We start from the raw sequence: 56,310 nt of genomic DNA, 5'->3' as shown, positions 1-56,310 counted from the left end.
ACTTTTTTTTTTTTTTTAAGTAGCCTGCCTTGGGTAGTTTGTTAAGGTAATGCAAAGCTGCCTAATGCACTGCCACTTAGTCTTCTACATTTCTTCCTGCTCAGTCAGTGTATGATTCTTCATGGATATCTATAAAATGCTGACTGGGTGTGGTGGTACACAACTGTAATCCCAGGAACTGGGGGCTGAGACAGGAGGATCCCAGGGGATGTAACCCCAGGGAGTAGGGGAAAAAAAAAAAAAAATATATATATATATATATATATATATATATATATTTTTTTTTTTTTTTTTCTTAACTCATTCTCAGGAATCACATGGAGAGCTTGTGTTGTGGCCTATAGAGTAACCAGACAAAATAAGCAGGATGGAGAGGTGTGGTCAGTGAAGTGTTCTTCACTGAAGATTTGTGAATGGGCTGAACTAAACAGGTGGGTAATATCCAGATAAAGAAGGAAGATAATAAAGAGAATCCAGGAGGAGGAACAGCATAAACGAAGACTTAAAGAGAAGAATAAAGGTTCCAAGTATGAAGGGTAGTGTGGCATAAGAGCCAAGAACATAGACTCTGAAGTCAGAAAGTGTGCCAAGAGCCCAGCTCCACACAGGTAGTTAGCTGTGTGAACTTCTCTATGCCTTGCTTTCCTCATCTGCAAAATAGGGGAAGTGATACAAGGGTATGTTAAAATAAAATTGCAGGAGATCATTGCTTTGGTTTAACTCCTGACTGTGTCCCAGCAGACCAGAATAAAATTTAAAATGGAGTCACTCATGCCGAGATTCCATGTCATCAACCCAAAGCTAGGTTGTTATCTGATCTTCCAAGAAACTGGAAGAGAAAACAGCTGAATTTCCTATACAGAACAGTTTCAACCTACAGGATAATAGAGTTCTATCTGCTTTACTCCTTACAAAAAGTAACCTGAAGCAATCTGATGTTAATCAATCAATTATCATTATTGTTCTGTATCTCTGTCCCAGCCTTACAAGGAAAGCAGATGATCCATCCACATTTTGGTTATGTTTTTGCATTCTTCAGTCCTTTTCTGTCTGTAAAATTTGTCTCCTCTGCTTAGCCCAACAGAGCACTTATTCTGTTTTATGGAATGAAGTGTTGGCTGATTCTAGAAAAGCAAAAGTCAACTAAGACCTTTAAACTGAATTGTCGTGATTTTGTCATTTGTTATGTAGAACTAAGTCAAGGACTATTGTGAAGCATTAATATACAAAAAGTGCATCTTTCCCTTCACCAATAAAATAACATCCTAAAGGATCTCCTCATTTCCAGTGGACCTGGCTCTAGTTCACTATCCATAGAACATTTAGTGATCTGCTTTCAATGAAAAATCTATTTACATTCTTCCCCAGGTTTGTCATGAATTCATTCGGTATTGATGGGGTGCCTCCTATGTGCCAGACGCTGTTCTGATAACTGGAGATACAAAAGATGGATGAGCTGGGCATGGTGGTACAGGCCTGTAACTCCAGCAACTCAGGAGGCTGAGGCAGGAGGATAGCAAGTTCCAGGCCAGCCTCAGCAACTTAGCAGGGCTCTAGGCAACTTAGCCAGACCTGTCTCAAAATTAAAAATACAAAGGGCTGGGGATGTGGCTTGGCGGTTAAGTGCCCTGGGTTCAAGCCCTGGTACCACTCCTCCAAAAAAATTCCTGAAAGTGGTAAGTGCTATACATATAAGAACTCAGAGTAGGGTACGTAGGGTACTGGGGTTGGAGGGATGGATACTGTAGGCAGCATATTCAGGGGGTCTGTCTCTGAGGAAGTAACATTTTTGTGAGATCTAAATGAGGGGAAAGTCAGTCTTGAGACCACAAATAAGGAAGTGCTTCTGGCTGAGGAACTTGCCCAGAGTCCTGCACTGTCAGACTCAATGCCAGTCTCACCTCACCTACTTCAGCCACACTGGCCTGTTGTGTTTTTTTCCCTCAGTATTAGGACTAAACCCTGAGGCACTCTACTTCTGAGCTACATTCCCAGCCATTTTTATTGTTAATTTTTATTTCAAGACAGGGTCTTGCTAAGTTGCCCAAGTTGGCCTTGAACTTGCGGTCCTCCTACCTCAGCCTTCCAAGCTGCTGAGCTCACTCTGGCTCTTCACTTCTCCAGCATGTCTGCTCTGGCGGGTCCACTTTCAACAGCTCCCTGTTTCACCTCCCCCGCCAACCCCTCTGATGCTAACTTCAGCTTCACCTGCAGCCCCTTTCTCGAACCCTGACTAAGGCTGAGTCTCCATAGCACCCTATCATTCTCCTCCAAGCCATTTTGAATAGCTCTTGTTGTCTATTTATTAAGGAGTAGCTGTTTAGTATCTGGGTTCTCTGCTAGATTGTGAATTCCATGATGTCAGGAACCCTGGTTATTCTGCTTACTCCTGCTCTCAAAGTCCAGTAGTATCACACAGAACCTGGCAGAGTAGGAACTTCCTAACTCTTATTGGTTGAATGACAGACTGCCTAACAGGCCAGACACCTCAAGTATTTGATATGTGGTAAAAAATAAAATGATTCTGTTTAGATGGGACCATGAACCTGAAGTGGTTACACTTGAATGGCCTGGCAACAGAATAGCATTTGGTTGCATTTGAGCTAGGGAATGATAAACATATTTCTAGAAGTTTCCTCTGAAAGATACTGAATGGGTTGGAAACAGGATAAAAGAACATAGAACTAGTGTGTTGCAAACTTGGTCCTCAATGCAACAGTAGCAAGGACTGGAACCACTGGGAGGTGACAGGGTCATGGGGACACTGTCCTCAGGATTGGTGGGTTAGTAGGTTTTCGAGTTATGGAGGGAATGATTTTGTTATAAAAGCTCCCCTTCTCTGGCACAGTTATTCTCTCTTGTTATGTGATGCCCTCTGCCATGTTATGATGCAGCCCTCCCCAGACACAGTGCCATGTTACCAGTCTCCAGAACTGTGAGCTGGGGAAACTTCTACTCTATAAATTACCCAGTGTTCAGCAATAGAAAACAAACGAAGAAACTGGGTGTGGTGGTCCATACCTGTTATTGTAGCCTCAGGGGCAGCTGAGGAGGGAGGATTGCAAGTTCAAGGCCTGACTGAGCAATGGAGTGAGACCCTGTCTCAGAATAAAACAGAAAGGGCTGGGGATTTAACTTAGGGGTAGAGTGCTTGACCAGCATTTGCAAAGCCCTGGGTTCAATCAGTTGTCCAGGACATGGGAGGAAAAGAAGGAAGGATGGATGGAAGCCAGGAAAGAAGGAAGATAAAATAGACTAAGATACTCAGCAATTAATTATTGGCACTGTGTGCCAAGCAGACCCTGTACTTGAGAAAACCCAGAGGTGTCCCTATACTGGGAGGCTTATGGCTGTGACAGTGAATAGAGTAAAGGGAGCCCCTTTCAAGCCTTTTCAGTTTCAAAGGATTCAGGGTACAGAAGAGAGAAAAAACTTTCTCCGCTCCTCTAAAGTCTGATAATTGAATTATGAAATAAACTGACAGACAAATTAGTAGAAGAAAAATCTTTTCATTAGATATATATGCCCTGGAGTACCACAAAATCCAAGACTCTGACTCAAAGAAGGGCCAGATGACTGAAGCTTTTATAGCATCCTGAGCTAAAGGAATAGGGGCTTAGGGCTGAAGGGGAAGGTGATAATGAGTGATGAGAGGGTGAAGAAGGAATTGAATGGAAGATAAATGTTCTCTTTTTATGCAAAAAAATAAAGGATTGTCAGGGCAGTCCTCAGAAGAATAATAGTCTAAAACCAAGTCTGTTTCCTTTCTTATGAGTTGATCTTCCATGGTTGATGCGATGCCCCAGCAGGGGACTCATGACAGTTGATTTCCTTTTGGAGAGTCTATCTTGGGAGAGAAAAGGGAACTTAGAGAAAGCCCCTTCCTGCTCTTGGTGGTGGAGGCAGGGAGAAGGGGCAAGACAAGGGGGCCTGGAGAAGGTCAGGGAGACCTTGGTTCTGAGTGCTCTGAGGTCTTCTAATCATCTTTAATTCAGAACACTCAGCATGTCAAAGCTCCATACTTTGGGGTATTCTTCATTTTGTTAGAAATATCAGGGTGCTACAAGACATCAGGCACGTGCTCACAAGTTACTTGGCAAGGCGAACTTTACCTCTGTAGAAGGGTGTGCTACCAAATAAAGTCTGGCAAGCAAGTACCCTTGGGTGGGCAGTCCACCTGTTTTGATCCCTAACTGGACACCACTCCTTGCTCTGATAGGAGGAGCTTGAAGTTACAATCTACACAATTGGCTAATTGTAAAATTGGGGTGGGCAAAGGGAAGGGCTATAGTTTAAATGACTACGATTGGATCTTACATCTCAATTAAAGCCTAAATTCTATATTCTGAAGGTGGATCTCTGAATTTTCTATTTCTTTCTTTTTTTTCTTTCTCTGTTTTTGTTTTTTTTGTTTTTTGTTTGTTTGTTTTTTTTGGTTGTACCGGGATTGAACCCAGGACCCCTGCATGCTAGGCAAGCACCCAACCACTAAGTTACATTCCCAACCTGAGATGGCATATTTCTGAGTCCCAACAGCAGCTGATTTTGGAGTCAACAAGAAGACGGGAGGAAAGAGATATATATATATGCATAGATGTCAGTGAGTCCCTGAGAAAGAAACTCTATGCCTTCCTCCTCCAAGCCAAAGCTGCTGTTGCTGCTTGAGAAATATGGCCAAAAACCCAGAAGCAGTTCTATTGCCCAGGAAGTTTTAGTGGCACCTCTATGGATGAGTGACAAGGGATTAGGCAGAATAGTGAGGGTCTCAAAAGTTGCCAACATAAAATATAGACACTGAGGATTAGATGAACGTCCCTCTATCTGTTAAAGGCTCAGTGGTAAAACACCCCTGGCTTCAATCCTCAGTACCAAAAAAAAAAAAAAAAAAGGAAAAGGAAGAAAAAAAAAAAAAAAAAAAAACAACCCAGCAGCCCCAAAGCTGTGTACAGCTTAAAGATCAAGGGTGGAGAGAACCCTGAAATGCCGGATGTGTTTTCTACCACCCAGATGCAACCTGAAATTGGAATCAAAACCAATCTCACAAGGAAATGTGAAGTCTAGACTGTTCGGGAAGTTGAAGGGTGAGGTCCAGAATTCTACCAGAGCGTTTGGGGAAGAAAGATTCTTAGCTGAGAGGCAGGAAGTAATCAGGGCCCACATGAAGATGGACGAGTTTTCGAAACATCTGAAGGAAAGAAATGACTAGTGACAGATTGGGGGCCACTGAGTGTGTAGTGTGGGAAGAAGATAGAATTGGGAGGTGATTGAAGGGCTGAGGTGAGGGAAGTCTGAGGAAGGGGTTTTAACATCAAAGTGGAGCTATTCTATGGCAGTCAGTGATGATTCTATTCCGACAATTGGGGGGGGAAAGTTCGTTCTGTTAACTTCATTGAAACTTTACACCTGAAGCCAGAATTAAAGACAGGCAGTTAGTGTAGATAAATTGGGAGATTGGAATGTCAATGTCTCCAGAGTGCTTTGATCACTAAGATTACCTGCCTATACTACCCCTCCCCAAAATGGTTAATTAATGACCCCTGGGCTGCTTCCTGCCTGGATCACTCCATTTGGCCCTTCCACCTGCCCATCTGCTTCTCACCTTTTGGCCATCCCATCAGCATCTCCTGGGCCTAATCCCGTAGGCAGGAAGGAAAGAGATGGGGGAAGAGGGCAGAACAAAGAGAGTAAAAGTCTATATATAAGGGGCAGGGCGCTCTTACTTCCTGGGATACCAGACCAGCCATGGCCCCTTCTCCCTCCTGGGAGAAGCCTGTGTTACTACCTTTAAATAAAACCTGCTTTACATGCTTGCCTCAGCGTGCTTCTCTAATGTTCAAACTTCAACATTTGAGGAAGCAGAATTGTCACCATTAACCTACCATATGGTATTTTTAGTACCTTAAAGTTCTTTAAAATCAAGCAACTGAAGCCCAGAGCAACAAACCGACCTGACCAGGATCTCAAAGCAAGCAAGCAAAGGGTCTCTTCTCGATCTCTGGTCGTCCCCCTCAAATACTGCCTTGGTGGCAGAAATGGGGTGTAGGGCTTGGTTCCCTCCTCAAAATTTCCAACTTGGGAGCCATGTGCACGGTTGCGGTATGGATTTGCTCTCTCGGCAGAGCAGATGCGTCTCCCCAGCGTTTGTGCCTCTAATCAATCCTCGAACACCTTCCCTTTGTGCCTTTTTAGCGCGAAAAGTTTCTCAGAAGACCTGGCGCCCGCGTTAGACTACATTTCCCACAATGGCCCGGGAGAGGGCATTGGTAGCTCGAGAACTGCGTTATCCTTAGTGCCGAGCATTTGCAGAGGCGGACAGCTTGGACTCCGCTTCCACTGCCCGGTCTACCCACTCGCAGCCTAGAGTCACTTCTCTCCCCTTTCCTGCCTGGGGCTTCCGTTCCCAGCGCCAACACCCGACCCCATTCTTCTCTCGGTGGGAAGGCTCGGGGGAGAACGCAGTCCAGCGGGCAGGGCGCATGCGCCCAAGGCGCCCGCTCCGGCGGCGAGCGCGGCTGGCCGGTCTCCGGGCGCATCCCGCCCTACGCATGCGCAGACGATAAACCAACGCCCGGGAGTTGAGGCGCGGATTTGGTGGCGCGTTTTAGCAAAGTCGCACGTGAAGATTAGCGGAGGCCGGGGCCGGTGAGTGAGAGCCGAGAGATCAGGGCTGAGGGGCAGCACTCAGGACCGGGAGGCAGCAGCCGTGCAGGCGGGAGCAGGGCGCAGCCGCCAGGCCTGCCCGAGTGGGGAGGGGGCGGACGTCCTGCAGCGGGCGAAGCAAACTGGGGACCCGGATCCTCGTTGCTATGCAACCGGGGGCGTCGTTACCAGGAAACCTCGGAGGCATGCATTTCCCGGGAGCAGAGGGTTCGAGCGCAGCTCTGAGGTCCGGTGGCGGCAGAGCGGCCACCAGGCTAGGCAGTGAGGCCAGTGCCGAGCCTGACGCCCCGACCCCCACTCCATGGCCTGGCCTCCCGCGGCCTTGATTCGGGCGCCTATGGGTGCCCCGAACTCCTGGGCCACGTCACATCCCTTGCCCCCACGCCACCGTGAAGCACTTGGCAAGGGGACGCGCGGTTCGAAATAGCACATGCTACTGACACCCTGTCTCCCGGAGGCTGGGCCCTGGGGAGGGCGCGGCGCGCCCGGGAAGCTGCCCCTTGGTCGTCGCCCTGCCCCCAAACAGTTGCTAGGTGGCAGCTGTCAGGGGCTTAGCGGGAGCTGCCCCCAACCTGCCGGGACGCTGACTTCATTCTCCTCCTCCGTGGTGGCTTCGCCGCTTTTAGCATCTTCCTTTCAACTCAGCTGTGCTTTTCGGGTGACCACTGTGCATTTGGATCAACTATTGAAATAGCGTCCCTCTCCACACCTCTCCATGTCAGTGTCTGACCCTCACCGCTCTTGGCCAGCCCCTGATATTCCCTTAACAAGCCTTTCTTAGTCATCTGTTCTGTGCTAAGCGCTGGGGATTCCGAGAAAAGTTAGATGTCAAGTCTGACTGGGAGGTGCTGGGAGGCTGTTGGATAACTACTACATGCTGCTACAACATAGTGGATGGTATATTGGCCATTTGTGCCCTGCAACATTCTATAGCTGTTGACAAAGTGCTTGCAGAACCGTCTTAACTCCTTGCAGTGACTCTTAACCTGGTTTCACCCTGCTTTACATTTGAGGAGACTGAAACTCGATAGGTTAAGTAAGAGGCATAAAGGTAGTGGCTTCTTGTTTGTGGCAGAATTGAACCTGGGATGGAAGTCGAAGGTCCTTTGTACACTGTTAACACTTTGGGGGCTTTGCCTGGAGTAGGTGTTTCCCTGCTACTGGTCATTTGTGGCAGCTATCTGGTTGTGCCTCAGGAATCCCTGTGGAGCTTTTAAAAACAGAAGGCTGAGCTCTTTGGGAGAGTCTGGGTGAGCAGCCTTGGGTGGGGCAGACCTCCTTACTTCACTGGCTTCCCAGGCAGTTCTGATGGGCAACAGAGTTGAGAACAGCTGCACCAGAGGGGCAGCTATGAGCGGTGATGGGACAATAGGAGCCGTCAGAGGGCAGTACAGTACATCTTCCTGCCCTGCATTGACTAATAGCATGAAAGGAAAGAGAAGAGGAGGAAGGCGCATTGGCAGGGGTTGTGGGAATGCCCCACCCTGCCCCTGTAGCAAACCACAGCTAAACCTACAGTGCTCTCTCACTGCCAGGGTAAGTAAAGCAGTTTCCTCAACCCAGCTGGGTTCTCCTGGCTCTGCCTGAGCCATATTGCAGGTGCTTGAACAGAAGTGGCAGGTCCCTGTCTTTAAGTGTCCTCTCATAATAACTCCTGGTATAAGACCTTGTAAACCTGACAGGTACGTCATCTCCTGGTATGTGGTCTCCTCGAGGAATTCTTAAGGCCTCCCACTTTGAGTTTGTTGAAACTTGGCAGAACCTTAGGTTCCTTGTGGGCAGGGACAGTGTCTTACCCAGGCAGTGTGGAGGCACGGGACAAACCAAAGGGAAAGACTGACTCTCTGGGTTCTGGAATCAAGTCCCAGTTCTGTTGTGTGATCTTGGATAGTCACTTGACATCTCTGAGCCATACTTTGCTGAGTAAAATGACTTCAAAGATTGTTATAAGAGTTAAATGAGATAGTGAAGTCACAAGCACTTTGTAAATTAAAAGTACTTCACAAAACTTATATGTGCGTATATGTGTGTGTGTGAAATATTGTTTGTTGCCGAGCGCCTACTGTTTGTCTGAGGTAAGATAAGCTTCCGCCCATCAGAGGTCCTGTCTGCTCCAGTTCTTGATTACCAAGCCTTCTTTCTTTATTAAAAGTATTTGATTGGGCCATATTGAGGAAGTATAATGGTCGTAGGTAGGCTTCATCGGGAAGAATTGAGAAGGAATCCTGTTAAAGAAAACAATTTTAAGGAATGGAACATCTAGTCATCTGAACCCATTGTCTCCAAATGGTATACTCCAGAATCCTGTTAGATGTGGCTCCTGGTGTACTTCAAAAAGTCGCCTAGCAGTGCTGGCCTCACGTTGAGAGTTTATTTCAAGGTCCCCCAGACTGGGGCAGATGGCCACTTGCAAGATGAGGCTGGCTCACAACCTTAGCAGGCTGCTGTGAGAGGAAGCGCTCACATCACCCTGACCTTCTAGGGAGGAGGAGGTGACATCTGACTCCTCTTGGTGGAGGTCCTTGGACATAGGATCCAACCCAAGATAGCAACCCTGCTCTTTAAGTCCCCAACATGGTTGTGACCCAGATAGCTCGGGAACTGGCCCATGCCTTCCTCATCTCTGACCACTGGCAGGCAAGAACCATCTGGTTCTTGATTTGTGCCAAAAAAGAGTAGAAGGAGGCTTCCCAGCCCGCGCCTTTCCTTACGAATTGCATGTTTGCACCCTGCTTGACCCTCCAGGCCCCAGGAGGGACATAGGGCAGCTGTTTCTGGGTCAGAAGGTACCCAGAAGGTAATATTTTTAGGAATCTCTTTTGGAGCCTTCTCTTTCCCACTAAGCAAGAGTGGGAACACCTCTCTCTTCCCTCTGTATCCTGATGGCTCCAGATTTTTGGCCAACTCTCTGAGTGCCTTGGTAACTGCAAACACTTCCAAACCTGGCTGCTTCTGCCTACACAGCTTGTCTGAGCCTCTGATCGTCAGGTGTGATCATGGAAACTCCCTGGAGCTATAGGTTCATTTGTGACCCTGGAGGAGAACCAGGGGGTTGACTGTGCTGTTTAACATTTCTCAAGCATGGTGGCAAATAGAAGGTGGGCCTGTCAACATTTTTCTTGGCTAATCCTCACCCATTTCAGTAAGTCAGCACTTGTTGAGCCCTAATTTGTCTATGCATAGCATTATGTTACAGACAAGATCAAAGCATAAAGCCCAAAGTTCTTAAGTAAATTTCACTGAGATAATTGGTGGATGCCAAGTTTATTTTAGCTCATGAATAATCTATTGTATGACTTTCTAAATCACTTCTGAGACTCAAGTTGGAGACAACAGAGCAGAGTGGTCGTATGAAGGATCCCGTGTCAGGCACTGGGATTCACGACCTGGCTGGCCCAGTTGTGTTCACTGGGGATGACAGTAATACCTTCTGATAGGCAGTTGTGGAGTTAAATGAGATAAGTGGTGCATGCAAGACCAGCTAAATGCGAGCTTTTTATTAAGAATAATGTCTCTCCTTAAAGGTTGCGCTTTAAGCCTCTGCCTGTTTGGGGCACAGGGAGTTCATTCTGTGTCACTGGTTGTGATATTTTATATCTGTCCCCCCCACACATACACACATATATAATTTTGTTTTTCATCTACACTTCCCAGCTCAGAGTTCCTGTAGCATTTATAATTTCCTAAGGGCCGCCAGCAATAACAGTATCTTTTGTTAAAATATTTGGCCTTTTGACCTTGCTTCCTGCAACATCTGCAGAGGATGAAAGTAAAAGATAGTTTTTTGTTATAATATATAACAAGCCCTTTTGAACCCCCTTGAGTTTATGCTAATGAGACCATTTGGGGTTAGTTCCTAGATAACCAGAGGATAGGGGTCCAATTGCTCTGGAAATCAGCCATGTGCCCAGAGAATTGGAACTTACAGCCCCAACCTCTGGGGAGGAGAAGTGCTAAGGATTGAGCTGATGGTCATTGGCCAGCGACATCACTGGCATGACTGATCACGTCTATGTAATGAAAATTCTTTTTTTTTTTAAAGTTGTCAATGGACCTTTATTTTATTTATTTATATGTGGTGCTGAGAATTGAACCCAGTGCCTCACATGCATGCTAGGCAAGTGCGCTACCACTGAGCTACAACCGCAGCCCCTGTGATGAAAATTCTATGGAAGCCTATAAAGGACAAGGTTTGGAGAGCTTCCTGCTAGTCAAAGGCATGGAGGCTGCCAGAGGGTGGTGCACCTGGAGAGGAGGTGGAAGTGCCACGCCCTTCCCCCCATGCCCTGTCATGTCCGTCTTCTCATCTGGTGTTCATCAGTACCCTTTATAATATTCCCGGTGGTAAACCACTAAACCTAAGTATTTCCTGAATTCGGTGAGTTACTCCAGCAAATTAATTGAACCTGAGGAGAGGGTTTTGGGAAACCTGATTTGTATCCAGTCAGTCAGAAGCACAGGTAAAGCAACCTGGGGCTTGTGATTGGCATTTGGAGTTGACAACTGACTGCTCCCCACTTGAAAGCCAGTACTTGGGAAATGAGAGTTGGTGGGAAGGAAATCGGGTTTGTTGAAAGGCCAGCCCTGAGAACGTGCAGGGGCTATTATCCTCAGAGCTCCATCTTAGGGAACTCAGGTATGCAAGAGGACTTTTGTAGGGAAGGGGAGGCGGTGTGGGGCAATAGGCAGAAAGGCTGTGTGTTGCATCCCGGTGGACCCTGGCCTCCTGTGGCCACTTCCTGTAGTTCTCAGGGCCGTCATGTTCATTTTCTGCAAGTTCAGCACCATAGCAGTTTGCATACTTTGCGTTAGTTGAGGCACAGAATTAAAGAATAAGGAGGGGTGTTACATAATCTGATGTAATCTGAGGATCACCAGATGTTCTGGGTTCTGTAAATCTAAAGAAAGATTATTTAGCAGTCAACATCTAAATCATAAAAGCACAGCTTCTCTTTAGAATTTAGAATGGCAGGCAAAGGGCAGCACAGGAGAGAGTGGCCACTGCTACAGAGTGAGGGGGCAGACTTGGACTGAGCCCTCAACCCGTGGGATGTGACACTGCTGTCTCCAGATTGTAACCAGAACTGACTAGATTTAGAGGACATTCATGTGGCTTCCCATGCCGAACGGGTTGCTTGCTTGGTGTTTGGGTAACAGTTACCCCCACACGGGTGATCACAGAATTCTCCTACATTTATTTTATTTTATTTTTTTGTTTGTTTGGCACTGGGGATTGAACCCAGGGCTTTGTGCATGTGAGGCAAGCACTCTACCAACTGAGCTATATCCCCAGCCCTACACTGATTTTAAATGAGAATATAGTAGAAACAGTTTTGTTTTCCCATATCCTCAGAGTGGTTCTCAACTTTGCTGAGTGGTATGATCTGAGTAGCTTTTGTCTAAACCTAGGCCATACCCAGACAATGACATCAGAACCTCTGGCCTTGAGATCCAGCGATCCATACTTTGTGACATTCCCAGGCGATTCCATTCAGCTGCCCTGGTTGAAATCCACCATGTATCTTGGCTCCCAGCAAGTGCAGAGTTTGGAAGCAGAAACCTGGGTTCACATCCTGGCCTTTCTACTTCTTAGGCCAGTGATCTTAGACAAGTGCTTAGCTTCTTTCTCAGTTGTAGTCTCATCTGTACCAAGAGGGCCCAAGAAGATCATGGCCACCTTGCATGATGGTCCTACAAAGCCAGTGACACATGTGAATTTGTTCTCGTTTGAGCCTGCACCTGAGCACTTTTCTGTACGTCGTCATATGGTGCAATCCTACTGTGTGCTGTTTTAAAGTTGGTTTTTATATCACCTTTATCTTAAGTAGATCCATGAGCCCTTTGGAACAAAGTCTTAAAGTCTTATAGTTTTTTTATGCTAATAGCACCTAAGACACAGAGATAAGCCTTCAGATTTTTCCAACTGGATAAGCCTTAGAGAGAGCTTTTAGTCACTGGGGCATTGAATGCTTGCTGATTTATTAGCGTACAGGTGGTAAAGAATGCACAAAAGAAACCCATGAGCCATGGAGGTATGCCCAGCTTAGGTTGCAAATCCCTGTTCTTCCTTTCTCAGTGAACTACTCTTTGTAGCTTTAGTTGGGGTGCTAACCGGGGTGGGGAGGATGTTGGGGCAGATCAGAGCTGGGAGAGTGGGTGTGTCTACAGGTCTGACCCTCATCTCACCCTGTGCTCTCTCCTGGCAGACCCAACAATGGCAGTTTCGGGCATCAGTCCACCAGGGGGCAGACACCTGTTTAAAGCCACATTGCTGGTCCTAGTGGCCCTAATCCTCCTCCACTTGGCGTCCTCCCAGTCCCACCGAGACTTCGCACCACCAGGTCAGCAGAAGAAGGAGGCCTCAGCCGACCTCTTGACTCAGATAGGTCGATCACTGCGGAGGACACTGGACAACTGGGTGGGGCCCGAGACCATGCACGTGGTCTCAGAGGTAAGGATGGTAGTGCCTGCCGTGGCTCTGCACATCACGGAAGAGAAAAGACACTGTCCATGGCCACGTCATCTTGGTGCACAGCCTCTCTGTCATGATCCCTGGAAGAGAGCCCCAGGTTCCACACAAAGCAGCCAGACCTTTTGCTTCCTCATTGATTTCTGCACTGGGGCCTTTGAGCCCAACCCCCACCTTTTCCTGGCTCCTGCCCTTTCTTTTCCAGAAAGGCTGGGAGGTGTGGATAGCTACAGAGTCTGACTTCGGTCTAAATGTGACCTAGTGTCTCGAACTGGCAAAATATCAAGATCTGAGTCCATTTCTTCGCTTGCAAAAGTGAGGGGGCGGCTGGCTAGAGGCACGAGGCAGGCTTGCTTCTTCTCCCCAGTGGCATCCCACGGTGGCGTCACACACTTGATGGATGACACTGGAGGACAGAGACAGTCATTTGTGAAATCTGTACTGTAGTATAGCTGAGAGACTCGTTTTTCATCAAAACATCCCAGCCCCTTACAGATGCCTTTTTAAATTTCTGGTACCAGGGATTGAACCCAGGGGCGCTTAAGCACTGAGCCACGTCCCCAGCCCTTTTTATGTTTTATTGAGAGACAGGGTCTCACTGAGTTGCTGAGGGCCTCGCTAAGTTGCTGAGGCTGGCTTTGAACTCTCAATCCTCCTGCCTCAGCCTCCCGAGCTGCTGGGATGACAGGCGTGGCCACTGCGCCCGGCTTACAAATGCGTCTTCATATGCCTTCGTGACTCCTGGGAGCCCTGGAGGACTCCAGTCTTATGAAGTAACTACTAGCGGGATTCAGGGCCCCCACCTATCACACACATGCCCACCTACTACCTTCAGAGCGTCCCAGCAAACCAGCGGAATCAAGTCCCAGAGGTCCTGGTTTCCAGGTCAGAAAGGAAGAATGGCCAATTGTCCATCCCCATACGCTGGGAGGTGGGCGTGGAAAGGCCCCTCAGCCAGGCCCATTGCCACTGGCTGGGAAGCCGGTCAGAAACTCTCCTGCAGCCTTGCCTGGCCATGGTGACCGGGCTTGCAGGAGAGGCGCCTCATTGACGTGGCCTCATCTGCCCTTGTTTTCTTCCCACAGACGCTGTCGCAGGTGATGTGGGCCATCTCGTCAGCCATCTCCGTGGCCTTCTTTGCCCTGTCTGGGATCGCCGCACAGCTGCTGAATGCCCTGGGGATAGATGGTGAGTGGCGGAGAACCGGTTGGTCTGCTGGAGCCTCGCAGGTACCTTCCTGCTGGCGGAAGTTTGTCTTGTCGGGGTCTAGACTTTTCCCCAGCTGCTCGACACTTGTAGAGGTGTGGCATGAGAGCAGACCGGTGACTTCCACCACCACCACATGCCGGGTGCGACTGGGATCAGGCGTCACGGCTAACATGTAGTTTCCCACTTATGGTTCACAACCCAGGGAGGCAGGCAGAATCGTTCCCCTTTAACAGACAGAACTAAGAGCTGGGCCTGGGGGCAGTCACCCATAATCCCAGCAACTCAGGGGACTGAGGCAGAAGGACCACAGGTTCCAAGCCAGCCTGAACACTTGGTGAGACTGTCTCAAATAAAATAAAAGGGGGTCGGGCTGTAGCTCAGTGGTAGAGGGCTTCTAGATTCATCCCCAATACTGCAAAATGGATAGATGATAGATAGATAAACAGACAAGTAAATAAATAAATACGACTTTAAAAAAGAAAAGAAAAGAAACAGGCTTAAGAAGGGAAATGGTCTACTTGGGTCACACAGCCAATAAGAAACAACTGAAATTCAAACACATGTCTCTTTGAGTCTGTGGGAATGGATTATTCCTGAGCCCGGTATGATAGCATATACTTGTGACCCCAGCAATTTGGGAGGCCGAGTCAAGAGGATTGCAAGTTCAAGGTCAGCCTGGGCAACTTAGTGAGACGCTGTCTCAAAATAAAAAGGAGTGGGCTATAGCTTAGTGGTAGAGTACTTGCCTAGCAGGGAGGAGGCCCTGGGTTCAATTCTAGTACTGCAAAAAAAAAGAAAAAAAGGAAAAGAAAGAAAAGAAAAAGAAAAGGGAGAGAGAATAGATTATTCTTTGCAGGAAGCTACCCCCCCCCCCCGCCCGCCCTTGTCCCTCATTGCCCTCACCACTTCCTCGGGTTGCTGATTCTATGACTCTACCTTGCAGGTGACCGCCTCACCCAGGTCCTGAAGCTCAGCCCTGGCCAGGTCCAGACCTTCCTGCTGTGGGGAGCAGGGGCCCTGGTCACCTACTGGCTGCTGTCCCTGCTCCTTGGCTTGCTCTTGGCCTTGCTGGGGCGCATCCTGGGGGGCCTGAAGGTTGTGATCTTCTTGGCTGGCTTCGTGGCCCTGGTGAGATCGGTGCCTGACCCCTCCACCCGGGCCTTGCTGCTCCTGGCCCTGCTGACTCTCTATGCCTTGCTGAGCCGGCTCACTGGCACCCGAGCCTCGGGGGCTCAATTGGAAGCCAAGGTGCGAGGGCTGGAGCGCCAGGTGGAAGAGCTGCGCTGGCGACAGAGGCGAGCGGCCAAGGGGCCCCGGAGTGTGGAAGAGGAGTGACAGGATGCCCCACGGTGCCACCTGTACTGTACCAAAGAGCTGAGCTGTTCCTGGTCGCACAGCCCTCTTCGCAGCCCCTGCCCTTTCCCCGCCCTCTGGACCTTCAGAATCTTTATCCCGGCCCCAGCCCCCACCGCTCCTCCGTCTGCCGAGGCTGTTCCTGGGGGCTTAGCTCTCCTAAGCCTCTCTGCTCCCAGTCCGTCTCCACCAGGGCAGGTCTGGGGCCTCCACCCTGGCTTCGTGTCCGCCCTCAGCCTACACTGCTGCTGCCGGCCCCGGGCTTCCCTGGCTCCCCTCTGCTGTGCCTGGCTGCCCCCCAAAGCTCTGGCTTTTTGACCTATGCAGCTTCAGCCCCCTTCCTTTTTCTCTTCCCTCCAGCCCTGTACTCACTAAACCACAGTCCCTAGGGGCCTGCTCCTGTCCTCATGGCCCAGCAGCAGGAAGAGGCAGGGGACATGGGACCTGAGGATGAGGGAGGAGAATTGGGGTCCTCAGAGGCCTGTGGGGCTTGGGGAAACGGTGGACCTTAGTCTGTTTCAAGTGCCTTAATCCGAGCCAGCAGGGCCCTCTGCTGGCCGATGCCATACCGTACGTAGGAGTGTGCTGTGGCTGCTTTGTGTGCAGAAGAGAGAGTCCCTCAGAAGCTTGATTTCTCTTCAGCCAAAGCAAGAGATGGCTGCTGCCTCATAGACCTGTGTCCACCCATGGGGCCCTGTCAGGTGCTCTCTGGGGATCTCAGAGACCCTGAAGGAGGCAGGAGGAGCCACCTCCTTGTCTGCACAGTGGCAAACCATTCTGTTCTGTTGTCCTTCCACTCCTGCCATCAGGAGCAGTTGCTGGTCAGTGTCTGCCCCACAGCTGGGAAGGGACAGGGTGGGCCTGCCGCTGACCCCTCTCCATCGGGGCACTCACTCTTGGTAGTTAGGGGTCACTTCTTCCTGTGAGGCCCTGGCGGAGGTAGGAGTCCTCTGCCAGCCTGGCACCGATGTGAAGAATCCATGCCCAGTTCTCACTATCGAGGTTTGATGTGGAATCACGACTGCAGTGATATATATTTTTTCAGCGCTTGGTTGGTTTTAAATAAACTGCACGCTATTTTATTATCTTGTTCTGAATAAAATGTATTTACTCAAAGTCTGGATTGCTTTGATGTCTCCCTGTACTGTCAAGCCCCTTTCTGTGGTGCCTCTCAGCCTTCTTGACTTCTCCGTGGGGACTGTGAGAAGCTTTGAGAAGGGAGGAAGGAAAAATTCAGAACAAAACAAAACCTCAGGCTGGTGCCAAGTGCCCTGCCCTCCAGGGGTGTGAGGAAGGGGGAGAGCCTGAGTCACAAAACTCCCACCAGCATGGTGGGATGGTGTGGTGTTGGGGTGGGGAAGGTACCGCTTCCCCAGGGTGTGCTGAGTCTTGCAGGCACTGGGTAGTCTAGAGGATGCTGTGGGCCCCCGTCCTTCCTCACCAGACAGGAGTTCCTGGGGCAAGGTTCTCACTGGGTCTGTTTTAGAGGACTCAGGTGTGTGATTTGGTTTGGTTTTGCTTGTTTTCTTTTTGAGCCGCCCAGGGGATGCTAATGAGCCGTCAGACCTGTTCTGGACTTCTTCCAACACCACCTGGCAGGCAAGGCTGGGCCAGGACCCCTCGGGCAAGCCTCCTGCTTTGGGCCTCTCCCTGGGGTGAGGCAGGGCATGAGTCTGAAGCATCCTGTGCCTGGATCCCTCCCTCATAGTGGTGGCCCAGGGCTCTGTCAGGGCAGGCCCTGCCCGGGTAGTTGTCATCTGGCCCCTTTGGCCCGCTCTCCTTTTCTGCCCCCGCAGCTCTGTTCCCATATGTCTCTGAATTCCGGTTCTGGTTTAGGCGAGGCTGATGCCTTTACAGGTGAGATGCCGGTGGGGCGGGCGGGAGGCAGAGGAAGCGACTTTTCCTTAGGAGCTTCCGAGAGGGAGCCCAAGAGAACACACCTTTTGCCTCCTGGCAGAGGCGATCGGTGCCTGTCGAGTCTCCTGGGAAGCGGCCTTCTCGACCTGGGGCGTGGGGGCGCTCTGGGGTTCGGGATCCGCGGGGCACTAGGACCCGGCGGGGCGGCGGGGGCAGCCCATGTGCTGCGCTGGGCTGCCTCCCTCCGCTCGGCTCCCGCTCCATTGTCTGGGAACTGCAGCCGCGGGGCGGGCGGCAGCGGGGACCCAGCCGGCCAGCGCGGCCGGCCCCGAGCGGGCGCGGGAGATGCCGGGCGGGCCCGCCGCCACCTGAGCCGACCGCCTAGTCCCCGCTTGGGGCGCAGGATGTGCGCCCCGATGGCCGGGCGCGCGGCAGCGGCCCCCCGGGGGCCCTACGGTGCCTGGCTCTGCCTCCTGGTGGCCCTCGCCCTGGACGTCGTGAGAGGTCAGCGGGAGGGGAGGGGCGGGGCGGGGCGAGGGGGATGCCCGCAAGCTGGGACCTTCGGGTCCTCGCAGGAAACGCGGAGCGAGGTCGCCGGCCGCGAGCCCGAGGGCTGGAGAGGTCCGACCCGGGAACCCGCCCCCGTGCCTTGCTTCACCTCGCACCGCCCGGCAGCTCCTTTCGGACCCAGGGCCAGCCTGGTCCTCTCCCCGCCGGCCCCGCACGGTCTGCCCCACATCTGACCTGGCTGCCCCTGTCCGGGGAGCACCCGGGTCCCCACTGCTCCCCACTCTGCGATCTATGGAGCACCGCTCGTGGTTCCTGGTCTCTTGCCCCCACCGCCAACCGCCCCTCACCCCCGAGCGGTAATCAGCCCCTTTGCCTGGACCTGCGCGATATGCCGCCCCTCTCCCTGCCCCAAAGAGCTCTCTGACCTTGGAGTCGCCAGGGATAGCCCATCCTTGCCCTCCCGAGCCCTCTTGGGTGACCCACCACGGGGGGAAGGGGCAGCAGCTCTCCTGCGCCCGGGCTGGGGGTCGGACTGTTCTTGGCGTGGACTGGGGAGGGGAGCCAAGGCTGCGAGGGAAGGGTGCCTTGGAGAAGTGGGGGTCAGTGAGGCATTCGCTCCCCGCCTTCCTTCCCCGAGAGCGCTGAACCCCGGGTGCTGCCGGTCCGTGGCAGTCCGGCCACAGAGCGCCTTATAATTATGGAGGCTGTGAGTGGTGGGTGGACCAGAGTCCCAGAGCCACCCCCAGGGAGCAATAAATAGTCACCTGTTATCCTTGGGGGTAGGCGTGGGGGCTCCAGGAGAGCCAGGAGGAGCATCTCTTGGTGGGAAGGGCCAGGAAGAAGGTTGGAACCAAGCTGCTCCCATCCAGCTATGGGTCTCAGAGGGAGCTGGCTCTAGGGCTGCTTTCAACCACCTGCTTCCCTCCCTGAGGGACCCGGTGGGAGCCCTAATAACCCTTTGCACAGAGAGAGGAGGAAAGCTTTGTCACATCCATTATTCACTAGCAGTAATCCCACTTCCAAACAGCACTCTGCAATTGACAAAGCCCTCTCCTGACCACAGTGCCACTAAGGGTTCCTGACCGTTCTCCAGGTCGGGAAACTGAGGTTGCAGGCTGTGAAAAGATTGTCCCAAGTCATAGAGGCAGAGGGAGGGCTTTAAATCAGGGCTCCAGGCTCCCAGGAAGCCTTTGGGAGAGCCTTCTAGATTGGGGGAATTCCAGAATGAGTAAGACCATGCCCGAAATTGAAGGAAGATAGCCATGCAGAGGAGGCCTGCCACAGAGACTGGTGGGAGGGTGAATATCCACGGAGGGCATCCATGAGGAGGCAACGTTCACTCTAGGCTCTGAAGGAGGGAGGTGCCACTAGTACAGGAGGAGTGAAGCCCTCGGCATGAGGTGTTGGCGGAGAGGTAGTGTAGCCTAAGGGTTAGTGCTTGGGCTCAGTTTGTAGCCCTGCCATTCTCCAACTGTGAGCCCACAGGTGGAATCTTAACCTCTCCACCTCACTTTCTAAATCCACAAAATCAGCTTCATAGTAATATCACTGGATTCACAGAGTTAGGAAAACTGAAAGAGTTCATACATGTAAATTGTTCGAAAAAGTACCTGTGTATGGTTAAGGTTAAAAAAAAAATCTTCGTTATTTTTAGCAGTACAAATATGGGCTTCATGGTCCTTTGTCTCCTGGTGATTGAATATTCCATCTCCCCTGGTTCAAACTTTCCATCCCACCCCTAGGGCACACAAGTGGCTTCACTCAGACCTCTGTGGCACTTTCCCCTCCCCAATCCCACTTCCCCCTCCCCAATCCCACTCTTATACTCTCAGACCCAGTTGGGACAGAGAAGAGGGCGAAAGCTTGGAAAGACGGTGTGGGTTGCCATGGTAACAGTGTGGGGCAGGATAGCCGAGTCCAGCCAAGGACCCAGGGACAGAGAAAGGGTCTCTATTTTTACAAAGGTCATCTTGGCACTGTCTTCCGCCACATAGGCCCCATGTGCAGAGAGGTTCATACCCCAGAGATGCCCTGGCTGAAGAGGCAGGTGGGTAGGGGCAAGAACGAGGAGGAGGAGACTGAGAAGGCACTGCTGGGGGGAGAAGTCCAGGCCTGAGGAAAGTAGAGGAAGGAATGGCCGGGAAGCTGCATCCCATCGGGAACTGTGATCCTGGCTCTGTTACGCTATCCGTGTGAGGGTCTGAGGGCTCCAGTTACCTCTTCTGAGAAACGGAAAGATTCCTCCCACATCCTGGGGACATGAGACGTTTGGCCCATTTCTTCCTCCGCCACTCACCACCAGTGTATCCAGGACAGTTCGGTTCAGCCCCTGCAAGTTCTGGAGCTGTCGCATCTCTGCCTATTCCTCCTTAGTGCACTGCAGCCAGGGCTCTCCGGGCCCCATCTACCTGCCAGCAGCCCTGGAGCTCCTGGATGCCCCTGAGCACTTTCGCGTGCAGCGGGTTGGCCACTACCCACCTGCCAACTCCTCTCTGGGCTCCCGTTCTGAGACCTTTCTGCTCCTGCAGCCCTGGCCCAGGGCCCAGCCACTTCTCCGGGCCTCCTACCCACCTTTCGCCACTCAGCAGGTAAGGAAGGGGCTGCAGGGACTTCCAGGCTCACAGGGCTGAGTCAGGTGTGCTGTGCGAGGCTCAGGGGCTCTTCCCAGCCTCAGCTATGCCCCAGGTGGAGGGCCTGAGGTCTGAAGGGGCTCTCTCCTGCCAGGCTAGGCGCAGAAGCCTGACATCTCAGCACCCAGACCCTGCCCACCGCCACCTCCTGCTCTGTTGAACCTTCCCATTCCTCCTCCAGGTCGTGCCTCCTCGGGTCACTGAGCCCCACCAGCGGCCCGTCCCATGGGATGTACGGGCCGTTTCAGTGGAAATGTCTGTGACTCCAGCAGAGCCCTATGCCCGTGTCCTCTTCCACCTCAAGGGACAGGATTGGCCACCAGGGCCCAGCAGCCTGCCCTGTGCCTGGCTGCATGCCACTCACCCTGCAGGCACTGCCCACCGGGCATGCCGCTTCCAGGTAAGTGGGCTGGTCCTGCTGCTGTGCCTGCCTGTTGGTGGCCCCCAGGGTGGAAAGGAAAAGGTTGAGCACATCCAGAGTCTGGCAGGTCATGGGCCACCTGACTCCATTCCTTTTCCACTAGCTCTCAGTCCTGTGAAAGGGTTAATCAGGGCCCCTTAAGGAGCTCAGGTCACTGTGTGTGACTTTGCGCAAGTAACTTAATCTCTCTGAGACTTAGTTTCTGCATCTGTAAAATGGGGTAACAACAATTCCGCCTCATATGGAGTTGGAGCGACAATGTAAGAATCACAGCAATTCTACAAGGAGCTTCACCGAGACCCTCAGCACGCACTTGCATTATTATTACTATTGATTTTGTAATTTTTACTTCTGCTATTTTGAAGCCTGGAACAGGAACCCACTGGAGAGAGGTCCTTCTCGGGCTTTAGGATTCTGAGAAGAGACCTAGTTCTAGTGTGGGTGGTCCTGGCGGGTGGTCCTGGGGCGTGGTCAGGCACTGCATTGGGATCGGCTCACTTTGGAATGAGACTGTTCGCTGAAGTGGCAGCATGACCTGCAGGCGTGTTCTGAGACTCACCTGGTTCCTCGTTTGCGGTGTCACCTGGGATGCGGTCCTGGCGTGCTGTCTTTCCTGGACTCCTCCGGCTCTGGCTTTTCCTGCCTCTCCCCTCCACCCTGCCCACCGCGGCTGTTTTGTCTTCACAGCCTTCGCTGGGCGCCTGCGTGGTGGAGCTGCCGTTCCCCTCGCACTGGTTCTCCCAGGGCTCCACCATGCGGGCAGAGCTGGCCTACACGCTGGAGCCCGCCGCTGAGGGCCCTGGGGGCTGTGGCCCCAGCGGGGAGGAGGACCCTGGGGAGCGGGCCCTCCCGGTGGGCGATGTGGAGCTGCGCCCGGAGGACCCTCCACAGTACCAGGAGGTACCTCTGGATGAAGCAGTGACTCTGCGGGTGCCTGACGCTCCAGTGCGGCCCGGCCAGCTCTTCAGTGCCACCCTCCTGCTTCGGCACAACTTCACAGCCAGCCTCCTGACTCTGCGGTGAGCAGGGGCCCTGGGGACGGGGGCGGGTGGGAACCTCTGCGCAGCTGAGCGGCTATGTGCTCTTCTTGGAGTCCTTGTTTGCAACCTTGGCCTCTGCAAGGCGTGGGCTCTCAGACCCTCTTCAGGCAAAGAGCTGACCGGCTCCTGTGATGGGCACAACCCTAATTTTGGAGTTGGAAGTAGGAAGCATCCCTATTCCCTGGCACCTCCCTGAGACCCCCTTGTCCAGTGAGGCCAGTGTTGCCTGTGTTCTGGGGCAGCTCCAAGGTTCATGGCAGGAAATCAGGAAAGGGCTTGAACCTGGGAAGCACAGCACCTAGGGCTGGCCTGTGGTTCTCATGCTGCAGCTGGGGAATCTGCCTGGTTCTGTTCACCTGCAGGTCCTCCCTGCTGCTCAGACTTGCTCGGGGCCCTGGCCTTTGGACAGAGCCTGCCCCTGCCTATAGAAGTTCCCAATTTTATGTCCTTTCCTACAGGAAGGTTCCCCCAGAGAAGCCCCACCCCCACCCCATGCAGCTGACAAGGACTTGCAGTGTGACTTGCCAGTCCCGCCGTATGTCTGCCTCCCTGTCTCTCGCACCCTCCTATGACCCCTCATAGCTCACTGAACAGATCTCTCCCCGACAATTGCACTGTGCCCAGTGCTGCATCTCCACTCTGGGGGTTCAAAGAGGCACAAGGCCCGGCCCCCATCTGGCCCACAGGGGCCCCAGTGGTAGGGAAGGGAGCTGGAGGGGTATGGACTGGATCAGAAGGCACCAGAGGCCGAGTGCTGGGCAGGCTTGGGCCTGCGGCGGAGTCAGGGGATGCACCCGCCTCTGGAAGAGCTTTCTACAGGAAATGGTCTTGGAATCGTTGGAGGCTTTAAAGAAGGAGCAGCTGAAGGCAGAAAGGGGGCGCAGGCTGAAGGCACGCCTGAGCTGAGGCTTGCCGTCATCCGCATGCAAGCGAACGTGGGGAAGAACTTTTGGGGTGACTAAGGCAGAGAGTGAAGGGGAGAGGTCACAGCCCCAGCTAGGCTGGACCAGAGCCAGGAGGGCTGCAAATGCCAGGCTGAGACCTGAGCCTGTGGGCGATCGGAGTCGTAAGTGAGCTTTGGGTGGGGAGCATGTTTTGGGGTCCCACGTTGCAGTGAGCTCCTTCCGGGAAGGAGGAAGAAGAGAAGATGAAGTCTGGAGCTAGGCGGAGCAGGCAGGAGGCCAACGTCCTTAGCTTCTCGGCTTCCCCCTTGCATCCAGTTGTCGGTTCACCCCACCTTGACACACTGGACCTCTAACCTCTAACCAGGATCAAGGTGAAGAAGGGGCTCCATGTCACAGCCGCCCGCCCAGCCCAGCCCACCCTCTGGACTGCCAAGCTGGACCGCTTCAAGGGCTCTAAGCACCACACCACGCTGATCACCTGTCACCGTGCTGGGACCACAGGGCCAGACTTCAGGTGGGCAGTGCCTGTCCCCCAAGGGCAGAGAGGGAGGGCTGGCCTTAGAGTGCTAGTGGGCAATTTGGGGGCCCAAGGGAAGAGAGCTGCATGCCCCTCCACACCCTCACATGAGCAGGTGCAGTGAACCCTCAGCAGGAAGCAACACAAGGCAGCAGAGTCCTGCACTCGTTCACTCGGCAGTATTCACGCAGCCCCAGCCACGTGCCAGGACCAGCTGCTGGCCGGGAGTCTTATTCAAGGTGGTGCCAGCCTGTCCTGCCATCCAGGGCCAGCCTTCTCAGCCATTATCCACCCTCCAACCTCGCCAGATGGGCCCCTTTCTCTGGGCCCTTAATGTTCCCAAGAAAAGCCTAGCTGCAATTCTTAACATCTTATTCATGCCCTGAGCCTGGGTCAAGGCCGTGGACTTTGTAGCTCCTGTTCAAATCCTGCTTCTGATGCCTTTTGGATAAACCAGTTAACATCCCCCTATCCTAGCTTCTGTTTCTTCGCTCGTAAAATAAGGGTGATAATCACCCTTTAGGTTTTGTGAAAATAAAGTATGGTATAGCCCAGGGCAGTTCTGGCACATAGGTGTTTGATCAAAAAGGGCCCCGAGTGTTATTATACAAAGGGTTTAGTGTTTACTGTCTGGTTCCGGGACTTGAAGTACAGTCCTTCCTTGGTGGCATTCATCAGGTGCTTTATGCTATCCCAATGCTATGAGAAGCTGAGGTTCAAGTGGAGAGGGCAGGGAGGCAGGGGAGCCAGCAGGCATTCTGGGAGCTAGCTGAAGGGTTGTATGGGTCCCGAGAGGCCAAGAGTGGCTGAGAGTCAGGCTCTGGAGCAGGGGTGCTTGGCTTTGATCCCAGCCCTGCTGCTTTTTGCTGTGTGATCTTAGGTGAGTGACGCCATCTCTGCGCCTCAGTTTCCTCATCTGTCAAAGGGGGGTACTCGTCATGCCTGCCTCATGAGCATGGGAAGTGCCTGGCGCCTAGCGGCACTCTGTTCCTCTCTTCTGGCCAGTAGCCCCCTTGAACTGTCCGAGTTCCTGTGGGTGGACTTCACGGTAGAGAACGGCACCGGTGGAGGTGTGGCAGTCGCCCGCCCTGTCACGTGGCAGCTGGAGTACCCAGGCCAGGCCCCTGAAGCTGAGAAGGACAAGATGGTCTGGGAGATCCTGGTGTCAGAGCGGGACATAAGAGCTCTTGTCCCACTGGCCAAGGTAAGGTGTCCTCCATCTCTACCCAGCAAGGCTGGGGGCCGATCCTGGGAGCCCCGGGGCTGAACGAATTCTGCACCCCCAGACTGAGGAACTGGTGAACACAGCACCACTGACAGGAGTTCCCCAGCGTGTCCCTGTGCGCCTGGTCACTGTGGACAGCGGAGGGGCCCTGGTGGAGGTGACAGAGCACATCGGCTGTGAGTCGGCCAACACACAGGTCCTGCAGGTGAGTGGCAGGTGCCCACCTGTGTGAGGGTACATTTGTGTGGGCACCATATGCACACACAACTTACTCTTTCCCCACTGGGTCCCCAAGAGACCCGCTCTCCCAGAAATCTCAAGAGTGGAACCACGGCTTCAACATTCTTCTTCCAACCACCTTTCTCTAGAGTGAAGTGGGAGCTATGTGACCTCAACCTTAGGCACTTGCATGTCCATCGTGGCACTGGTAAACAGGCTGCACCGGGAGAGCCAAGAGCATTTCCTTTGGGATCAGGAAGTTTTGGTTTTAGACCCATTTTTTGCTATCAAGGTCTGTGTGACGGTGGATAGGTCTCTTAACCTCTCTGATCCTCAGTTCTCTAAACTTTAACATGAGAATGTATCTTTGGACTGTTGTAAGAATTAAAAGCACCTAAAACAGTATTTAGAAAATAGCAAGGGCTGAAACATCAGCAACTACTGCCCTTATAATGATATGATCATTATATAATGGTAATAATAAATATTGGAGACTTTTAATGGCCTGTGAGGTTAAAAAAGGAAAAAGGTAGGACAACTTTTTCGTCTCGAGGTTCTAAGAGGGAAACACGGAACTCACATTTGTACTGAAAAAAGTGCCTTTTCTCTTTTCCTTCTGTGAGTGCAGTTTGTGTGCTTTCTGCCAGGAGGGTCGTGGGTGGGTGGGTGGTCCTGCTTCACACTTCCACCTTTGCTGACCTAGCTGTGGCTTGTTGCCAGGTGGCTCCAGCATCAAGGTCAGAAGCCAGCACTAATCAAGGACCAAGGACGTAAATCCAAACTCCCCTTTGCCCAGAGCAGGTCTCTGTGGCATCCAAATAGCCAGTTCCCCTCAGCTGAGCCCCAGGAGAGCTCAAGGAGTGACCCAGGTCCTCCTGAGGGGAGTGGATCTTGGATGAAGAGCAAAATCTTCCCAAACTAAGTACGGTGGCTCGACCAGCAAGCCCACCAGGACGTGCATTTGGGTGAAATACAGAATTGCCTTTCATTTTGAGATCTGACCCTCAGGTATCATTTACCTTAGCCTACCTCCCTGCCTCTGCCCTTCCCCAGGTATCTGAGGCCTGTGATGCTGTGTTGGTGACTGGCAAAGAGAGCCGGGGTGCCAGGGGGGTGCGCGTGGACTTCTGGTGGCGGCGGCTCCGGGCCTCCCTGCGATTGACAGTGTGGGCCCCCCTGCTGCCCCTGCGCATTGAGCTCACAGACACCACCCTCGAGCAGATCCGAGGCTGGAGAGTCCCTGGCCCGACTGAAGGGTGAGTGCAGGCTGCAGGCCTTGGTGAAATCGCGCTGAGACAGGGAGTGTGCAGGACCTAAGCTGGGGCCTGCTCGCAGCTCCTTCCGCCCATCCTGCCGCGTAGACTTGAGCTCTGACTACTTTATTTGAAATCGCCGCCCTCCACGCTCCCTCTCCTCGCTGCCCATGGCATCCTGATTCCTTTAGCTTGTTGTCTGCCACCCCTTCCACACCCTGCCCTGGAGGTTCACTGCTGTCTCCTGGAAGCCTAAGATGGCAAGCAGCTCCGTAGATATGCAATAGCTCGTGGAAGAGCGGGTGTCACCAGACCCCTCTGGAACCCAGCTCCCAGGTCCTGCAGAGTGAGCGCTCTATGCTATTCCAACTGGGAGCCAAAGGCAGGGGAAAGCGGGATAGACAGGCACGCACACCAACAGGAGCCCGGCTGGGCGCCCCGCCGCCAGCCAGTAGGAAAGGCTTGACTCCAAGAAGGGCGTGTTGGCGGCGAGTTTGCCGACGGGAGCTTTGTTCCTGTTTTTTTTTTTTTTTTTTTTTTTTCCTGTCTTTTTTTCTGCTGGGGACAGAACCCAGGGCCTCCTGCATCACTTGGAACCCCTGCATGGGCAGAGGCCTGCTCGGGGTTAGGAGTAGGAGCTGGGGGCGGGGGAGGAGTCCGGTGGGCGGGGCCTCGCCCTCCTCGTCCACCCTGACGCCCCGCCCCTCAGGGCGCCGGAGTCGGAGGCGGCAGTGGCGGAGGAGGCTGAACGGCGTGCTCGCGGCTGCCGCCTGCAGTACCAGCGCGCAGGCGTGCGCTTCCTGGCGCCTTTCATTGCCCATCCACTGGACGGTGGCCGCCGCCTCACTTACCTGCTCGGCCCCGACTGGCTGCTAGATGTGACTCACCTCGTGGCACCACACGCCCGCGTGCAGGACCCGCGTGTAGCCTCGCTGGAGGGTGGCCGCATCCTAGTGGGCCGGGAACCCGGTGTCACCTCCATCGAGGTGAGCCAGCAAGGGATGCTGGAGAGCAGACCCCCTGAGAAAGGTGTAGATGCTCACGGGATGCTCATGGCATGTGGGAAGAGCGTAGGAGGCGCCCCGGCAGTGCCTGGGGAGAGGTGGTGGGCAATCTAGGCACGGGCGCAGTGGGACTGGGTGAGAATGGATGACCGTGCGCTAGACGTTCTTTAGGTCTGAGGACCGTAGGGGTCAGTCTCCAGGGGAGAGTACTGTTCCCTAGGTGTGGGATTGGGGTCCCGGCACTTATACGGCATAGAAGTTGGGGTGTAGAGCAGAGGAGGGCAGTCTGAGGATTCTGGTAGTAGAAACCAGATCCCTGGGGCTGGGGCTGTCTATAGAAGGCCCCTCCTCCAGCTCCTTTCCATCCATAGGTGCGATCCCCGCTGTCTGACTCCATCCTGGGGGAGCAGGCACTGGCTGTGACGGAGGACAAGGTCTCGGTGCTGGAGCTGCGGGTGCAGCCAGTGATGGGCATCTCGCTGACCCTGAGCCGGGGCACTGCCCACCCTGGGGAGGTCACTGCCACATGCTGGGCACAGTCAGCACTTCCTGCCCCAAAGCAGGTGATGGCTGGGAGTCAGGGGGATGAGGTGAAAACCTACAGATGGGGACTCATGGCAGAGGAGGATGGGAGGGAGAGAGCCCTGGTACCTCCACCCCCTTACCTTAGGGATTTCAGAATGAGGACTGACTTGCCCATGAGGTAGTGAGCTCTCTACAGCTGGAGGTGATCAAGCAGTGGCTGGCTGGAGCATAGCAGTGGGAGGTTAATTAGATGGCTCTGAGGACTCTCCCAAGGACAGAGACCCCGGGGATGAGTGGCAGACAAGTGATTGACGCACGTCCCCTCTCTCCCTGTGTTTTGTCTATCTGCCTGTGTCTCTGTTCTCTCTGATCTCTCCGTGTGGCCTGTCTCTGTGGGAGTGGTCTCTGTGTGCATGCGTGCCTGCCCTCGCGTGTCTCTGCCTGTGTCTGTGTGCCCTACAGGAGGTGGCCCTCTCCCTATGGCTGTCCTTTTCTGACCACACATTGGCCCCTGCCGAGCTCTATGACCGCCATGACCTGGGCCTGTCGGTCTCAACTGAGGAGCCTGGTGCAGTCCTGCCAGCCGAGGAGCAGAGTGCCCGACTGGGGGTGGTGGTGAGTGGGGCGAGTGCGGAGGGGCTGCCCCTCCACGTGGCTCTGCATCCACCAGAGCCCTGTCGCCGGGGCCGCCACCGTGTGCCCCTGGCCTCTGGCACTGCCTGGCTGGGGCTGCCCCCTGCCCCCACACCAGCCCCTGCTGTCCCATCCAGCCCTGCCCGAAGCCCACCAGCCACAGAGGCCAGCATGGGGGGCGAACGGCTGGCAGCAGGCAGTGGTGGGAGCAGCGTAGTTGTGAGGGGCAAGTTTGAACGGGCTGAGGAAGAGTCTGGAAAGGAGGAGACCGAGGCCAGGGAGGAGGAGGAGGAGGAGGAAGAGATGGTGCCTGCCCCGCAGCGTGTCACCGACCTAGAGCTGGGCATGTACGCCCTGCTGGGAATCTTCTGTCTGGCCATCCTCATCTTCCTGGTCAATGGCGTGGTCTTCGTGCTGCGTTACCAGCGCAAAGAGCCCCCCGATAGCGCCGCGGATCCCGCCTCCCCCCAGCCCCACAACTGGGTCTGGCTGGGCACTGATCAGGAGGAACTGAGCCGCCAGCTGGACCGGCGGTCCCCTGGCCCACCCAAGGGGGAGGGGGGCTGCCCCTGTGAGAGTGGGGCTGGCGGGGAGGCCCTGACCCTGCCCCCGGGCCCTCCTGGGGGCACCACCAGCTCCTCCAGCACACTGACCCGCAAGGAAGCTGGGGGACGGCGGAAGCGCGTCGAGTTTGTGACGTTCGCCCCAGTGCCCCCCGCCCCCCTGCCCGAGGAGCCTGCGGGGGCCCCAGCCGTGCAGTCCATCCTGGTGGCAGGCGAGGAGGACATCCGCTGGGTGTGTGAGGACATGGGGCTCAAGGACCCCGAGGAGCTTCGTAACTACATGGAGAGGATCCGGGGCAGCTCCTGACCCTTCTCTGTCCCGCCAGGCCCAGCATCGTCAGCCACCAGCTCAGGCAGCAGGGGTGGGTGGGGGTCCAGTCACGCCAATTGCCTGTCCCTCCTGCTCATTCTCTGGTGCTTGTTGACCCGAGTCCCCTGCCTGGTCCCCTGCAAGGACTCCCACCCCTCTCCCTGCCCCTCGTCATGGACCATGGTTGCGAGGAAGGGCTTATGCCCCTTATTTATGGGAACCATTTCATTCTAACGTTGGGTACAGAATAAACTGAGAAGGAAACCTCTGCGGCTGGGGCTGCTCAGCCACCGTCTGTCCCCCCCGCTCCCCGAGAGAAGTGTGGCTTTGGGGAGGGGTGTGTTCAGCCCCTGTCCACGCTGGCACAGTGCTGGGAGGCTGGGCCCTGGCGTGCTCTCTCGTAGCGATGAGCGATCCAGATAAAGAGGGTGGCCGTGACAGCCTGAATCCCAGCCAGCAGGAAGAAGTAGCGGTCCATCTGGCAGTTGTTGATGTTCCCTGGCAAGGGACGGGTTGGCACTTCAGGGAAGCACTCCTGGCCGGGCACCCGCTCTGCCCTGTCCCGGCCTCTGGGCTGGAGACTAAGGTGATGGGGGCAGTAGGTGGGATCTAGAGACACCGGGTGGGGAGCCCTCCAGGTGCCCTGGGGTGTCTCCAGTTTCCCTCTGGAAAAGTAACTGGCCAGAACGACAGTTCCAGAAGCCCAGAGGAGCCTCACAGGGCCACTGAGTTCAATGCTTCCTTTCTGACAGCTGGAGAAAGTGAAGCCCAAATGGGAGGCCACGCTGTGGGGGACAGGCCACCGTTGGGCTGCAACCCATCTCCTGCGACGCTGGCCCACTGGTGCACTGCCTCGCTACGCAGCACGCAGCAGTTGCCACTTCCTTCCCACGCCTCCCTCCACCACCTGCGTCCCTGCTGGGGAGGCCTCCACACTCACCGAAGTCCTTAGGGCAGTACATCCAGCCCCCCGGCAACGACAGTAGTGCCACCAGGCTGGAGCCCAACAGCGAGCCCACCCCAGACAGGCAGAAGAAGATGCCCATCATGGCGCCCTGCATGGAGCGGGGGGCCTCTGCGTAGGCAAACTCCAGGCCTGTGGGGAGGAGGGAGAAGGGAGGGCCTCAGGGGACGGAACCCAGAACAGAGCCAGGTGCCCTCCCTACCAGCCTCTGGGGCTCTGTCAGCACCCGAGCCCCCAGGCCACCTTCCCCTCTGCGCTGCTCACCTGGCTGACCACCTAGCTGAACCCTCCACTGGACACACATGGCCCCAAGAGCTCTGGCACCGCCTCTCTTCCTCTGGGCTTCCCATTTTAGGGACAGCACCCCAAGCCGGCACCAGCTTCACCCTCGACTCCCCACCTTCTCTGTTCACCTTTCACATCACCAAATCATTTCTATTCAGCCCCCCAAATATAAAAATATGCCCTCTTCTAAGTACATGCCCTGCCCTCCGTCCCCTCCGCCGTGGACCATCTCCCGCTGTGGTCCTTTTGTGCCTGGCCTCCACCTGACTTCCATCCTCCTCACGCAGCCACGTGGGTCTGTCTGCAACATGTGACGGGGGCCTTTCCTTCCAAACCTGTTGGGCAGCAGCGGTACTCCCCTCGGGAAGCCCCAAGACCCAGGCTCTGTGTGGCCTTCCCCTCTCCCTGAACCCCTCCTCTCCAGGCCTACCCTCCTAGCTCCCTGCTCAGCCTGGGGTTTTCCCGGGTCCATCCTGTGCCTGTGGGGTCCTTGCTCCCACCTGCTGCCCAGCTCACTGCCCCTCCCCCACTCCGCAGCACTGTCTGGGCTTATTGTCCTCATGAACTTCTCTCCCCGGCCTGAGTGAGCCACTCACAGGGGTCGGTTTGAGCTGTGTGCCACCCACGAGGCTCCAGCTCCCCACCCAGTGCGTGGGTGAGCGAGACTTGCGTGCATAATAGGACACCAAGCTGTGGGCAGGAAGGGAGGACCCCTCTGCTCGGCGGCTTTGACATTGAAAGGGAAACAAGATCACCAAGGCAGAGGGGATGGCCACTGCAGACATAGAAGGTGAGGGACAAGTGGAAAGTTGGTGTGGGAAGTGCCCTTTCACCCCCAAGTTCCCGGTCCCTATGACAGTGGCAGGCTCCAAGCCACTGCCTTCCTTCGTGAGGCTATGCCCTAGGGCCCCCTGATGTGGAGGCATCAAGGGGCAGAGCCCAGCACAGGTGCAAGGGCAGGGGAGGGGATCCAGAGTACCTGGGATGCTGGCGAAAATCTCACTGATCCCAATGAGCAGGTACTGAGGGATCTGCCACCAGATGGACAGTGGTGCTGCATAGTACAGGTCCTTTCCAATTAGCTGGGACACCGTCTCATTGTGGGAGATGTACTGTAAGCGCTCCATCTCAAGGACTCCTGGTGGGGGAGCAGAGGGAGAGTACAGCCGGGCCCACCCCAAGTCCACCCACAGCAGAGTTCAGTCTGTGTTGGATGCTATTCAATAGCCAGCGATTGGTTGACTAGGCCGCACATACGCAAAGAATTCCTGCCTGGAGAGGGGAGGGCCAAGAGGTGAGTTCGAACTCCTTTTTTTTGCCTTGGCTGGCGGGAAGCTCAGAGCTAGGTTTGTACTCTCTTACTGAGAGCCTGTTATGGCATTCTTGCAAATGAAGAAAGTGAAACTTAGGTGGAGCCACCAGCCCAGGATCACACAGCTGATAAGTAAGGGCTGGATCTGAGCTCCTGTATATCCGGTTTCAAAGCTGGCCTATTTTTTACAATGCCACATGACTTCCCTACTGCAACATTAAGTATTATGGGAGTGTTTCTAACCTGGCTTTCGAGTGTGTTCAGTCTCCTTCCCTTCCTGGCCGGAAGATAACTGCTCTTGTGGAACGAACACTGAGCAATGAGGGGACATGAATTCCAATCCTGGCCCTGCCACTGACTTGCTATATGACCTTGGATAAGTCACTTCACCTCTCTGAGTCTCTGTTCCCTGGTGCAAGAAGCAGAAGTAAAATTCCCAGGATTATTAAGAGGATGAAGTAGGAAAGAAAACATTCAAGCACATAACCAAAAATGAATCTAGTATGATTTTCATACTTTCAACAAATTACTGTTTATTGAGCTTCAGATCCTTCAGCTCCACCTTGTGATCCAGTCACACCATAGGTGCTACACAGACTTCATCTCCCATCCTCACCACATCTGGCTTTAGACTAGGTTCCATGAAGGCAGAGCCTGGCCCCCTTCCGGGTCTCCAGGCATTGCTATCCCTGCTTAAAAGATGCAGCCTGAAGATCTGGTGTAACTTCAGGATCACAGAGCTGCTAGGTGAGAGGGTGCAGGTTTGAGCAACAGCATGAACGCCTTCGTTACCTGACACCTTTTGGGTTTATTTTTCAATTTTATTTATTTAATTTTTAAAGTGTTGGGGATCAAACCCAGGATCTCACATGCCTGGTAGGCAAGTGCTCTCCTAGCCCAGAGTGTGTGTGAGAGACACACACACACACACACACACACACACACAGAGCTTCAAATCCTTTTGAAATGGAAGAAGGAAGAGGATTTCTTTTTTTAAGTCCTGATCTGTCACTAACAGGCAGTGCATCTTTGGAAAATTGACTCCAACCCCCCTCCCCCACCTTTTCTGGGCAGCACAGGGACTTGAACACAGGGGCACGTACCACTAAGGAACATCCACAGCCCTTTTAATTTTGATTTTGAGACAGTCTTGCTAAGTTGCCAAAGCTGGCCTTGAACCTGTGATCCTCCTGCCTCGGCCTCCTGAATTGCTGGGGTTGCAGGTGTCACCACTTCACCCTGTGCGTTATCCACAGAAGTGGGGGGGGGCAGGAAGAAAAGAAGAAGAAAAAATCCCTGCCTTCAAGGAGCTTATATCCCACTGGGGGAAAACAGTCATCCTTCTCTCTGCCTGAGTTTACATCTGTCAAAATGAGGGAGGCTGGATTCAATGAGGAGGGTCTCCTTCGGCTTGACCTGGGAGGCCACAGCTGACTCTGACGGTTGTGTGTGTGTGTGTGTGTGTGTGTGTGTGCATGTGTGTGTGCGCACTTGCCTGGAACACAGTTTCAGCATGGTGGGGCAGCCGCTCCGCCCCACCCCAGACAGACAAAGGCTGGATCTCAGCCCCATGCCATCCACATACCTGCTACTATGACAGAGGTGAAACCAAAGAACATCCCCAGAGCCATCTTCTGCAGAGTCGAGGGAAGCAGCCCATGCCGCAGCAGAAAAGGGTCGATCAAGCGATCCTTCAGAGGGACCAGAATCAGCACCACCACCACGTTGGCCAGCAGGAGCCAGGCTTCTGGGAACTGGGCAGGAGGGAGCCATGAGGGGCAGGCTAGCAGAGCAGAAGGACTCTGGGCGGGAGTCATCAGACCTCGGCTCCAGAACGTCTCTGAGTAACCCAGGACCAGCCCTCTCCACTCTCCAGAGCTCAAACTCCTCAGCTGTGTAACTAGGGATGGATTAGATCAGGGATGGCAAATAGGTTCCATCTGTATTCTGTCAATTGGTAGTGGCTGCTTAGAACATGTATGGGCTTAGCATGAAAAACATGCCATGGTTGATTAGTGATGTCTGCCACAGGCAAGGAAAGGGAGTATAATGACAAATACGTCATTTATCTGCCAGCCCTGAAGATCTTTGGTTTCGAGTCTCTGCAATGCCAAGGAACTGGCTTAGAAAGTTCTGGTGGAAGGCAGAGGCCTGGGTATCCCAGGATTCCAGAGACAGGGAGTAGGCACAGTCGCATGGAGACCCATCTGTGCTCTATCCCAGGGTGCAACAGGGACAGTGGGGCCTGCTTCAGAGCCATAGCATGGGGCAGTGAAGCTGACCAGGTGCTTTGCCTGTATCCTGAGGGCGCCCTGCCGTTGGGGGAGGGGAGGCTTTCTTTCCCTTTGCCTTACCCTGTAGCTGCTGCTGCTCAAAGCCAGGAAGCTGTTGGTAGGGTTGGCTGGGAATATGTTGGGGATGTGGAGGTGGAGGCCTTGCAGGACGTAGGTGGACTGCATCTGCCAAGAGAGGCCAAGGTGAGGCTGGTGCAGAGCCCCTGGCTCCAGCCCCAGGGGTTCCCAGGGGCTCCCAGGAAGGGCATTCCTCCGGAGCAGCACAGGGCAGCTGGGCAGCTGTCCCCTCCCCCAGCCTCAGGGAGCAGATCAGCCCCGTCCTTCCTCTTTGAGGGCCAGGCCCTCTGGCCGGTCAGGGAGCCGTGCTTGCAGCCTTATCCCCAAACCAGGAAACAACTGGTCCTGCTCAGAGTTGCGTCTCCAGGGTGCAGCACAGAGCAGGGCTGGATAAATGTTGGTTGAAGTGGGGAAGATAACGACATGGCTGCCCCACAGCCAGGTCTCATCTGGCAGAGGGCAAGCGGAGTCCCACACGTAGGCGTGGACAGGAGCTGCACAGGCACTGCCACCCGGAATGGCTCTGGGCATAGCTGCAGCAGAGGCCCAGCGCCCCCGCTGCCACCCAGGCACTGTCTCTAGCTGCTGCATAACGAGAGGCCCAGGGACCCCCAGCCCGCCTGGGGCAGGGGAGAGCTCGGGTGCTCAGGGAAGCAGCAGATTACCAACCGGTATGATGACTGCGACTGAAAAGGGCCATGGATACCTCCCCTGTGTCCCCGACCTCATCATGGATGCTCTGTGACTCCCCTAAGTAGCAGGCTGACCCTGCATGATCCCGTCTTACGGGTTCCAGTGAAGGGCTTATCAGGGCAATTCACCCTGTGGCCTGGGGATCAGGGGCTGGGACTAGGCTGCTGTCCCTGCCCCCCCCACACACACACACTGTTGGAAGTGGCATGATGGTTGGGAGGCAGCAGCTCTCACACCTGAGCCCCAGGTCATCTGAGAAGCTTCTTAAGCAAGGCATTACCCCACCCAATTCTATAGTCTGGGGTGGGACTTGGAAATCTGCTTTTTAAAAAGCTCTACAGGAGATTCTAGGGTGCAGCTAGGTAGGGAACCACAGTGGTCATGTGCTCAGTGCCCCAGCCTGTCCCCAACCTGCAACCAACACACCCTCCCTGCCACACGTGCTCAGTTGGAGACCTGAACGCACACAGCAGAAGAGCTGCTGGTCTGAGCCACCCAATGCACACGTGGGAAACTAGAGCCCAGAGGGTTGGGGCATCCTGGTCATGGGGCTAGGCCTCCTGTGGTCACTGGGGTGGGGCTTTAATTACTGGGAGGTTGTTGTATCCAGTCCATGCCAGCTGGTGCACGGCAGCAATGCATTTTGCTCTGGCCCTTCCTGCAGGCCCAGGGCTTCTAGGATAAGAACGGAGACCAATGAGGACCTGGGGAGTCAGGACCCCAGATCAATAGGCAGGGGTGCCCACCTGGAAGTACACCATCCAGTAGGGCACCAGGGTCACCATTACAGGCAAGATCTTCACCAGCACCTGAAAGTTGGCAACGTCCTCTTCATGAGAAGGACCAGGCTGGGGAGATCTCTGGTCAGGCAGCAGGTGGGCACCTTGAGCATCTCTATGGGCCACAGGGGACAGCAGATAAAATGGCAGCCACCATCGTCCACATCACCATGGCTACTGCTTTCACCTCCTCCACTGTTGCTAACCTCCTCCTAAGATCACTGCTCACCATGTCAGTGGCTCACAGTCACCCCCACGTGCCCTCCATTCCACTGTGGGCAGCGTCTTTACCACCAGCAGAGGCCAGTGTCCTTACCATTATCTCTTCCAGTAAGGTGATCACGGCCACTGAAGCCATCTCTCCACCCAGGTTTCATTCCTATCGCTGTCACTTTGTTTCAGCACCACCACTGTTAATATTACCACTATTATCTCTTTGGTAGCAAAGGTGGCCAATCAGACTCATGCTACTCTCCATCTATGGCCCCATTGGATCCTGGGGGAAGTGAGACCAGAGGCCAGAGACTGTGGCAAGCAGAGTCTTAGGGGACTCACAGCATCAATTTGCCACAGGAACTAGGAAGTCCCAGTCCAAGCCTGACTCAGTGGCTGTCATGGATGGATATACCCAAATTCCCCTACTGCCATCCCCCCAGGTCCATCCACAAGAATGGGCTCAAGGGGGACTTAATATCCCATCCTAGGTGACAAGTCCGGGGGAGTAGAGAAGCAGGAATGGAGGAAGCATCACTAGAAGACTTGGATAGATCAACCTGCTATGTGACCTTTGCCCTTTGCCCTTTGTCCTGAAAGTTTGATTTCTTCTTGCACAAAAGTCTTGCATCATCCTTTGAGATTCCAAAAGGGACAGACAATACCAGCGTGGTTGTCTCTAAAGATGGAGATGCATCTCAGTAATGCAATGCCACTCCTCCACCAGCTGGTCCTTCCCCTGCCTCTGGTTCCAGGCCAGCCTTGTAACACTTTGACCAAGAGAAAAAGGCAGAGTGATGCTCTGGGACTGCCAAGCCCTCCGGGGCCTTAGGAAGACCCCGTGGCTTCCGCTTCCTACCTCTGGATCTTTCGTTCTTGGAACACTCTCTCTTTCAACCTGGACATCGTGAGAAGCATAAGCCACAAGAGGAGGCCGCATGAAGAGGAACTGAAGTCTAGTGACAGTCCCAGCTGAGTTCCCAACCCACAGCTGTCATCAACTGCCAGTCACCTAAGTGAGCCATCTTGGGTGTCCTAGCCCTTTCAAGTCCCCAAATGACAGTGAACCTGGTGACTTCGAACTTCCCTGTTGAGCTTGGTCACCCACAGAATTATAAGAGGGGGTGAAAGGTTGTTGTTTAAGCTAGCAAATTATGAGGTAGTTCGTTAGGCAACAACAGATAATTAAACAACTAGACTCTTGGCACATGGCGGCCACATTCACAGACCCTCTAGCAGTACCACGGTGGCCAGGCACAAACACCTGACTTTTTTCATCTAGTTCTTACTGACAGGAGCTGTAACTGGCTCTGAGGTCTGGAGACGGATTGGCTTGGCATAAGCAGTCAATTAAGGTAGGAAGGAGAGGGCAAAAGGAGGCCACTGGGCATGTGCAGAGCTCTCCAGAACCTGCCTCTCTTGGATGTCCACTGATGTCCACTATGGGGGAGGGAGCAAGGTTGGCTGATTTAAGACCACTATCATTAATAACCAGGCCGTGTCGCCAGTGTTATCTTCACCTTAGGGACCAACACCATTGTCCCCACCTGTACTACCAGCATCACTGTCAAGGCCATGACCATCCTCACAGATTCCCCAGTTAGGAGGTCACCTGTCACCAGCACCACCACCACCTTGACCTTCACTGCCATCCTCAGTCACTGTGGGCAGCTCCGGCCCCCTGGAGGGCAGATCATCCTTAAAGGCCATTGGCTGGCACTGAGCTAGAATGTCTGCAAGTTAGGACATGCCTCCCCAGAAGGCTTGGTGGCCTCCTGTGCCCAGAAGTCCCTTCTTACCTGGCAGCCTGTCGCTGCCACAGCCGGGGGCAGCAGTTCTGGAGTGCCAGCTTGAGCATAGAGGACACTTGGCTGCCCATGGGGGGCTTGGTGACAAAGACAGGGGTGGCGAAGAGGAAGATGAAGAATGCCAGGCCCACGCAGCCCACAGGGATGCTGTAGCCCACCAGGAAGCTGATGTTCTGCTGGATGAAGGCCACCACCAGCAGCGACAGCACGGCCCCCAGGTTGATGCTCCAATAAAACCAGTTGAAGAAGCGGCGGGTGGCATCGCGGCCCAGATCCATCACCTGCAGCCCAGTCAGGGTAAGAGCAGAGCAGGGAGGTCCAGGGGCACTGTCTGTACCTGTGCCCCTCCCTCCCACAGGGACACTTCCTGGCTCAGTGGGTGGGCACTGGCTAATCTCTGATCACTACACATGTGCTCAATACATATTTGTAGAAATGAACCAAACCTTCCTTTTGGGAGTCACTTGTTAATGATCGGAACCTTTTAGCACAGCTGTTTTTACATGCCCATGACACACATTGCTTTTTTTATTGTCACCAAGTAGTGTACCCAACAGATGTCTCTGAGGCCGCTTTGTTCACTTCTGGTTGATTTATCCCTTTGTCTTTGACTGAGAAACCTACACTATGCATTACTTTTATAACCAAAAAAAAAAAAAAAAAAGCCAATAAAGATCTCCATTATGTTCCACATGATTAAATTTGATGCATGCATATTACTGAAAGAATAGTTGGAAGTCTGAGAATTTCATCAGCAGTTTGGAGGTGCAGAGTACTGTATTGTGGCCCATCCCTGTCCCCAACTAGCCTGCTTTATGTCCAATAAAACAAGGTTGGCATAATCAGGGAAGGTGGACGGGGGGTCTTTGGACATGGCCTTGACAACAGGTTCTGACCTGATAAAAATAATTTTTATCAGGCCCCCAAGCAAGGGCAGGTGGGCTGGAAATTCAAACCTTTGAAGGTTTGGGTCAATCTGCTATAGTCAGGCCTCAGGCCCACTTCCAGTCTGCTGTCTTGGGTCAGCAGCACTGGCTGTCCCATCCCACCAGCTAGAACCTGGTGCCAGATTCTGGTTCCACTGGTCTGGGACATGACCTGGGCATTTGCATTTCTCAAAAGCGGTGAAGACTGGGAGGGGGTCACTTCTCCGGATAAGTGACTCTCTGCTTTGTTAAACCAGTCGCCCTTTCAAACACTGCCACCCCCGTCTCAGAATCCTTTACTGTCCTTCCACCCAAGGGCCACATATTTCTATTAGCTAAGATTTTGTCAAGCTGTATTTTCTGTACTTGTAGTGGGAAAAAGATAAATATTTTGCTAATTGCAGAATCATAATCCATACAAATGTGCTTAAAATTGCATTCCCTTGGAGATTCCAAGGGGTCTTCCTAGTGAGGGGGAGGGAGGGGCATGCCAACTCACTTAGAATCCCTGATCTGAACTTTCAAGCGGAAAATTGAGTAAGTCCCATTATGAGCAGCCACTTCCATTTATTAATTGGAAGTAAATGAATATGACAATTGTAACTCCAAGGGGAAGACCAGGCAGCCCATTCAGGATATAAATGAGTTCTTCCAGAACAAGCAGACACTTCGTCAAGAATGATGGATGGCCCTTTCTGAAATCAGCGAGAGTGTTAAACACAGCTCCTGGGTCTAGCTGTCTGCCAGATGGTGCCAGCCCTTCCCACCCCAGGTCCCCTGACTGACTGTCCCCCTGAATTCTGAAGCTGCGTCCTCAGTGCTCTGTCTACCCACTCCTGTTAGCCCATCCACCTCTGCATTGAGGCGGAGCAGTTTTTTCAAAATTTGTATTTATTTATTGTTTAAAAAATTTTTTTAAATATTTTTGTAGATGTTGATGGACCTTTATTTTATTCATTTATTTATATGCAGTGCTGAGAACTGAACCCAGTGCCTCACACATGCTAGGCAAGTGCTCTACCACTGAGCCACAACCTCAGTGGTTCTCATTAGTTATACAGGACAGTAGAATGCATTTATGCATTTTGATAAATCATACATAAAGGGAGTGTAATTTCTCATTTTTCTGATTGTTATTTTAAAGGACTCAAATCCAGTGATGTCCAGTCCCACCTCTGGACCTCTCAGTGTGTCCGCACTGTCTTGGGCTCGGGTCTCATGTTCTTAAGCCAGGCTTCCAGTCTGGCCTCCCTCTGCTGGAAGTTCATGCTCAGTAAGTGGGGGGGGATACACAGGAACCACTGTCCCTGTGGATGGGAGGCTCCGTTCAGTGGCCTGGTCTCTGGGGGACCAGTTGTACCAGCAGGAGAAAGGAGACAGGGGACACTGGACGTCTGAGGTCTTTGGAGGTCAAGGAGTCAGGTCATGAGTTAAGGGTATCTGGGAATATGTGGGTAGTGGGATGTCAACAAAAGGGTAGAATTAAGGGAAGATGGGAAGATCTTACTCACAAGTGTTAGGGCTTTTCATCTGAAGGAGCTGGAGAGTGACAGGGATACCCTGAAGACACCAAGTCTCCCATAAGCAAAGGAATCTACACAGGTTGTACAAGTGACTCCTTAGCAAGGACACCAGACGTGTGCTGGGCGCTGGATTATGGATGCCAGCTAGATAAAATGATTCCTTTCTTAAATGTCCCCTTTGTAAGTGCAATTAAAGAGTACTTGAAAAGCAGGAGTCAAGGGGGGCGGGGAGCACAATTAGCCCAGTGGCCTGATCACACTGCTGTTGCCATCTGTCTCCAGTTTACCCCTTTGACTGACACCTGGTGTTTTCACGTGGCTGTTTGGTCTCTGTGGCTCTGCTTGCTGTCCTTTGCTCAACGACACCGTACATGTTGCTTTACTAATATCCCACATTAGTTCAAATTATTGTCTCATGTCCAACTGATCAGTTACCAAAATATGGCCATGTTTTTAAGCACTTATTCATTTAGCAAACAGTTATTGAACTTCTCTTACATGCCACGTTCTGACTGAGGAAGAATGAAGAAAAGGCTCAGCTGCTGAGATACAGGCCCAACTGTCCCCTGCTGGTGAGGGGGCAGAGCTGGGATCTGAACAAGTCAGCCTGACAATCTCTGGCACTGATGGCAGGAAAGCCTTGCAGGTCCCTGCCCCAGTGACTGGTCCCTGCCCCAGTGCCCAGATCCCTAGAACACACAGGGATGGGGCTCATGGCAGGGCCTGAGGTCCACCACCCGTATCCTGCTTCTTGACTTGCTGATTAAACTGCGAGGCTTCAGAGTCTTTACTTGTAAAATGGGCACCATATTTATATCTATCAACTGAGTAGTTAAGAAGGTCGAGTTAACACATTGAAAGTGTTTAGCTTCAGGCCTGGAACGTGGCGCAAAGAGACCAACTGTGGTCATTCCTGTGGTGGTCATTGATCTGCTGGGGCCAGCATCCCCTAGTCTTTCAAATAAGGAAACTGGCACCGAAAGGGGAAGTGGTCTGAGGTCACGCTGGCCTCCTGACTGAGGTCTCGGTCCCCACGGAGCTGCTTTTCTCCTCTCCCCTGGGCCTCCCGTTTGGTGGGCCCTCCTGCTACTCACCTGGTCGCCACCGAAAGAGGTGAGGTTGCTCCTGAAGGAGCTGGCAGCCAGGGCGAGCAGCAGCAGCGTGGCATAGAGGGTGGGCGCGCAGTAGGGGCTGGGCAGGGCGCGCTGGCAGTCAGACGAGGGGCAGGAGGGCCCCAGCGGCCACTCGGGCATCTCGCCGCAGAAGGAGCTGCGGCCATCGGGGATGGCGGTGGCGAGCAGCAGGCCCGAGGCGGCCAGGTAGAGCAGCAGGCTGAGCGTGACGGCGCGGTGGCGGCCCAGGTACACGTCGGCCAGCCAGCCTCCCACGGGCGCCAGCAGGTAGGAGGCGCCCAGGAAGACCAGCGCGGCGCGCGACGCCTGCTCGCCGGCCCAGTGGAAGTTCCCGCTGTTGAGGTAGAGCACGAGGTTGGCGGCGACGCCGAAGAAGGCGGCGCGCTCCAGCATCACCACCAGCAGCACGGCCGCCGCCGCCGCCCGCCGCCACCGTCGGGGCCCCCGCGCGCCGCGCGCCAGCAGCGGCCGGCGCTCCCCGGGGCTGCGGGGCTGCTCCGCGGCGCGCGGCCCGGGCATCGCGGGCGCCCCGCCTGGGCCCGGGCCTCGCCCTGCGTCCACCCGACTCCTCCGGGTCCCTCCCTTCCTTCCTCTACCCCTCCGCCCACTGCTCAGAGGCCACCTCCTCCTGCCTCCGCCCCTCTTCCCACTCCCAACTCTCCCTCCGCCCTGGTCTCCTGCCCAGGTGCCTCTCCCGCCGGTCCTCGCCTCCTGCACTCTGACCCTGTCTCCCCTTCCTCTCCGCTCGTCCTCGCGCCACCTCTCTAACCCTCCCCCTCTTTCCGCTGGTCTCCCCGGTTGGCTGCTCTTTCTTAACCGTGGTCCCCTCTCCTGTGACACCTGGGCCTCACAGCCCTCCCACCGGCCCTGCTGTCCCTGTCGGCTCCTCCACAGCTTGTCCCCAAACTGCCTCCCCTCCCCGTCCCTCCCTTCCTCTCCTTTCTGACCCTCCCTCCAGCTCAGCCTCTGAACCCTCTCTGCTTCTTAAGAAATTCTGAACTGCCCTCCTTCCCCTTTCTCTCCCCGTAGCTGCATTTGTCACATGGTATTTAGGAGAAATGAAAGCTTGGGTCACAAGGCCCCGGCCCACCCAGCTTTCTAAAAATCTCCTCTGCCTCTTACCCTCACCCAACCTCTGCTAGCCTCCCCAAACTCTGAAGGAATATTTTGTCTTTCACTTTCGTTTCTCAACAGGATTCCACTTCTGCTGCATCCCCTTCCAATCAGAATCCACGGCTGGACTGATAGACCTGGGCAGGCCATCCTGCAGCATCTGGTCCACCCATCTACTTCAGAGACTGAGCCCCAGGAGGGGATGGGGAAGAGAGTGGGGGATGACTGGGTTCCTGTCAACCAAAGGAAGGCAGCATAAGCCTGTGCCCCTGGGTGGTGAGTGACAGGGGAAATTCTGGCCGTGTAGTTCAGATTGTGCAAATGCCACTCTGAGGAAGGAAGTGGGGACACTTTCCCGAAGCCAGTGACTCCATACAGTACCCACAAATGAGTGGAGATTTGAAGGAACACTGACCTCAGATTCAATCACAGTCAGTCCCCTACTTAAAGCCCCTCCTACCTACTTCTGAGAGCAAGAACCAGTCCCCATCTTGACCTACAAACCCAGCAGGATCTGATACCTCCTCTGACCTCATCTCTGCTCCAAGTTCAGGGAGTCCAACCTACTGACCTTTCTGATCCTTCTCCAAGCTGGGTTCCTTCCCGCCTCAGGGGCTACGTCTTTGCTGCCCTTCCGCCAAAAGGACTCTTCCTCTAGATCTTTGCATGGCTGACTTTTTCTCTTTATTTAAATTTCAACCCTTATTAAATGATCCTTCTTCACAGGCACCTTTCCTGAGCATCCTCTCTGTCACCTTGTGCTGTTATAATGTCTCCAGAGCACATATAACTTGTGCAATCACTGGTGTATTGTCTTCTGGGTCAAGTACCTTATCTAACTTGTTGCTGTCTCATTCCCTGTGAGTTCCCAGAGCTTGACAAAATAGCAGGTGCTCAGCAAATACTGGTTAAATAAACGAATGGAAATGAAGAATGTCCCAAGGCAAGATTTGTAAGAATAATCTCAGAAAATCTAAAAGTTAAAGTGAACCTTGCCAAAGCTGAAGATATCACCAAAAATCATTTTATATATATATATATATATATATATATATATATATATATATATATATACATACATCTGGTAAGAAACCAAGCTGTTTCTGGTGGATGACAGAAACCCTGGGAGGTGTAAGACACAGGAGTGGTGGCAAGGAAGCAGGGCTCTCCACCCAGATTCTGCTTGTCACTATAGTCAGGAACAGTGTGCTTTGGACCAGGCAGGAGAAGAAGAGGATGCCTCTGAGCTGCCTCTATCTCTCTTTGGAGGAAGCTCAGGATCCCCAGCCACGAGGGTGTGGGGACAAAGCACAGGTCATATCAGACCCAGCTCCTTCCTGTCCTGGCAAAATCCCCGGGCTGGCAGAGGTGACAAGGGCCACCCCAGAAGGCTGAGCCTTACAAGAGAGAGTCCTCCTGTTTTACTCTCAGTGACCCTAGAGGGTGGTGGAGGAGGGGGAAAGGCTTCTAACTACAGCGTGGTCTGCAGAGAAGAGAGCAGCAAAGAAAAGCATGGAGCAGGCTCTTCCTTTGCACCCGAACTCTATGCACAGACAGGGAGGCGTGATTTGCCTCTTACAGATAGGAGAAGTAGTGTTTGCAAGGAACTGATTGTCACCTGGGGCGCATGATGGCATCAGCAGCATAAGGGAGCCAGGGTGAGAACTCCAGGTACTCAGGAGCCCCAGAGCTCATGGCCTCAGGCATGACCCACAGACCTGTGTGGTTTGGTCCAGGTAGTGTTCAGTGCATTTGTTATTGTTTTTGTGTGGGGGCAGGGGCGTTGGGGGAGGACTGGGGATTGAACTCAGGAACACTCGACCTCATACATTCCCAGTCCTATTTTGTATTATATTTAAAGACAGGATCTCACTGAGTTGCTTAGCATTGTTATTGTTTTTAATTTACAAAATTATCAATTTAGTTATCTCCTTCAGATGTCAAGAAGAACATCCAGGGGTTTGGCCACTTGCAGTTGCAGAGGATCTGAGAAAGTTAGGCCCGCTCCCGGCAGCCAACCAGCAGCTGCCCTGAGAGCCGGCAAGGTGAAGTGGCCCCACAGAGGACTTTGTCAGAGGCTGCTGGAAACATGCCTGTTGACCTGCGCATGGCGCTGCAGCTACCCGCGAGCGTGAGAAAGGCGTAGGCTGCTGGTGGAGGGATCGCCCTGGGGCTAGAGGTGGAAGTGGCTTCTCCAGTCTCCCAGTTCTTATAGATGGCACTCTGCCAGCCAGGGGGAGAGCTTCAGATTTAGGGAAGTTCAAAAGTGGGACTATGTAACCTCTTAGGCTCCAGCCCCACCTTCTAGAACCCAGCGCGATTACTTTATGTGGTTGAAAAAAATGAAGCAATGAAGCCTAGATTCAGCTTCTGGTTTCCGGGTGCAGTTTTGGAGAAGTGCCCAGTGCTGCCCTGCTCCATGGCCTACAGGTTATAGAGTCACAGTGAACATCAAATATGTAGAACCTCATTGCGACTCTGTAAGAATGACCACAATGTGGCCCTTGCAGTAGGCAGGGCTATCTCCTGGGTCTGCCCAAGGTCTGCCACACCTGTGGAACTATCAGAATTTCTTTCAGACCTGGACAACCCACTCCCTATACCTGTAGGGAGGATCCTGGGCTGGAGAACAGGTGGAAACCCCAAACCTGAGCCACCTGGATACGGTATAATATCCATGGAGCAAGGAGGGGCAGGGCAGAAGGGAGGAGACGGACAGTCCCAGGACTTCCTGGGCTGCTGAGTAGGCATTCCCCTGTAGCAGTTTTGTACCCCAGGGTGGCTCATCCCAGCGCCCTATTTCCGCCCCAGATGGTCCACGCCACCATGTCCCCCAGGGTAGCAGGCACACCAGGAGTCGAACCTCACCTGCAGCCCAGGTCCAGGCAGCACTTCCCCTCTCACTGGACGCAGGTAGCTGCCCAGGAATGGCCTCATTTGGTTGCACTGTGGCAGGACAAGGTTGGGGTATGTCTGCTCTATTCCGTTCCCATGACCGCGGGGACACACAGGTGCTTTTAAAGCTACAGAATAGAGAAGATGCCTTTCCAAGTCTATGAAGCCAGAGTGAATGAGCAGGACATCCCCAGGTCCACAGCTGAGGATGGGACATTGACTGTGGCCTGCACTGTGGAAGATGGCAGTAGAGGATGCCTCCTTAGATTTTCTCCTAGCACCCAGGAGTGAGGCTAGCTGTGAACTGAGAGCAACATTTCATCAGTTGTATTAACTTCCCATCTCGGTGACAAAATACCCGAGGAAATGAACTTTGTGTGTGTACATGGTAGTGAGGATGGAACTTGGGCCTTGTGCATGCTAGGGAAGTGTTCTACCATTGAGCTACAGCCAAGCCCTTTCGATTTTTTATTTTGAGACAGGGTCTTGCTAAGTTGCTGAGGCTGACCTTGAACTTGTGATCCTCCTCTCTCTGCCTCCTGAGTAGCTGGGATTACAGGCAAGCTCTACTGTGTTCCTGGCTTAATAAATCGACTTTTAAAGAGCACCAGGTTTATACAGTTTCAGAGATGTCAGTTCATGGTCACTTGGACCCACTGCTTTTGGGCCTGTGGCAAGGCTGTACCTCATGATCAGGAGCACATGGTGGAGCAAGATGCCCACTTCATGGCAACCAGGATAAAAGGAGAGACACAGGAAGGGACAGGCGAGCCAATATCCCCTTCAAGGGCATGCCCCCAATTGCTCAACTTCCTCCAGGGCCCACTTCTTAAAGGTTCCATCACCCAGTGGGCTAGGGACCAAACCTTCAACATATGGGGACATTCAAGATTCAGAATATAACACCAATGGCAGTTGCTTCTTATTATATAATTTTAGCAAATGTTCATGCTCATCAACCTTTTATAAAACTAATTGACTATGATGCCTGTCCTCTGTTCCAGGTATCCCCTAGGGTCCTGTCCCCAAGTTCCACTGATGTTGCTTGGCAGCTGTGTCCTCCCCCCCTCCCCCTGCACACACACATACCTGCACGTCTCTCTCACCCTGCAGCACCCACCATGTTCAGGGAGCCTGGTCCACGCTGCAGAAGCACCTTCCGGTTCACGTTCAGCACTGAGATGCTGGAAAATCACAGGGCCCCTTCCTCTTTCCGATGGGTCCAAACGCCTTTGTCCAACCTTGAGGGTCTGCCAGGATTAACCCCTTCTGGGCCAATCCCCACACTTCATCCCTTACTGCTCTCTCTCTCCATACCTGCCACCCCCACTCTGCTCATTGCCCAGATTCAAGCTCTCTGTCACCTGGAACTTGGCACTTGCTGCTCTTCTGGCCTAGAACCTTCCACAACTTATCAATATTGACCCCTTAGAACTTGACTCAGATGCCAGCTTTTCTGAGAAGTCTTCCTTGATTTCCCAAGGTTGGATTAGCCCTCAGATGCCTGCATGACTCATAACTGCCTGCTGACTTGCCTGTATCTTCTAGTGCACTAAAAGCTTTCTTATTTGTTTATTTACTTTTGGTACCGGAGATTGAACCCAGCAGCACTTAACCACTGAGCCATATTCCAGCTCCCACCCCACCCCACGACCTTTTTAAATTTTTGAATTTTGAGACAGAGTCTTGCTACGTTTCTAAGGCCGACTTTGAACTTGTGATCCTCCTGCCTCAGTCTCCGGAGCCTCTGGGATTGCAGGCCTGCACCACCGTGCCTGGTGGATTAGAGACTTTTTGAGGACAGGGGTTGTATTTTCTTCGGCTCTGTACTTCATTGCCTGGCTGATTGTAGATACATCCTCTTCTAGAGAATAAGCTCTGGAGTTGGACTACCTGAGAAAGGGTCCAGTCTTAACATCTTTTTTTCCCCTTTAACTCTTTTTTTAAAAATTTAAAAATTTGTTATAATTAGGTATACATCACAGCAGAATGCATTGTTGGCGAGGATGTGGGGGAAAATGTACACTTCTACATTGATGGTGGGAAAGCAAATTGGTGCAGCCACCCTGGAAAGCAGTGTGGAGAGTCCTCAGAAAACTTGGAATGGACCCACCATTTGACCCAGCTATCCCACTCCTCAGTTTATACCCAAAGGACTTAAAATCAGCATACTACAGTGACGGAGCCCCATCGATGTTTATAGCAGCTCAACTAACAATGGCTAAACTATGGCAACTAGTCTTGACATGTTAAGAGTTACTTAACCTCTTCAGTTTCTTTACCTGAAAAATGGAAAAAGAATCATAATTCTTACCTTAGAAATTTGCTTTGTGAGTATCAGAATGAGATAACCCCAAGATGGGGGTGTAGCTCAGTGGAACATGCTTCCCTAGTATGTGTGAGGCCCTGGGTTCCGTCCCGAGCATGAGAGAGAGAGAGAGAGAGAGAGAGAGAGAGAGAGAACCCAGAACTGTAGCTGGCATATAAAAAGAACTCCAGAAATTTCCACATGTAAGTAAGTAAATAAATGTATTAAATGTGTAGAGATCACCTACTATGTGCCAGGCACTGTCCAATGTGCTGAGGTGACAACACTGAATGAAACAGACAAAAATCTGTCCTTGTTGAGCTGACAATCTAGTGATTGGAGGAAACAGACAACAAGCATACACAGAGAGAATGGAATAAAACAGAACAGAACAAAACAGGATGTACTGAAGGCCAATATAATAAAGGTAACAATAAAAATTAAGTTGGTCAGGATTTCTTGACCTTGAGACTCCTGGTGCCCTGGGCTGGGTGGTGTCTGCCTGGGTGTTGTGGTATTTACAGCATGCGGTTCTCTGTTCACGAGATGTTAGTAAAGCCAGAACGGGACGGGCAGTGAGTGCAGAAAGAGGGGATCGGGTCAAATCGAGGAAATGGAGGCCATGAATACCATCGGCCTCTGGAAGTTGGAGACTGCCCCCGGGAGAATGGAATGTCGAGGATCTCCGGAGCCCATTGATTACCAGATTTACCTGGCTTGTCAGGGACTACAGGCAGGGAGCTGCTAACTAATGCCCCCTGGGCCCTTGCCTGGCTGGATCACCTTGGCCCTCCCCCTGCCCATCCGCTTCTCACTTTATATCTCATCTGCAAAACCGGGCCTAGTCACATAGGCAGGAAGGAAAGAGATAGGGGGAAAGAACAGGGGAATTAAACCTATAAAAGGGACAAGATTTGCTCATCCCATGGCTTCTGCCTTCGGGTCCCCTTCTTCCACCCGGGAGAAGTCTGCTTTCACTTTTCTTTAACAAAGCTTCTTACTTCCTACTCTACGCTCACCTCGGCGGGTGGGCGGCTTCTCTGGTGTTATACTTCAACACCTGAGGAAGCAGGACCCGTCACCGGTAAATGGTGGGGTCAAGGGCACACCGCCAATGACCAGATGACCTTCCACTGGGCCCCACCTGCTAAGTTTCCACTGCTTCTCAATAGCACCATGGGGTGGGGATCAAGCCTTTAACACAGGGCCATAGGAGACACTTAGGAGCCAAACTAGCTGAGTGTGGTGGTGGTGCCTGTAATCCCATCTACTCAGGAGGCTGGGGCAGGAGGATCACAAGTTCAAGGCCAGCCTAAGTGACTTAGCAAGGCCCTGCCTTAAAATAAAACATAGAAAGGGCTGGGGATATAGCTCAGTGGTAAAATGCCTGTGAGTTCAAGGTTCAATCCTCAGAAACACACACACACACACACACACACACACACACACACACAAATCCAAACTATAACACACACACACACACACACACACACAAATCCAAATTATAGCACACACACACACACACACACACACACAAATCCAAATTATAGCACACACACACACACACCCTCAATTATGACAACTGAAAAAGTCACATTATCAAATGTCCCCTAGTGGCAAAATCACCCTGGTTGAGAACTGCTGGTACAAACAAATATGTCTCATGAAGCACCACCCCCACAACCCCGCTGCCCCCAACACATGCCTACATCTTGAGCCCTGGGACCGTGAATATTACTCTCCACTGCAAAAGATCCTATTACATTTAAGGACCTTGGGGTGAGGAGCTTATCCTGGATCATCTAGGTGGCACATCGCTGCCATCGCAAGAATCTTTATTAGAGAAAGTCAGACCCATGCAGGAGAGAAGGCACCAGCGCCACAGGTGAGGGGTGCCAAGAATCTCCTGCCACCACAAGAAGGTTCGAGAAACAAGGGACATTCTCCTCCAGACACTTGGACTTGATTTCAGACTCTGGCCTCCAGAACTGTGACAGAATAAATTTCTGTTGTTTTAGGTCATCGGTTTTTGGTAATTTGTTACAGCTGCCTACAAACAAATCCAGAGGGAAGAACATACCATCAAGGAATGTGGTTTCACCATCGAAAGTCGCCTAATCCAACGTTCGAATCCCAGAGGGGGGTTTATGAAAATCCTTTGACAGGGATGAGGGTGACCCCGTGTGCAGATCACAGGAAGCTGGAGGGTGGATACGAACTTTGGCCAAGGAGCCCCAGACCCCAGGTGGGACAGGGCAGCTCAACATAGACACAGTAGACAGATCCGAACATCAAGTCCCCCTCTCAGGGCCCTTGGACTCAACTGAAAAGGGCCAGGATAATGCGGCTTAGCAACAGCAAGACAAAAAAAAAAAAAAAAAGGCTTAGGAATTTTTTTCAATATGATTCAGGGTGAGTCAACATTATCTGGGGTCACCTGAGGTCACAGCCCAACGGTGGTTGCCAAGGTGGTGTGACTACTGGTGATGTATGTTCTTCCCTTTCCTAATTTTCCAGAGTTGCTCTACTGTGGTTCTGAGGATTTGGTTATTACTGAAAGGTCAAATCTGGCATCAGGGGCCTTCCCTGTGCAGGACCCCAGGCTCCTGGGATCGTGCGTGGATTATGGGATTCAGTAGGCACCCACTTAAAGATTCAATGAGGAGTGGTGGGGAGGGAGAGGGCCTTGGAGGCTGACAGCTGGCATGGAGCTGACCCTGGGTTGCCCCTCAACCAGGACCTGCGTGTCTCAGGCAGTGCTTAGGAGAGGAACCAGGAGATTGGAGGTGTCCACTTTCATCTCTGACCACTAGGGCTCTTCTTTGGAACCAGCAGTTCTCAAAGTGGGTCCTAAGGAGACCTAAGTCCCTTTGAAGGGCCCATGAGGTCAAAATTATTTTCATAATAGCGCTGAGACATAATTCCATCTTTTCACTGACATCATTTGCCTGGTTCAAAAGCAATGGCGGGCAAAACTACTGGGGACCTGGCATGAATCAGCAGCGGCACCAAGCTGGACTCGTAGCCGATGGATTCTTCACCGCTATGCGCTCAGAATCAAAATCGGCGTGCTGCCTTTATTTAAGAACGTCCTCAATTAAGCAGTGAAAAACGTTAACATTATTAAATCACAACTCTCGGGTACGCACCTTTTTAATATTCTGTGCGACAAGATGCAGAGCAGGCATAAAGCTTTTCTGAACACTGAAAAGCAACGGCTGCCTCTGGGGGAAGCACTTTATTTGCTGTTCTTTGATGTCCCAGCTGCACGCCCAGCATGGCTCTCACGGAACACCATATTTACTTGAAATCGTGGTTATTCAGACTTAAGGATTTGGCAGACATTTTTTCAAAAACGAGTAGAGTGAGCTCATCCCTGCAAGGAAAACAACTGACAGTATTTGTTGCCAATGAGGAAACTGGAGCTTTTAAATAAATTCGAATTTGAGAAAACGCTGCCCCTGTGATATTGACAGCTTTCCCAGTGCTTGAAGTTTTTGATGGGATCAGACACGATTTCAGTGAATGAGTTTCTTGATATTTTGTAGTGAAATGTGTCAACATGTGGAAGGTCTGCATGACTCTGTGACCAGTATGGTCCAGGGACCAATGCACATTGTTATGAAATCTAGTCAAAGTGCAAGACAGGCCAATAAATTTTATTTAACCATATATAAAAGACCATAGAAGTCTGACATGGTGACGCAGGCCTGTAATCTCAGCTACTGGAGAGGCGGAGGCAGGAAGATCCCAAGTTCGAGGCCAGTCTGGCAACATAGTAAGACCCTGTCTCAAAATAAAATAGAAAGGACTGGGGATGTAGCTCCATGGTAGGGCACTTACCTAGCATGTGTGGGACCCTGGATTCCATCCCTAGTATTAGAGGGAAAAAGAAGGTAATTGACATGATTTCAGATTTCACATTGCAAATACCCTTTAGAAATGATCACTTGTCAAGTTTGGTTGTAGTATCAAGAGAAGAATCTCTACAATTATCTTTTGGAAGCCTATTAGGATAGTTCTCCTTTCACTGACTGCATATTGTGAGGCCAGATTTTTTCCCAAACACTTCAACCAAAACAACATATTTCAACAGATTGAATGAAGAAGCAGATATGAGAAACCAGATGCTTTCTATAAAGCCAGACATTCAAGAGAGCTGTAAAAATGTAAAATAATGCCACTATTCCTAATAAATTTTGGCAGGGGTTCTTTCTCCTTTCTTTCTTTCTTTCTTTCTTTCTTTTTTTTAGTGATGTTGGAGATTGAACACAGGACCTTGAGCATGCTAGGCAAGTCCTCTACCAATGAGCTACCTCCCCAGCTATTTTTAAAAGAATTAAGTAAACATTTTACATTTCTTAGTTTTAATTTCTAATATGATAAATAATAACAGATATGATCCACTAAGTGCAAGTTCTTTGGGGTCCTTGGTGATTTTTAAAAATATAAAGGATCTTGTGATTAAAAGTCTGGGAAATGCTACCCCCTGTATGCTAAAAGGTGGATAATAAACCCCACAATGATTTGTATGGCTGCCTTATTGGGGAAGATTTAGGGGGTTGCATGACCTGGGGCATGCTGGGAAATTGCTTCTAGGGTAAAGAATAAGCTCCTGAACCTTGCATCCCCTATGGTAGGTGACATGGTTTGAATGTATCCCTCAAAAGTCAATGTATTGGGAACTTAATCTCCAAAGTCACATGCTAATGCAATTTGGGAGATAATTAGGTCACAAAGGCTTCATGAGAAGAGGAGAGACCTGAGCTGGCATGCTTGTTCTGTCTCACCATTTGACACATTCTGAAATGTTATGAAGTAGCAAAGAAGCCCTCACCAAATGTCACACTACACTTTTGGATTTCCTGGCCTCCAGAACTGTAAGCTAAATAAACCTCTATTCTTTATAAGTTACCTAGTCTGTGGTATTCAATGATAGCAACAACACAGTGGGCCTCTTTGGGTTTAGAGCATACACCATTTATCATTTGCCTTGGAGGGCAGCCCAGAGCAACAGAAGGCTCTGCGGCAGGTGTAGGAAGTGGGACCAGCTGCTGTGCCACACATCAGACCCACCAGGTCCAATCATGCCAGAGACACTTAGATGGATAAGGAGCCTTGAAGAGTCTCTGGAAGCTTCCAGTAGAAGAAAATTGCAGCACAAACCTCTGGAGTACTGGATCAAAACCCTGACTACGGTAGCAGAGAATCGCTGGTCACTTGAAAGTCATTTCCCAGGTCCTATGGGGCACTGACAGACTGTGCCTGATGGAAAGTCACCAGTGGCCGGAGACCTGAGGATCTGTCATGAGCTGGGTATTGTCACACACACCAGGTCATGAGATCCGGATAGAGGGGCAGCAGCAATCCACGGCTGAGGCTCAGAAGGCGCAGGTGGGCAGGGGACCTGGCTCCGTTGCAACCCTGTTTTCCTTTTAACCCACACCTATGTCCTCAACAGAGCTCCCCCGATGGAGGAGGGAAGCCTCAGGTGTGGTTCACAGATCAGCGACGCCAGTCATGAACAGAGGCTGGCTGGAGCCTGACGCAGAGGTGACTCTGTCAGACAACGATGAAGGGACATCCTCATGGTGGGCAGACGTGAGAGCAGCTTTGTCATCCACCGTGTTTGGAAGGATGAGTGACTTGAGGCACGAATATACATGGATTCCTGGGCAGGGGCCCAGAAGGAGCAGGACAGGAGGATCCAGGAGATCTGGTGTAGAGACCTAGGACGGGGGTTGGGGCAGAACGTCACACCCTGCTGTTCTTCATGTCTCCTGCTCGTGCTTAGCAGAGAAGTTCTCCCGCAAGGGCCTAGGACGATCAAGCAGACAGGGCGCCTTTCCTATGGATGGGGGTCAGCGTCTCTCCTCTGGCCACACTGGTGCAGGCGCAGTGCGGGGCAGGAGTGGAGTCCACTGGTGGGGTAGAAAGTTCTGAGAACCATTCTGTGGCCGTCCATGGTGCGGATCTCAAAGACTCGCGCCTTGTTGGCTTTTCTCCTTTTCCTACCTTACCTCTCGTGTTCCTCATTTCTGATCCCTGGGCTTATTCCCAAATAACCTGTCTGTGAGCCAGCCCTTGTCCCAAGACTGATTTGAGGAGGAGGCCAGGCCAGGATACCACCTTATTTAAAAGTATCCTCTCCCCACACTCCTACCCCTCTTTATCCAGTTCTATTTCTTTTCTCCATGCAATTTACTTATTATGGCTATTCCTTATTACCAAACCTCCCAGTAGAACTTAAGTCCTATAAGAACAGGAATACTTGTGTGTTGGTCACTGTGGTGTCCCCAGCGCCTGGAACACAGGATACAGGTGTATCAAATGCCTGAGTGATTAGAACCCATGTATGTACATTTTGGTGCCTAATATTCAGCCCATAGTGGAAAACCTTGGGCCTTCTGACAAACCAGGGTTGGAGGGTTTACTGTGACCAGTTTGGGGATTGTGCCTAGGACTGAGGAGTTCCAGGGCCACAGAGACTAAGGAGCAGGCTTGGCCTGGGCTGGGAAAAGGGCTGACCCAAAGCTATACAAAGAACCAGGGCTTTTGCTGGGAGAGATGCTGTTTCAAAGCCTTTATGCTTGAACAGCTCTACCTACTCCCAAGACAAAACTGAATTTCCTATGAGTAGGAGCTCAGGGTCCTCCTCGGGCGTAAATTCTGGATTCAGAGCCTAGCCCTGGTTGTCAGTCAGCTGCCTCTTTAACTTCAGCAAGGATGGCTAAGAACACCCTCTATGGAGAGAAGGGAGAGGAAGTTCCACACACTGTGTTCGGAAGGGTAGGAGGTTCTCACTAAGCACTGGTAGCATTGACCCTTGGCTGTGTCACACGGAAGGGCGGTCAGTTCACGGATGCCGCCTTCTGGTTAGAGACTCAGGTTTCTCTCTTATTCGTTTTACTGGACCAGGGCCAGGAGAGTTACAGCCTAATGAAAACTGCCCGGGTCCCCGAGGATGGAGAGCCACCAGGAGTCCCTTGCAAGCTGAGATCAAAAGATCTTGGCTCCAAGAGTTATAAATTAAAATGAGCTCATTGATTTGGATATCCAGCTGGGTACATCTTCCAGCTTCCTGTTCACAGCTTCCTGTCCAGGAAACATGGGCTCTTGCGGGGGTGCCAGGTTATTCCAGCTCCAGCAACACTCACACCCTGCTGTCTCCCCTCTTGTACCCAGTGCCCCCTGCCTGCCGGGAGCACCCTTCCCATCACCTGCACCCACCTCCACCTGCTGAACCCAGCCATCCTTCCGTTTGTCCTCTTCCTCCTTTTTCATGTCTTACTTTTTCCGTCTTCTTTGATTTTATAGCAGGCTCTCTCCCCTCATTCCACTTTATTGCTCTATCAGCTCAACACACACATTTTATTTAACGAAGTTGCTATGGGTGTCTCCCAAAAGCTCACACGAAAGAATTTTCAGAGGTGACATGATGAGGTTATGAGAACCTTACCTTAATCACTGGATTAATCCACCCATAGGGATTAACTGGGCAGTGCTTGTAGACAGGTGGGGTGTGGTTGGAAGAAGTAGGTCCCTGGGGTGGAAGTTCGGGGGAGCAGCTCTCTCTCTGCTTCCTGCTGCCATGTCCTGAGCTGCTTTCCTCTGCCACGCCCTTGGGTTCAGAGCCTAGCAGTCGGTCAACCATGGACTGACTGATCTTCTGAACAATAAGCCAAAATAAAAATTGTCCTCCTTGAAGTTGTTCTTGTCAGGTCTCTTGTCACAACAATGAAAAAGCTGACTAAAACAAAAGTCAAAAACCAGTCAATATTTTACCCTCCCACCAAATAATACGAGTTCCTAACTCCGATCACTCCTGCCCAATTCATTTGCTCGGGTTTCCTGATTCTTTAGTTTTATCTGTGTTTCCCCCCTAATTCTGTAAATTAGACATTATTATAATTGTTTAGTACACTTAATGCGTATTTAATCTACCTCTCTAATTCTATATTTCTTTGTCACCATTCCTACTTGAAACAGATTTTCTTTCTGGGATTATTTTCGTTGTTCTTAAAGAACACCTTCCAGAATTTCCTTAGGCAAGGGTCTGTCAGTTGTAAATGCTCTCGGTTTTTATCTGAAAAGGAATTTGTCTTCATCTGTTTTATGTTGTTATAAGAAAACACCACGGACTGGGTAAAAAGAACTCTATTTCTTACAGTTGTGGAGGCTGGAAAGGCAATGTCGCCATGCTAGGATCTGGTGAGGGCTTCTTGCTGCATGACAACGTGGCAGAGGGCATCGCGCCATGAGATCCAGGAGCACAGGAGCATGCTCTTCCTCTTCTTATAAAGCCACTAATCCCAAAGAAACTGTGGTATATATACACAATGGAATATTATTTAGCCATAAAGAAGAATAATATTATGATATTTACAGATAAGTGGATGGAATTGGAGAACATCATGCTAAGTGAAATAAGCCAATCCCAAAAAACCAAAGGCTGAATGTTTTCCCTGATAAGTGAATAACAATACATAATGGGGATGGGGGGTGGGGGGTGAGAGAAGAATGGAGGAACTTTAGATTACATGGAGGGAAATGAGAGGGGGGAGGGGTGGGGGTATGAAAGATGGTGGGATGAGACAGACAGACATCATGACCCTATGTACATGTATGATTACATGAGTGGTATGGATCTACATCATGCACAACCAGAGAAACGAAAAATCACACCCCATTTGTGCACAAGGAA

The 56,310-nt window shown here is 52.4% G+C and overlaps 3 protein-coding genes across 5 annotated transcripts; 2 read left to right on the top strand and 1 right to left on the bottom strand.

Moving 5' to 3' along the window:
* The first annotated feature begins 6,324 nt into the window (after positions 1 to 6,324).
* Tmem109 (transmembrane protein 109) lies at positions 6,325 to 16,807 on the top strand. Of its 2 annotated transcripts, XM_047517109.1 has the most exons (5): positions 6,325 to 6,642; positions 12,867 to 13,111; positions 14,215 to 14,317; positions 15,282 to 15,333; positions 15,379 to 16,807. In XM_047517109.1, exons 2-5 carry the CDS (start codon positions 12,875 to 12,877, stop codon positions 15,671 to 15,673), a joined length of 687 nt encoding a protein of 228 aa, XP_047373065.1. In that variant the 5' UTR covers positions 6,325 to 6,642; positions 12,867 to 12,874; the 3' UTR covers positions 15,674 to 16,807. The 2 variants fall into 2 exon arrangements, with proteins under 2 accessions (XP_047373065.1, XP_047373064.1); XM_047517108.1 differs by having other exon boundaries at positions 6,330 to 6,642; positions 15,282 to 16,807.
* A 929-nt stretch (positions 16,808 to 17,736) lies between these two features.
* On the top strand, positions 17,737 to 29,975 carry Tmem132a (transmembrane protein 132A). Of its 2 annotated transcripts, none has more exons than XM_047517552.1 (11): positions 17,737 to 18,052; positions 20,432 to 20,646; positions 20,870 to 21,088; positions 21,797 to 22,128; positions 23,419 to 23,568; positions 24,577 to 24,775; positions 24,858 to 25,001; positions 26,069 to 26,271; positions 26,978 to 27,254; positions 27,644 to 27,835; positions 28,260 to 29,975. In XM_047517552.1, the coding sequence occupies exons 1-11, from the start codon at positions 17,953 to 17,955 to the stop codon at positions 29,298 to 29,300; spliced, it is 3,072 nt and encodes a 1,023-aa protein (XP_047373508.1). In that variant the 5' UTR covers positions 17,737 to 17,952; the 3' UTR covers positions 29,301 to 29,975. The 2 variants fall into 2 exon arrangements, with proteins under 2 accessions (XP_047373508.1, XP_047373509.1); XM_047517553.1 differs by having other exon boundaries at positions 17,739 to 18,052; positions 24,580 to 24,775; positions 28,260 to 29,973.
* Slc15a3 (solute carrier family 15 member 3) lies at positions 29,488 to 42,123 on the bottom strand. The gene is made up of 8 exons (XM_047517554.1): positions 41,252 to 42,123; positions 37,700 to 37,989; positions 35,655 to 35,802; positions 34,219 to 34,323; positions 33,450 to 33,618; positions 31,532 to 31,690; positions 30,244 to 30,399; positions 29,488 to 29,801 (listed from the first exon to the last, which is right to left on the bottom strand). Exons 1-8 carry the CDS (start codon positions 41,807 to 41,809, stop codon positions 29,647 to 29,649), a joined length of 1,740 nt encoding a protein of 579 aa, XP_047373510.1. The 5' UTR covers positions 41,810 to 42,123; the 3' UTR covers positions 29,488 to 29,646.
* Positions 42,124 to 56,310: the final 14,187 nt, after the last annotated feature.

The sequence above is a fragment of the Sciurus carolinensis genome, chromosome 11 (genome assembly GCF_902686445.1).
Source record: "Sciurus carolinensis chromosome 11, mSciCar1.2, whole genome shotgun sequence".
In the NCBI taxonomy this organism is placed as follows: Eukaryota; Metazoa; Chordata; class Mammalia; order Rodentia; family Sciuridae; genus Sciurus; species Sciurus carolinensis.
This window is presented reverse-complemented; position numbering and strand designations above follow the sequence as displayed.

Bases quoted from the DNA above. Each gene is read 5' to 3' on its own strand.
- Tmem132a (XM_047517552.1), top strand. From the start codon at position 17,953: ATGTGCGCCCCGATGGCCGGGCGCGCGGCAGCGGCCCCCCGGGGGCCC. The intron at 20,647-20,869 runs GTAAGGAAGGGG...TTCCTCCTCCAG, and splicing joins CACCTTTCGCCACTCAGCAG to GTCGTGCCTCCTCGGGTCAC. The intron at 26,272-26,977 runs GTGAGTGCAGGC...CCCGCCCCTCAG, and splicing joins GTCCCTGGCCCGACTGAAGG to GGCGCCGGAGTCGGAGGCGG.
- Slc15a3 (XM_047517554.1), bottom strand. From the start codon at position 41,809: ATGCCCGGGCCGCGCGCCGCGGAGCAGCCCCGCAGCCCCGGGGAGCGC. The intron at 35,803-37,699 runs GTAAGAAGGGAC...TGTGGCCCATAG, and splicing joins TGGCAGCGACAGGCTGCCAG to AGATGCTCAAGGTGCCCACC. The intron at 29,802-30,243 runs GTGAGTGTGGAG...GTCCCTTGCCAG, and splicing joins GTACTGCCCTAAGGACTTCG to GGAACATCAACAACTGCCAG.
- Tmem109 (XM_047517108.1), top strand. From the start codon at position 12,875: ATGGCAGTTTCGGGCATCAGTCCACCAGGGGGCAGACACCTGTTTAAA. The intron at 13,112-14,214 runs GTAAGGATGGTA...TTCTTCCCACAG, and splicing joins CCATGCACGTGGTCTCAGAG to ACGCTGTCGCAGGTGATGTG. The intron at 14,318-15,281 runs GTGAGTGGCGGA...TCTACCTTGCAG, and splicing joins GAATGCCCTGGGGATAGATG to GTGACCGCCTCACCCAGGTC.